The sequence below is a fragment of the Amblyraja radiata genome, chromosome 9 (genome assembly GCF_010909765.2).
Source record: "Amblyraja radiata isolate CabotCenter1 chromosome 9, sAmbRad1.1.pri, whole genome shotgun sequence".
NCBI classification, from domain to species: Eukaryota; Metazoa; Chordata; class Chondrichthyes; order Rajiformes; family Rajidae; genus Amblyraja; species Amblyraja radiata.
The window spans coordinates 43,474,350-43,539,045 of record NC_045964.1 but is presented as its reverse complement, the minus strand read 5'-3'; the positions used below and the strand labels follow the sequence as shown (position 1 = coordinate 43,539,045).

Sequence of the window (64,696 nt, the reverse complement as noted above, 5' to 3'; positions counted from 1 at the left end):
ACAGGCTCTTAGCCACTTGTTGACCAAGGTGCTTCATCTAAGCTAGTCTCATTTGCCCACGTTTGGCCCATCTATATAATTAAAAGTCTCATCTTGACCACTTCCTGTTTGCGCTGCATATTAATTTTAGAAAAAACACTACCCTGTATCGCTGTGATTTTTGGCCATCTTACTCACAGTCCTCCGCTGAGCAGGCCCTGAGGATTTTTCCCATCGATAAAAATTAAAATGTTATGAGTGTTTAAAAAATCTTGAGATCAGCTGATTGGTCCTCTTGCCTGTCAATCACCGCAATGATGGTAACGCCCTTTCCGTGGGGGGGGGGGGGGGGGGGGGCAGGACTATAAATCCTCGGATGCCTGGATGTCAGTCAGTCACTCTGCAAGATCGCGAGGGAGAGGCCACGACTGTCATTCTAAGCTGTGAATCAACTGAACTGTGAGTCTGCAATGTACTTGCAATAAATGATTTGTTAGCCCTTAATGACAATGCCATGAGTTGTTTGGCCTGCTGCCCTGCCTGTGCTTGAAAGTGCCATGCTTAATTGGAAATGAAATGAAATGACAATGCCATTAGTTGTTTGGCCTACTGCCCTGCCTTTGCTTGAAACTGCAATGCTTTATTAGGTCCGACTGTGTTTGGAAGGAATAAATGCTTTATTAGGTCCGACTGTGTTTGGAAGGAATAAATGCTTTATTAGGTTCGACTGTGTTTGGAAGGAATAAATGCTTTATTAGGTCAGACTGTGTTTGGAAGAAATAAATGCTTTATTAGGTCCGACTGTGTTTAGTCCAAAAGTCCCGCTCATTTTGTTACTTCCGCTTAGTGGACAGGTCGCGTGATTGCGTAATTTCCGGTGAGTGCAGAGGTCACGCTAATTGCAGAAGTGCCTCTGACTGCAGAAGCCCCACAGTGGAGAGGCTGTGCTCGGCCGTGTGAGTAGATTCAAGAAAGTTTACTGTCATATATATGGTATGTGAGTCAGTGTGTGTGAGTGTGTATGTGAGTGTGTGTGTGTGTGTGTGTGTGCGCGTGTGTGTGTGTGTGTGTATGTGTGTGTATGAGTGTGTGTGGGAGTCTGTGTGAGTGTGCGTATGAATGTGTGAGTCTGTATGTGAGTCTGTGTGAGTGTGTGTGTGTGTGTGTGTGAGTGTGTGAGTGAAAATGTTGCCCCTCAGGTTCTCATTAAATTTTTCCCCTCTGAGCTTAAACCTATGGTCGCCCAGCCTCCCCTTATAGGCCAGGCTTTCAAGTCCCGGCAACATCCTCATAAATCCTCTCTACACTCTTCCCAACAATGGCATCTTTAAGAAGAATGGCATTTTTGAGAAGTAAGTTTCAATGTCAATGTTTTAGTGATGAGAAATGGCTACAGATGGTGAATCAATTGACATTAAAAGCAGCTGCAGTGGCTATTTCAATGTATGCCAGCAGGGGGCAGCATTGAGCAAATGGTGCAATGAGCTCTCGGGTCAAGGAGAGACGAGATAAAGCCACAGTAATTAACTCTTCTTAAAGTGACCAATAACTGAAGTTAACAAAATTTAACTAATTGAAAAGATGGAACATCATAGCAATAAGCAAAAGAATCATAACCTTTATCTGCTGAAAAAGTGCTAATTGATTAATTGAAAGATACAGCATGGAAACAGGCCTTTTAGGCCACTGAGTCTATGCCGACCATCAATCAACCATCGGTACTAATTCTATGTCATACTATTTTCTCATCCACTAGAAGCAATTTTCAGAGATGGCCAATTAACCTACAAACCCATATCCAGCTAAACCTTTCCTATCCATGTTTCAAAGGTTGTCATTGTATTTACCTCAACTACTTCCTCTGGCAGCTCATTCTATATACAGGTACCACCACTTTGTGTTAAAAAGTTACCCTCGGGTTCCTATTAAATTTATCCCCTTTCACCTTCAAGCTATGTCCTCTAGTTCTTGATTCTCCAACCCTGGGAAAAACACAATCTGCCTTCAACCATTTTAATACTGTCATGATTGTATTCAACTATAAAAATCACCCTTCAGCCTCCTATGTTCCAAGGAATAGACTCCTAACCTGCCCAACTGCTCCCTGTAGCTCATGCCCTTGAGTTCTGGCAACATCCTCCCAACTCTTCTCTGTGGTCTTTCCAGCTTAATGACATCTTTCCTACAGCAGTGACCAAAATTGAACGCAATACTCCAGGTGCGGCCTCACCAACATCTTGTACAACTGTAACATAACGTCCCAACTGAGGTACTCAATTTCCTGACCGATGAAGTATACTAAAAGTCATCTTCGTCACCCTGTCCACCTGTGATGCCTCTTTCAAGGAACAATGTGCTTGCACTCACTTTTAAACTGAAGTTTATGGAATTGAAGGAAAATTATTAGCCTTTTTAGGAAATTAGCTGAGTGTAGAAACATAGAAATATAGAAAATAGGAGCAGGAGTAGGCCATTCGGCCCTTCGAGCCTGCACCGCCATTCAATATGATCATGGCTGATCATCCAACTCAGTATCCTGTACCTGCCTTCTCTCCATACCCTCTGATCTCTTTAGCCACAAGGGCCACATCTAACTCCTTCTTAAATATAGCCAATGAACTGGCCTCAACTACCTTCTGCGGCAGAGAATTCCAGAGATTCACCACTCTCTGTGTGAAAAAAGTTTTCCTCATCTCGGTCCTAAAAGATTTCCCCCTTATCCTTAAACTGTGACCCCTTGTTCTGGACTTCCCCAACATCGGGAACAATCTTCCTGCATCTAGCCTGTCCAACCCCTTAAGAATTTTGTACGTTTCTATAAGATCCCCCCTCAATCTTCTAAATTCTAGCGAGTACAAACCGAGTCTATCCAGTCTTTCTTCATATGAAAGTCCTGACATCCCAGGAATCAGTCTGGTGAACCTTCTCTGTACTCCCTCTATGGCAAGAATGTCTTTCCTCAGATTAGGAGACCAAAACTGTACGCAATACTCCAGGTGTGGTCTCACCAAGACCCTGTACAACTGCAGTAGAACCTCCCTGCTCCTATACTCAAATCCTTTTGCTATGAATGCTAACATACCATTCGCCTTCTTCACTGCCTGCTGCACCTGCATGCCTACTTTTAATGACTGGTGTACCATGACACCCAGGTCTCGTTGCATCTCCCCCTTTCCTAATCGGCCACCATTCAGATAATAGTCTACTTTCCTGTTTTTGCCACCAAAGTGGATAACCTCACATTTATCCACATTATACTGCATCTGTCATGCATTTGCCCACTCACCCAGCCTATCCAAGTCACCTTGCAGCCTCCTAGCATCCTCCTCACAGCTAACACTGCCCCCCAGCTTCGTGTCATCCGCAAACTTGGAGATGTTGCATTCAATTCCCTCGTCCAAATCATTAATATATATCGTAAATAGCTGGGGTCCCAGAACTGAGCCTTGCGCTACCCCACTAGTCACTGCCTGCCATTGTGAAAAGGACCCGTTTACTCCTACTCTTTGGAGTAGGAGACTGAGGTTAATAAGTTGTAGTCATACGTAAGGTTATCTAGTTTGAAGGGGTGGTCACTTGGACTGAATCGTCATTTCTAAACAGTAAATAGTTTTGATATTGAAAATCTCAACATATAATGAAAATATTTGAATAGACGAATATATTTGCATTTCTATCTCAAGAATAATAATAATACAAGGGTGTGGAAGTTACATTGCAGCTGTATAAGTCACGGTTTAGTATAAGTCACTATTGTGGGGAGTTCCAGACACTGTGCATTAGGAATGATCATTGACCTTCACGACAGAGCAAGAAATAAAATGTCCAAAGGAATAAATCACTTTTCCAGAGCCAGAAATGCCAAGGAGTCCAGGGCATAGGTTTAAGGTGAGAGGGGCAAAGTTTAAAGGAGATGCGGGACGTTTATTTACACACAGGGTGGTGGGTGCCTGGAATGTACTGCCAGGGATGATGGATATTTAAGAGGCTTTTAGATATGTACATGGATATGCATGGAATGGAGGGGTGGATCATGTGGGGCAGAGGAGATCAGTTTAACTTGGCATTATGTTTGTGCACAGACCATGGAGGAAAGTGGACAGATGACGTCTCAGGTCGGCATGTTTCAATCAGAAGAGGAGTCCCAACCCAAAACATTTATCTGTCCATTTATTTTCACAGATGCTGCTTGATGCAAGTATCCTCCAGAACTTAAAAAAACCTCAAACTCAGGCTTGTTGGTGAACTGAAAATCAAAAACTACAAATGCTGGATATCTGGAACAAAAACTGAAAATGTTGGAAACACTCAGGTCAGCAAGCATCTGTGGAAAGAGAGACAACGTTAGTACCGCTTTTCTCAGACCAAGAGTTTTTAACCTGAAACATTAATTCTGTTTTTCTTTCCACAGATACTGCCTGACCTGTTAAGTGTTTGAAATATTTTCAGTTTTTATTGTTGTGGGCCCAAGCTGATAAAATATCATGTTGATATTTTAAAAATCACCTCTCTGCCGACTTACTTTTGCATCGGGAAATGTGCATTTAGTTGAAGAAAAGAACAGAGCCAACTTTTATTTAAATTCTAATTACCATGTAAATGGAAAACATTTACCTCCTTTCAGTCTCAACCTCGGGCTCACTACTGTCTCACTAATTACCTGGTGTCACAATGAAATGAAGAAGCTGTGATTGATGAAAATGCCAGGGATCAATGCAAATTAAACCTTCTACATTCCGGTAATAATAGTGGGAAACTCCATGGAATCAATAGGCACCGATTTTAGATTTCGCACACATCTGTTTGGGAAGATAATTACTCCTCTGGTCTACTTGTTTGTCATAAATATGCAATTTTGACTATCTCCAATTTGCTTCACAAAGAGGATTATTGCTGATAAATATCAAGTCAACATACACAGCTATAGATGTAAACAGTCAAAAGGAATATTCTGCTGCTAGCTCAATACACTTATGGCGACGTCAGATGCGGAAAAGTCCAAAAGTCCAAAGTTCCTGGCTTGTGACCAGTTTGGGAATCAACCAGGCATGGGCATTTCAAAGTGGTGCAGCTGGTAAACCCACTGCCTCACAGCCTCAGAGTCCCAGGTTGGAACCTGACCTCGGGTGCCGTCTGGGTGGAGTTTGCCTATTCTCCTTGTGATCGATTGAATTTCCTCCGTGGGCTCCAGTTTCTTCCCACATCTCAAAGATTGTGGGTTTGTAGATTAATTGGCCTCTACAATTGTCCTTCATTTAGAGGTAGTGGATGCAAAAGTGGGATAACATAGAACCAGAGTGAATGGGTGATCAACGATCAGCATGGACTTGGTGGGCTAAAGGGCCTGCGTCCATGATGTATTTTTCAATCAATCAACTAAAAAAAATGTGATGCTCTGGGATGTACAGTTATGACTCAAACCTGAATAAAATTTGATCTTATCAGCAGAAAATATTGGGGATGATCAGCCATGATCACATTGAATGGCGGTGCTGGCTCGAGGGGCCGAATGGCCTACTCCTGCACCTATTGTCTATTGTCTATTGTATCTTACTGTTCAAATTCTACCTGCATTGCAGTTATAAAAGCACTGTTGTGCCATTTAGAGTGAAGATTGTTCATTGTGTAATAATACTGAATTACTTTATAGATACAAATTCAGGAAAATTATTTTGACTCCATACGTTATATGGCTACTGATTCAGAATAAAATTGAGGGAGACTTGGAAAACCAGATGCTTGCACATCAGCATCCTCATCTTGTGGTTGGTACTAGAGTACTGGAAGGAAATCTAATCTATCTATACTCTTACTAAAACTCTCAACTTGACCACCGGTCTGCGTTGTATTTAAATTTGTGCAAAAACGATCCCCCATAGCGCTACGATTTTTTGCTCCTTACTCACCATTCTCCTCGGCTGCAAGTCAAATAAGTTTTGTTCCGATCGGTGAAATAGTACAAAAGTTATGAAGGTTTAAAAATCGTAAAAACCACCCCTTCCGGAACCCGCTGTCAATAACAATGAGGAGAATAAAAAGCTGAAGGGGCGCAGTGTGTTGAGCAGCTCGCGGAGAGACAGCAGCTTGCGGAGAGTGTACCGCCTGCAGGCTGCTTCTGCGGAAACCAGCACGACCAGCTGTGAGGTGAACCGGAAGCCTCTGAGTGAAGTCGGAGTGGGACCGGGATCTACTGCGTGAGGCCGAAAGCTGAAGGTGCAGGGTGAGCAGAGTGCGAGCTCCCCCTTCCCCACACCCCTCCTTCTCCCTCCCCCCCTCCCCCCCATCCCACCTTCCCCCACCCCCCTTTCCCCACGCCCCCCTTTCCCCCCCTCCCGCACAACCCACCCTCCCCCACACCCCCCCATTCCACACATCCCCCCCTCCCCAACACACCCGCCCTCCCCCACACACCCCCTTCCCCACACTCCCCCTCCCCTGAGTGGTGGAGTATTGCTTTGGGGAACGGGTTGCATTGGGGGAACAGGTGAGTGGTGGAATATTGCATTGGGGAATGGGTTGCGTTGGGGGACCAGTCCTCCCATGTGACACGAGTCCCACGTAGTCTAGTATACTATTAAAAGTCTTGTCTTGTTTGTCTGTCTGTGAAATCAAGGAACTACGCCAAAACGGTGCACAATGCACAATCTTACTCAGCTTTCTCCCGTGGTCGTTCGTATCAAGTTTCTTCACATTTGATGTTATATTTTACAAGAAATTAAAAAATGTTAAACTTAAAAACTCAAGATTTGGGAATAAAGGGGGGACTTACGCCAAAATGTTTAATCATGTGGTACAGAGGGAGAGGGACAGAACGAGTGGGGGAGAGGGAGAGGAAGAGGAGAGGAGGGGAGAGGGGGAGGAAGAAGGAGGGGAAGAGAGAGAGAGTGGGAGAGGAGGAGAGGGGGAAAGGGAGAGGGGGAAAGGGAGAGGGAGTTGGAGAGAGGGCGATGGAATGAAGAGAGAGAGAGAGGGAGAGAGAGGGAGAGAGAGGGAGAGAGAGAGAGGGAGAGAGAGGAAGAGAGGTTCTGCATGCTCAAGATCTTCACACACCTCTGACAGTTCAGCCACGGTACGCATAACATGCAGCCATCTTGCAACACATTTTTTCAGGATAAGGTAGCTGTCAGAAGAAGTGGAATGAAGCAGGCTTATTTTATCCAGGGACTAAACAGTCTGGAGAATGGATCATGGTGACAATTAGCCCGGCCATCATAAGGATATTTGTCAATAGGGCATCAATTTCATAGAAGGTGGTAGCATATTGAATCTTATAAGGGAAAGAAGGTTCGGAAAAGTTTACAGCCTATACCCCTCAATATGCCAATACCTTTATGCTTTTGTTACTTTACAGAAATACCATTTTCCGGGTTCCATCCATGGAATGATCTGTGCGAGAAGGATTTGTTCCTGAAGATTGTTCAGACATTGCAGACAGACAGAATCTGCAAATGGAATGAGTAAGCACAAGCAGATTATAGCCAGGCTACAGGAAGGCATTGGTTGTTTTTCAGCTCCCCAGGGCGAGTTCAAACACTTGAGTTACATTACAGTAAGGATATGGAGGCTTTGGAGAAGGTGCGGGCGGTTTACCAGAATGATGCCTAGATTAGAGCTAGATTATTAGCTACAAGACGGGTTGTTTTCTCTGGAACAGTGCCAGAGGGGAGATAGAAATATGCTAAATTATCAGAGGAACAGATAGGGCAGACAGTCAGAACCCTTATCTCATGGTGGAAATGTCAACGACCAGAGGGCATAGTTAAAGGTGAGTGGGGCATAGTTTAAAGGAGATGTGCGGGGATGTATATTTTATACAGGGAGTGGTGGGTGCCTTGAACACACTGCCAGAGGTGGTGTTGGCAGCTGATACTATAGTGGTGTTTAAGAGGCTTTTAAATAGGCACATGGATATGCAGGGAATGGAGGGGGTATGGATTGTAATGTGTTCATACATATTCATATATATGTTAATGAGTTGGTGTTCAATATAAGTAGGGAATGTTGGGTAATAAATCTCTCTCTCGTGATCCAGGCATCCTGCGTGTAAGTTGTTATTCATTCTGCCGTCCGGAATATAACAAAATGGCGACAAGGATGGGATAGAGTTTGTGAACTCACCCTTTAAATACAGTACAGGACTGTTTTGCAACATGCAGTATTGTTTAACAGTTTAAACAGTAAATACGGAGTTGTGTCGCAGTTGTTTGCGAGCTGGACATGATAGGCCGCAGATCCTTCTATGTAGGGGACTGTAGTTTAAAACAGCAGCTGGACAAATCATCGAGGGTTTGTCAGGCTATCTCTAGCCAAATAATGGATTGAGGTTAAGCATATGGAGTCAAGCACTACTACTTAGCGTACCATAGATGCGTTGAGATCCATTTTTGCTTGCCATGGTTTACCGGAAGAACTTGTTTCTGATAATGGGCCTCAGTTTCGGTCAGAACAGTTCAAAGAGTTTATGCAGTGGAATGGTGTAAAACACACACTTGTTCCCCCATACCATCCAGCCTCCAACGGGGCAGCGGAAAGGTCTATTAGAATTGTCAAAGATGCTCTCAAGAAACGGTTTTTGCAGGGTAGTTCAAAGCTCAGCATGAAACATTATTTGGCTAGTTTCTTGCTGAAGCACAGAACCACACAACACACAACAACGGGTTACTCACCAGCAGAACTGTTGATGAAGAGAAGGCTAAGAATACACCTGTCCAGTTCAACCCAATTTGGCCTTGAGTTGAGCAAAAACAGTTAAGTCAATAACGCAATTTTGACTCCCACAAAAAGGGGAGGTACTTCAAGCCAGATGAGCAGGTTTGTGTTCTCAGTCCTCCCAACAAGTCCAGTCGAGACAAATGGGATGTTGGGAAAATAGTGGAAGTGTGTGGAACAAAATGATACTTAATTGAAGTTGGAGATAGGATCAAAAGTGTTCATGTTGATCAAATGATTCCAGCCAAAGATGAACCAAAAACTGAGCATGAAGTCCTAATCCCCGAGTTTGTATCTGAAAGTGAGTTGGAAGAGACCACTGTGATTGTAACACAAAGTTCAGTTACTACAGACAAAGAAACAGATTCCTCTGGTCAAAGTCAGGTACTAAAACAGAGCCAAACAAGCCAACAATTGAGTCAACACCTAAACTTGTTACACCTATTACTATTAGACGATCAGGCAGGATCCGTAAACCAGTAGTCAGATTAGGTTTGTAAGTTAAGTAAATCACTGTATAAGTAAAACGAAAATGTGTAGATATGTAAAATAAATATATTATGTTTATCATTTAAGATTTCATAAATACTGATGCAGGAAAAATGTTCCCAAAGTTGGGCGAGTGTCCAGAACCAGGGGCCACAGTCTAAATTAGGACAAGGTGAGAAAAAACAATTTTCACCCAGAGAGTTGTGAATTTGTGGAATTCCCTGCCACAGAGGCCAGTGGAGGCCAAATCACTGGATGGATTTAAGAGAGAGTTAGATAGAGCTCTAGGGGCTAGTGGAATCAAGGGATATGGGGAGAAGGCGGGCACGGGTTATTGATTGGGGACGATCAGCCATGATCACAATGAATGGCGGTGGTTGCTCGGGCCGAATGGCCTCCTCCTGCACCTATTTACTATGTTTCTATGTCTCTATTATGTACCTCTGCCAGATCGCCTCTGAAATAAATTAACTGGCAGGTTTAGTGATTCATCATTTTGTTGGTTATCCCATGCATTTAGGATTGTTTATGTTTCTCCACTCTCCAAGCAGATAGTGTTTGCAGTCCTTCTGTATCATACAACACACCTGAAAGAAAACACATAAAGCACAATGTAACTCAACCCTAATAACTCAAGCAAAGCATTAACGTGAAACCTTTCATAACACATAATTACCTATCACTATACAATGCCATTTAATCTCCATTCAACCAAGTTGCTCCTTCTGAGGTCAGTCCAAGATTGTTATGGTGTGATTCCCCAGGCCTCCTGCACTCTATAACAAACACAGTGTGTGTTCCAATCTCTGCACAGTGTTAACTTTAAACTGAAGCTGTACTTGCCAACCGCCCCCCCCCCCCCCCACCCCCCGTGGAGTCCAGCACCTGTGCCCTATTCACATTTGTAACCAGTAATCACACACTGATGCCTGTCTGATCACAGCTTCTATTTGATTATTTATGGCTCTTTTACATAAAATGTATTTCAATATGCTGTAAAATCATTATGGAAAGGTTAGGATTTAACCACAATCATGCAATTACAAACTGCATGAGATGGAAAATAACTCATTGCTCGGAGCTAAAAATTCCAGACACATTGACAATAACTTTTACGTACAAACTACAGTTTGGTGATTACTGTTATAGTGCAATTGAAATATTAAATGTATTATAATACTTAAACATGTCTACGGAAGGATGAAAGCTTCAGAGAGTTATGTCACATCAATGTTCTTTCATTGTGTTTGAGATGTTACAGTTATGGTTTTCTAGCTGCACAAATATTCATCACGTTGCTGAGTGTGTTGTTTCTATGGAGGAGGTTTTGGAGAGTCAACAGAGGAGCCACTAACTGGAGAATGCTCCATGTTTGAATTGCTCTCGTTGCTGATACAGTTAGCTCAGTTGCACTTCAGATCAATAGTTGCTCCAGTGACAATGCTAGCAGAGGGCATATGATGGTAACAATTAAATGTTTCTGAGCATGGAGTGCTGGAGGTACTCAGTGAGTCAAGCAACAAAGTGCAGTGAAATGAGCCAGTCTCGACCCGAAATGGTGTCTGTCCATTTCCCTCCACAAATGCTTCTGACCCACTGAGTTCCTCCAGTACTTTGCTGAAAATTCCAGCATCTGCAGTTCCTTGTGCCTCTGATAGAGTGTTCTTGTTAGATCTGCCAAATGAGCAACTGCAAATGGAAGTGAGCTACATGCAGTTGACAACGTTTGCCTTTTTAACAGCAAGAACAAAAATCAGCTTAAGTTGTTTGTCAGGTCCCTGAAAGCACACTGTCTCACCCTGCACCCACCAGATGAGCTGACCCTCTGCACCCAACACTAGTCACAGGAAGGTGGGCTCCGAGAAGACAGGCATTATAATACCTTGATAGTCTTTGACATGCTTTTGAAGGTTTTGAACTGTTTTTTTAAATGTTAGACAGATTGAAATAATTTCAGTAAAGCCAAGCAATGGATGTGAATTGCATCGAAGCACTGTCCTCAACAAATTATTGCCCCAAACTGAGCTCAGCGGTGAACAGAGAGGGTTTTGGCCTGAAACGTTGCCTATTTCCTTCGCTCCATAGATGCTGCTGCACCCGCTGAGTTTCTCCAGCATTTTTGTGTACCTTAGAGAGCATAGACTATCAGGTGAGCTAGCATCTGACTTCAAGTGTAAAGACCTGCAGTAGCCCCCTCATTTATTCTTCAATTCTGCCTTTTCATGAGTGTTTCTGACATGGAGAGCCATTGCTGTGTATTGATGCATGAGTGGATTGAATAATTATTTCACATATAAGATGCAGTGGAATCTAGCTTGTACAAGAAATAACTTTGAATAAAATTACACGCATTGAGTAATAAATAAATTTAACCAGCTGGTTTGGCTGTTATTAAAAACAATACTTCAAAAATCATAATAAAACATAGAGCTCTTTTATGAAATAAAAAAGAATAGATTCTTTGGATGTGGATTTACTAGAGAGGCTTGTAGTTATTTCCCATCTTATATTGCCCTTGAACTGAGTGCTGGGTGTCATGGAACAGAGAACAGCCAATTTATTAAAATTTATGATCCGTTATTTTCCTTGTCCCCAATAGTTCTTAAACATTTTTCAAACCGCTGTTAGTTTATGACATATATTAATTATTTACTAACTCACAGCTTTCTGAAAAGAGAAAATCTTTTTAGCTTCAAGAATTACAGTAATAAATGTAAACCCTTTGGAGGTCATATTTATTATTGTAATAAAGCCTCAAGCTACAAAAAAATGTTGTACATATATTGAACCTCTGAACAATGACAGTTGATAAAACCCAGAAGTTTTTTTTATCAGCTCATTGGATAGGCGATGTTTCAGGCTTCAGACTCAGAAGAAGGGTCCCCACCTGAAATATCACCTATCTATGTCCTCCAGAGATAGTGCCTGACCTGCCAAGTCACTCCAGCATTGTATTCCCTGTAAGATTTCAGCATCTGCAGTTCCTTGCGTCTCCATTCTCTGCCCTCTATAAGATTCTGAAATTCCTGGGCAAGGTAGACGACGGAAAGATTGGTTGCTCCCATGCCCCAAATTTTGAGTGAAATCCAGCTATTTGAGAACTCAAATCATTTGACAAGCTCCTCTACATGCCTACAGTACGTCAGGAGTAATTTCTACCTTCATAAGTGATAGGAGCAGAATCAGGCCATTCGGCCCATCAAGTCTACTCCGCCATGGCTGATCTCACTCTCCCCCTCAACCCTTCCCCTGCCATCTCCCCATAACCCTTGACACCCATACCAATCAAGAATCTATCTATCTTTGCCTTAAAAATGTCCATCCTCCACAGCCTTTTGTAGCAATGAATTCCACAGATTCACCATGCTCTGTCTAAAGAAATCCCTCCCATCTTCTTCCTAAAGGAACGTTCTTTTATTCTGAGGCTATGACTTCTGATCCTAGACTCTCCCACTAGTGGAAAAATCCACTACACATCCATTCCAACCAAGCCTTTCACTATTCTCCAATCTCTGGTTTTCACTGAAAAGTCTGCCCAGAGGTGTGCAAAGGAACATAATTCTGAAGAATTTGAAGATTACGGTTTAACATCATCACAATTCCTTTTGAAGAAACAATGGAAAAACAAGCCCACCACAAATTATATTGCGCTAATTCCCTGACCATCTGCTTAATACAGTGAAGAGCCCAACATTTGGCACTAAGCAAAACCAGCAACCAAAGATGGAAGGAGGCTGCTGGTGTTGTCCACCTTATTCTGAATAGGGTTCAGTGGAAGAATTGTTGACCATATCGGGAGTCTACATTGGCTACAAACAAGTGTTTGTGGATGACATGAAACGTTGAGATGCCCCGTATATTCTGCTGGTTGACGGATGCAAAATCAAAAGGATAATTGTAGCAGGATTTTCTACTGAATAATTGTGGTTTTGAAAGCAATATCAGGAAATAAATCACAGATCAAATTGCTATAACATATATACAGAATATTCCATTTTAATTTAATTTAGACTGAAATAAAATCTTTGATTCTAATGTTGAAGATTTAATATTAAAAATTCACTTTCTTTAATCTTGTCACATTTCTGAAACATTTCCATTAATATTGTCATATTTATGTCAATTACTTTACCATACCATTACTGGTTTTGCTGGTAAGGACACCGTTTTTTTCTATCTATGTTGAAAGCTGCCCTCCTGTGGTAATTATATGAAGTGATTCCCAAGGATGGCTAGTTTATTTTGTACTCGTCAATTGTCAAAATATGAAATTAATTCTTGATTGGCAATGCAACGTTTTTGAAAAATTAGCTTATATTTAACAAATTGTAACTTATCCAATGAGTGCCTCAACAAGTGACCAAACTAGATTTATTGTACTGTGTGTATAAACTGCTCAATCCATCTCTAGAGCTGTTATGGGATACTCCGGCCAATTTCAGGATTTATTAAGCTACTAGACTAAGTGGGACCCATTGGGTCCCAATCACATGGGAGGCCTGGTCCCCCAACGCAACCCAATCCCCAACGCAATATTCCATCACTCACCCGTTCCCCAACGCAACCCGTTCCCCCAACGCAATATTCCACCACTCACCCATAGCCCCTAACTGCGCAGGCGTGGCACATTTCCCATCATCCCCCATCAGGGAAGGGGGGGTGTGGGGTGGGACGGGAGGAGAGAAGTGGGGGGGTGTGTGGACAGGGGGTTGTAGGAGGGGAGGAGAGTGTGGTGTGTTGCGTCTCTTGTTGTATTCTGCAGCCGGGGGAGGGGGACGGCTTCAGGCGGGGGCTGTCAGGGGCTGGTGGGGGAAGGGGGAGCGTTCAGCACCCGGGGGTGGGGGGGCGGCTTCAGGAGTGCTGCCGTGGCCTACCGCTGTAGGATGCTCCCCCCATGGCCCCCGACAGCCCCCTCCTGAAACCGCCCCCATCCCGCACTGCAGGACGCTCGCAGCCCCACCAGCCCCCATCTGAAGCCATCCCGTCCCCAGTTGCAATCCATTCGGCCCACAACACCCGTACTAGCCAAATAAAAGTCCATTCGGCCCACAATGTCCTAGTAGCCCTCCGAAAACCCGTCCCTCCGGCCCACAACGCCTATACGAGCCCAAGAAAAGTCCCCAAAGGGACTGGTTTCCAGAGGGCTAGTAGGAATATTATGGATCAAAGGAACTTTTCTTGGGCTCGTATAGGCGTTGTGGGCCGGAGGGCTACTAGGACATTGTGGGCCGAATGGACTTTTATTTGGCTAGTACGGGTGTTGTGGGCCGAATGGATTGCAACTGGGGACGGGGACGGCTTCAGGTGGGGGCCAGGTTTGGAGCATTCTGTAGCCGAGGAGGGGGGTGGCTTCAGTTGGGGGCCGGCGGGAGCATTCTGTAGCCGGGGGACGGGGATGGCTTCTGGTGGGGAGCAAAGATACTAGAGGCAGACAGGAAGCAAAGAGTAGGAGTGAATGGGTCCTTTTCAGAATGGCAGGCTGTGGCAAGTGGAGTGCCGCAAGGCTCGGTGTTGGGGCCGCAACTGTTTACCATATATATTAATGATTTGGAAGAGGGAATTAGGAGCAACACTAGCAAGTTTGCGGATGACACAAAGTTAGGTGACAGTGTGAACTGTGAAGAGGATATTAGGAGGTTGCAGGGTGACCTGGACTTGTTGAGTAAGTGGGCAGATGCGTGGCTGATGCAGTATAATATAGATAAATGTGAGGTTATCCACTTTTGCGGCAAAAACAAGGGGGCAGATTATTATCTCAATGGGGTTAGGTTAGGTAAGGGGGAGTTGCAGCGAGACCTGGGTGTCCTTGTACACCAGTCACTGAAAGTTGGCGTGCAGGTACCGCAGGCAGTGAAGAAAGCTAATGGAATGTTGGTCTTCATAACAAGAGGATTTCAGTATAGGAGTAAAGAGGGTCTTCTGCAGTTGTATAGGGCTCTGGTAAGACCACATCTGGAGTATTGTGTACAGTTTTGGTCTTCTAATTTGAGGAAGGACATCCTTGTGATTGAGGCAGTGCAGCGTAGGTTCACGAGATTGATCCCGGGGATGGCCGGACTGTCATACGAGGAAAGATTGAAAAGACTAGGCTTGTATTCACTGGAGTTTAGAAGGATGATGGGGCATCTTATAGAAACATATAAAATTATTAAAAAAAGAAAAGGACTGTACTAATACAATTCAAGTCCATCCAGATCAATTTCCACATGGTTTTCCAAGTTGGTTTGAGGGAAATCCCTGAGATATGCTAGAGAGGAATGACCGTTGATGTGTAATAGAATGTAATGCATTTTTTCTAAATTATAAATCAGTCTTCCAAAAAATAAAGAGAAGTAAAATCTATTAATTAGATTGGAAAACAAATTGTACCAAGTCCTGGTCCATGTTTGAGAGTGTTTATATAAAAATCTGAAATACATTTGTATAGATCTTTAAAAATTATTTTTTATCATCACTTTATAAGATTGAAAGAAGCAAATGCAACCTTGGTGAATCCGATCTTTTAATTGTCTTATGACACGTTAAAAGAGCCTAACATCTTAATTTATCCAGTCATCTTTGTCTCACCCTCCCCTTCAGGCATTCAGCTGTTTCTCGAGCAATTTGCATTGGTATTCACACAACTGTATAGCTAAGGATTTCTTTCAGCACCATTTCTCCTTCAATGGTTTGCAACAGAAGCTGATTTTAAAATTCATCCTGTACCTTCTTCCCGATGGCAATGGTGAAATGAGTGTGTGGCCAGAGTGGTGTGGGTCTTTGATGCTGCTGCCTCCTTTTTGAGGCAACGACTTCGATAGATTCCTTCGATGGTGGGGAGGTCAGTGCCGGTGATGGACTGGGCAATGGTCAGTCAAGATGCAGCAAATAAGAATTTTACTGTTCTGTTGTTGGTAATATGAAAATTCACCACCTTTGTCTCTTGAGAATGACAAGTGGCATTCTGATGTTAATATATATTTTAATGCCCTTCAGTCATGAAGACATTTCATTTATTTACCATTAACTGGCTGATACAACATGCAGGGCTCCACTTGCACCACTGATGAAACATATGAGAGTCTCTTGAAGATATGCACCATCCCTCTGTTCCTGGAGTCTAACTAAGCTATAGTATCCACCTTTGCTCCCTCAATCACTTCTAATTAGGTTTAGGTTTATTATTGTTGTGTATTGTATTGAGATACTGTGAAAATCTTTGTTCTGCATACCATCCAATCAAATCAGATACTAAACATAAATACAACCAAGCCAAACTGAAATGCTATAGGTAGAGCAATAGGGAAGATACAGATTACAGAATATAGTTCTCAACATTTTCAGAGACAAAGTCTAAAATCCACATTGAGGTAGAGAAGAATGGGCTTATTAAAGGACCATTCAAAAGGCTGATAACAGAGGGGAAGAAGTTGCTCCCACATCTAGTGGTGCCTGCTTTCAAGCTTCTGTATCTTCTGTCCAATGTAAATGGGGAGAAGAAGGGATAACCAGGGTGGATTAAGTTGGCTGCTTTCCCGAGGCAACATGATGTGTAAATTGAGTCAATATGGGGGAAGCTAGTCCATGTGATGGACTGTGCTACATCCACATTTCTGTATAAATTCCTACTGTCTTGTGCAGAACTGTTCCTAAACAGTAGAGGTTCGTAACAGTCATTTAGAGACATGCAGATTCCAGGACATCATTGAGCCAGTGACTTCCTGCCATCCCTGTAGGTCAAGTGCACCAACTCTTGCCTGCATTGCCTGAATCACCATCTGCTGAAACAAGGGCTGGGTGATTCTCTACTGAGCATTCATCACTGTTGAAAATATGCTTGTGGATCAAAGAGAGGCTGGTTAGAAGCAACAAACAGGCACTTGGCATTCTCCTGGTAAGAAAAGTCAGTCAGTAGCTAAAGAGAAGTTATTGAGTCATACAGAAACAGACCCTTCCACCCACCGAATCCGTCAAATTTATTGCCCATCTACACTAATCCCATTTGCACATAAAGGTGAGATGGCATTGTTGCAATTGCTCTGCTAGGGGCCAGCATGCAGCTGATTGCCGACAGGCCTCTATTGTGATGTAATTAAGTGATCAAATCTTAGGGGGCAGCTGTAATTGCCAGTAACATGACAGATGATCAGACTAAAAGTGTTTAGATCTTGGAAAATAACTTCAATAGAGTTGCATTTTTATATTTTTATTAATTTGTATCCAAATCTTCCACTTTACAAAGAGAAAAAAATTATAACTATGGAGAAAGTTACAAAGGGAATGTATCAGTCCAGAAAGAGTCACAGTGAGACGATGGTTGATAACAAAAGTGAAATAACCTGCGCCATAAATAGCTGGTGACAATTTTGGTTCCATCATGGTCTCAAAATTTTAAAAAAAACTGCAGATACTGGGAATCAAAAATGATTGTATCTAATTTAGGTACAAGAGGCTAAACGTGCTCCCAAACCACCAAATGTCCTCTCAGGCGAAATTCTGCCATACCCTGGCATAACTGAAAGTGGCAGACTTTAGGACCAAACTCTGAGATCCACTTTATTTTGTCTGTGTCCAAGGCAACATATGGCATCTGTGTGACCACGGAGCTGCGCAAACTGGCTGCATTATTTGTTCACAATACAGAGATATAAATGTTTTGAAAAACATTTAATTGCAGTGGGGAGATGTTCATGAGGGGGGGGGGGGGGTGGTGAAGAGGGGTTGGTTTGTGCGATGGACAGGGCTGCATCTGACACGTCTCCTTGTTAACCAGATGTTCCAGTGATGAGTGTCGGAGCCTAAGAGATGGCCTCTGCCATTAACCAGTTGAAATAGTCCACAAACTGCAATGGATAAAGACAGGCTGGGAGTCTGGAGCTAATGTGCACCATGACCATCTTCTCAAAGCACTTCATGATTGCGGTTGTCAGAGCCATTGGTCAGTTGTCATTAAGGCACATTATCTTGTTTTGTTTTGATGATCATTGGAGGAAGAGTCAAAATATCAATTGAAGTGTGCTCCCCTTTTCATAATAGAAACATATCAGATAATTGCACTTTTATCCAGAGTAGGGCAATCAAGAACCAGAGGACGTAGGTTTAAAGTGAGAGGGACAAGATTGAACCCAAGGGGCAACGTTTTTCACACAGAACGAGCTGCCAGAGAAGGTGGTTGAAGCAGGTACTATAACAGCATTTAAAAAAAACATTTAGACAGAAACATGGATAGGAAATGTTTAGAGGAATATGGGCCAGATGAGACCAGCGTTGGTGGGGCATCTTGGTCGGCAAGTTGGGCCGAAGGGCCCGTTTCCGTGCTGAATGACTCTAAATCCTAGCTTTGGAACCTCTTCTGTCAGAATCAAGGGCACAACATACGATCAAAACAGAAAAGGCGCTGCAGCCTCAAATTAACATTGAAATTATTTTGCAAGCATCACAACCAGACTCACACACGGATAGACATTTGAGGAGAGACACTAAATTTTAAAGACCCTTCTCGACCCACTCCTTCTCGCTAGAGGTGCTGCCTGGCCTGCTGAGTTACTCTTGGTGTTCAAGAAGGAACTGCAGATGCTGGAAAATCGAAGGTACACAAAAGTGCTGGAGAAACTCAGCGGGTGCAGCAGCATCTATGGAGCGAAGGAAATAGGTGACGTTTCGGGCCGAAACCCTTCTTCAGACTGATGGACTTACTCTTGGTTTCTTGGTCCTCCAAAATATTCCAAATGGAATTTAAACTGGAGGTGATTCTGGAGGTGATACTCCAGCATTCTGTGCCTATCGTCGACGTAAACCGGCATCTGCAGTTCCTTCTTACACATTTGATGGGACAGAAACACTCGGCATGGTCCATCACCGTATGTAAAGATGGCAACACAGGTGTCAACGTGTGGGGAAAATAAACTTAAAGCGGCGGTGTTATTACAAGAAAAAACACTCACATCCGCCTGTTATATCGAAGGTAGCCGCAAGATGTTGGAGTAACTGCGCGGGACAGGCAGCAACTCTGGAGAGAAGGAATGGGTGATGTTTCTGGTCGAGACCCATCTTCCGACTGAGAGGCCGACAACTGAAGATGTCACCACCATCGCCACCGCTCAACGCTCACTCCGGCCCACCTCCTGTTTACGACAGCGGTGACGTCTGTGGGGGAGTGAGGTCGCTCGCTCACTCGCGCGGCGCCTTTCGTTTTACGGCAGTCGCCCAGTGGAAGCGGCCTCGAGTGACGGGGCCGGGAGCAGGGTCGGGGTTTCGCTCGCTCGCCGCACTCCTTCCTTTTCACCCCCTCCTGTGTCAGTGCGGGGGGTGGAGGCCTTCACCTGACGGTCCCGGTCCCCTCACACGATATGTTGGGGTACTGAGTCCCTTCCTTTACCCTCCCTCCCTAATCCCCCCCCCCCCCCCCCCCCCCACACCCGCTGTCCACCCCTTTCCCTCCCTCCATTTTGTGGCTGTTCGGCCCCTCATGCTGCTGCTGCCGCCACCTCCACCTTGCTTCCCCAGTTAGGATGTCGGAGCCGCCAGCTGGGCCTAGCGTGCTCTCCCCACCCCCCGCTGAAATCTTGGCCTATCCCGCCGGCCAGCAACCAGAGGCCGAACCGGGGCCAGGGCAGGAAAGCGTCGACCGAGACGGCCCAAAGTCGATGTTAACCTTCCCGGAGAGCAGCCGGCCGAAGAAGGGAGTCCTCCATCACCTCCACCACCTCCATCATAACCACCAGCAGCGGGTGCTGAACGGCTGTCTGATCCTCAACCCCGATCTCCACCAGCAAGCGGATCGCAGTGGCCGCCTGTCCGCTGCCGAAGCCGCCTCGGGACTGTCACCGCCCCAAGCCGGCAGAAGGAAAGCCGACGCCAGCAACTGCGAGGTCAACCATGCCAACCAAAGGACTGCCGAGGCCGACACTCCAACGCCCAGGGATGAACTGGATGGGGTTGGCGAGGATCAGTCGCGTCTGGCCGCCTCGGTAGCCGCTTGTAGTTTGCAAGAGCCCGAAAGGATACGTTATGTTGGCTATGAGTCAGAGTTGCAAATGCCAGATATCATGAGATTGATCACGAAGGATTTGTCTGAACCTTATTCCATATATACCTATAGATATTTTATTCACAACTGGCCACAGCTGTGTTTTTTGGTAAGTGTGGGGGTGGCTACGGAGGGAGAGTCGAAGTGGTTGTGGGTTATCATGCATATTATCACATGATAAGAAAACATACATATACATACACATATATGACATATACATGATATAAATGTATATACACGCGCATATATGCCATATGGTGTGTAACGTGTGTGTTAAAGGCATCTGAAATACCTTCGATAAGAAAGTAATGTTTATCGTCACCAGATTATTATGCACTCATCATATTTTTTGCTAATGGTATCGAAATGTCATTCCAACTGTTGATCAAGAACTCTGGTCCCACTGGGCTCCAGTGGCATGCCGGTGAATGCCATTCTATTTCCTCTTCAAGGACACCCAGTGAGGGAGGCAGGCAATTGAACTGAGCACAGCCTGATGCAGTTTGCTAGGCCAAAATTGAGCAGCACCCCTTTCAGATAGTGGAAGCGGAGCCGCACCCTCTTACATTTACAATGGGTAGTTTGATTTTATAAACAGTGAAATTATGTAGTTATTGTTTTAGTGGACAAATCCATGTAATTGCTTGAATGTGGCACCTTGCAAAACTTGTTGTTCTATGACTTCACGATGGAAGCCACGTTCGGTTGCAAGTAATTTTAATAAGAAGTTTTGTGCCAGAATCTGGGCTTTTAACTCCTATAGTAGAAGACAAGTCTTTTGAGTTTGCAGTTAAATTGTAAATGAAGACTCAATGACAAGTTCAGGGGATGTTAAAGATTTGTTGTAAAATCCAATAAAGTTCTGTGGGTTGGAATACAAAGTTATGTTTAACTGGATTAGCATTAATACATTGGCAAATTTTATTTAAGGATACTGATTTGAGCATGTTTCTGATGTCATTTGAAAAATATATATATCTTGTATTTTGAGCATTGAGTGAAATTATGATTATTGAGATTATGTGAAAATTCATTTTGAATAGTCTACAGAATTTGATTGTCCCTAAAACAATATCACTAATGACTACAATTTTTTTAGCTGTCTTGGCAAAATGTGTGATGCATCTGCCACAGTTCCTGAACATTGCTTGTTATTTTTCAAATGTAGCCACAAGGAGAATAATCATATGATGAGAAATTTGTTAACATTTTACTTACAGATGTAAGAGCTATTCTTGCTTGTTGAATATCAAAATGCATGAATACTGTGGTGGACTGCTCTATTTCTGTAGAATTGTGCTGTGGCCTTGCATTTTTCTTCAGCTTGCTGTCTATCCAGAACTACTTTGATCTGTTTTTATTTCTTTTTTTTTGTATTCTTTCCTAAGTGTGATTTTGCTTTTGTTCTGTTTGAACTGAACCAGTCAGTTGATTCCTTTAATAGCTATAAAGCTACTCCTTTAAATGAACCTGTTTTTTAGAGGAAGCCACTTTTCATTGAGTATATACAACTTCAGCACAGCCACATTCCCAGTTTTGAAGCAAGTGGCTTTGGAGCTATTTCAGATTTTTTATCACCTCCATATAGTGATCAGTTTCAACTAATATGGTAGTCCTTGCAGGCCTTTTATGATCTCAAAGATCTCAAAAACTAGCAGAGCTGGTCCTTAGTCTTAACAACTTCTCCTTCGACTCCTCCCACTTCCTCCAAATCCAAGGCGTAGCCATGGACATTCGTATGGGCCCCAGCTATGCCTGCTTCTTTGTAGGGTACATCGAACAACCCCTGTTCCAGGCGTACATTGGCCCTATCCCCGAACTCTATCTCTGCTACATTGGCGACTGCATCGGTGCCACCTCCTGCATGCATGCAAACTCACTGACTTCTACTCACTTTACTACTAATTTCCAGCCTACACTCAAATTCACTTGGACTGTCTCAGACATCTCCCTACCGTTTCTTGATCTCACCGTGAGACTATCATGACATCTATTATGAACCTACTGACTCCCACAGCTATCTAGACTACACTTCTTCCCACCCTGCTTCCTGTAAAGACTCTATCCCACCTGTCCCTATACCTCCCCCCTCAACTGCATGCAAGGACCGCGACAGTCTTTTCAGGCGAGTCAGAGGTTCACTTGCACCTCCTCCAACCTCCTCTACTGTATCCACTGTTCCAGGTGTAGAAACATAGAAAATAGGTGCAGGAGGAGGCCATTCGGCCCTTCAAGCCAGCACCGCCATTCATTGTGATCATGGCTGATCGTCCCCAATCAATAACCCGTGCCTGCCTTCTCCCCATATCCCTTGATTCCACTAGCCCCAAGAGCTCTATCTAACTCTCTCTTAAATCCATCCATTAATTTGGCCTCCACTGCCCTCTGTGGCAGGGAATTCCACAAATTCACAACTCTCTGGGTGAAAAAGTTTTAAATGGCCTCCCCTTTATTCTAAAACTGTGGCCCCTGGTTCTGGACTCGCCCAACATTGGGAACATTTTTCCTGCATCTAGCTTGTCCAGTCCTTTTATAATTTTATATGTTTCTATAAGATTTCCCCCTCATCCTTCTAAACTCCAGAGAATACAAGCCTAGTCTTTTCAATCTTTCCTCATATGACAGTCCCGCCATCCCAGGGATTAATCTTGTGAACCTACACTGAACTGCCTCAATCACAAGGATGTCTTTCCTCAAATTAGGAGACCAAAACTGTACACAATAGTCCAGATGTGGTCTTACCAGAGCCCTATACAACTGCAGAAGAACCTCTTTACTCCTATACTGAAATCCTCTTGTTATGAAGGCCAACATTCCATTAGCTTTCTTCACTGCATGCTGTACCTGCACGCTAACTTTCAGTGACTGGTGTACAAGGACGCCCAGGTCTCGCTGCACCTTCCCCCTTACCTAATCTAACCCCATTGAGATAATAATCTGCCCCCTTGTTTTTGCCGCAAAAGTGGATAACCTCACATTTATCTATATTATACTGCATCTGCCACGCATCTGCCCACTCACTCAACCTGTCCAGGTCACCCTGCAACCTCCTAACATCCTCTTCGCAGTTCACACTGCCACCCAGCTTTGTGTCATCCGCAAACATGCTGGTGTTGCTCCTAATTCCCTCTTCCAAATCATTAATATATATGGTAAACAGTTGCGGCCCCAACACCGAGCCTTGCGGCACTCCACTCGCCACTACCTGCCATTCTGAAAAGGACCTGTTTACTCCTACTCTTTGCTTTCTGTCTGTCAACCAATTTTCTATCCATGTCAACACCCTCCCCCAATACCATGTGCTCTAATTTTAGTCACCAGTCTCCCGTGCGGGACCTTATCAAAAGCTTTCTGAAAGTCAAGATACACTACATCCACTGGCTCCCCTTCATCCATTTTACTTGTCACATCCTCATAAAATTCCAGAAGATTAGTCAAGCATGATTTCCCTTTCATAAATCCATGCTGACTGGGACTAATCATTTTACTGCTATCCAAATGCCCCATTATTACCTCTTTAATAATTGACTCCAGCATCTTTCCCACCACCGAAGTCAGGCTAACTGGTCTGTAATTCCCCGTTTTCTCTCGCTCCTTTCTTGAAAAGTGGGATAACATTAGCTATCCTCCAATTCACCGGAACTGATCCTGAATTTATTGAACATTGGAAAATGATCACCAATGCGTCCACTATTTCTAGAGCCACTTCCCTGAGGACCCTGGAAGCAGACCATCCGGCCCTGGGGATTTATCAGTCCCATTAGCCTGATTTCTTGCCTAGTGAAAATTTATTTCAGCTCCTCTACCCCCTTAGATCCTCTGTCCTCCAGTACATCTGGGAGATTGTTTGTGTCTTCCTTAGTTTAGACAGATCCGAAGTACCCGTTCAACTCTTCTGCCATTTCCTTGTTACCCATAATAATTTCACCCATGTCTGCCTTCAAGGGACCCACATTTGACTTTGCTCCTCTTTTTCCCTTAACATATGTAAAGAAGCTTTTACTGCCCTTCTTTATATTCCTGGCCAGCTTCCCCTCGTACTTCATCTTTTCAGCCCGTATTGCCCGTTTTGTTTCCTTATGTTGTCCTATGAAAGTTTCCAAATCGTCTGGCTTCCGGCTACTCTTTGCTGTGTTATGCATCTTTTCTTTTAGTTATATTCTATCCCTAACTTCTCTTGTCAGCCACGGTTGCCTCCTACTCCCCTTAGAATCTTTCTTCCTTTTTGGAATGAAATGAGCCTGCGTCTTTCGGGTAATGCCCAGAAATTCCTGCCATTGCTGTTCCACCGTCATTCCTGCTAGGATCCCTTTCCAGTCTACCCTGACCAGCTCCTCTCTCATGCCTTCATAGTCCCCATTGTTCAACTGCATCACTGACACTTCCAATTTAAACTTCTCCTTCTCAAATTGCAGATGAAAACAAATAATATTATGATCACTACCTCCAAGCGGTTCATTTACCTCGAATTCTCTTATCAAATCTGGTACATTAGACCAGTGGTTCTCAACCTTTTTTCAGTGATGTACCCCCTGTGAAATATTTTTTCAGCCAAGTACCCCCTAACCAGCGCAAAAATATAGGCCTACATATATGTAGGCCTATATTTTAAAATCTCACGTACCCCCTGGAGTGCCTTCACGTACCCCCAGGGGTACGCGTACCCCCATTTGAGAACCACTGCATTAGACAACACTAAATCCAGAATTGCCTTTTCTCTGGTCGGCTCCATTACAAGCTGCTCTAAGAATCCATCTTGGAGGCATTCTACAAGCTCTCTTTCTTGGGGTCCTGAACCAACCTGATTTTCCCAGTCTACCTGCATATTGAAATTCCCCATCACCACAGTGGCATTACCTTTGTTACATGCCAGTTTTAACTCCTGCTGCAACTTAGGGACTGAATTCCATCCCTCACCAGCAGAGCTACCCCCCTCCTCTGCCCACCTGCCTGTCCTTTCTATAGGATGTATAACTCTGAATATTAAGTTCCCAGGAACCCGATCCTCCTGCAGCCAAGTCTCAGTAATCCCCACAATGTCATATCTACCAACCTCTAACTGAGCCTCAAGCTCATCTACTTTACTTCTTATACTTCGCGCATTCATATACAATACTTTTAATTCCTTACGCATCTCGCTTTTCACATCAATCCCTATTACACTTGGCCATACCCTCTTATCCCTTTGTGAGCTTTCTTACCCATTAATTCTGGGGTCATTAACTATCCTTTTATTATATTTCCCTTTAACTCCATCCTTGACTATCCCATTTGACCCCCCCCCCCCCCCCCCTTATTTAGTTTTAAACCACCTGTGTAGCGGTGGAAAACCTGCCAGAATGCTGGTCCCCCACCTGTTAAGGTGCAATCCGTCCCTTTTGTACAGTTCCCCCTTACTCCAAAACAGATCCCAGTGGTCTAAAAATCTAAATCTCTGCCCCCTGCAACAGTTCCTCAGCCACACATTCAGGTCCTGTATCTCCCTGTTCCTGCTCTTGCCAGGAGTCCTATATATCATCCTATATATATTGTGGAGTCCTGTATATCGGCGAGACCAAGTGCAGGCTCGGCGATCGTTTCGCTGAACACCTCCGCTCAGTCTGCCTAAACCTACCTGTTATCCCAGTTGCTAAACAATTTAACTCCTGCTCTCATTCCCATACTGACCTTTCTGTCCTGGGCCGCCTCCATTGTCAGAGTGAGGCCCAGTGCAAATTGGAGGAACAGCATCTCATATTTTACTTGGGCAGCTTACACCCCAGCGGTATGAATATTGACTTTTATAACTTCAAGTAACCCTTACTTTTCCTCTCTCTCCATCCCGCCCCCTTCCCAGTTCTCCGATCAGTCTGACTATCTCCGATTACACTTTATCTCTGTTTGCTTTGTTGTTACCTTCTCCCAGCTAACAATAATCTATTCTACATGTTACTTGATCCCCACCTTCGTTGTCTCATTTTTACACCTTACACTTCCTTATCTCTGTATCTCCCTCTCCCCTGACTTCAGTCTGAACAAGAGTCTCGTCACGAAACGTCACCCATTCCTTCTATCCGGAGATGCTGCCTGTCCCGCTGAGTTACTCCAGCATTTTGTGTCTATCTCAAAATATTTAGGTGGTTGCATTTAAGCAGAATTCTGTATTTTTGAAAAACATTTTGTTGGAACAATACAGAAACAGTGCATTTATTATTTCTATAAAAATACAGATGTGCTGGGATTTTGGAACTAATAGGGAGCTGGACACTTTTTGTTACCTGCGTCCAAGCCACAAATTCCATGAAACACCAATCCTATACAATACAGTTAACTTGTCAATGTTGCTTCACCTCTGCTATTTTTTGATCAAATTGGATATTCACTGTGGCCTTACCGTTGCTACATGTGCTGTGTAGTGTATAATACATATCTGAAAGGACCTGGATTTTACCTATTTTTAATTGGTTCCATAAGTCAGTTGTGGGGTTGTGCAATAATGAATCGCTTCCTTTGCTCTAGAAATTGGAGACAAAAGTTAGGATAGTTGGCAAGTCCGTGTGTTTGGCTAGGTACATGCATTAGAATATTAGCTGGAGCACACATTGACATTACCCTGGATCCAAATTGAAGTTGAATCCTCTTCACCAAAGAGAAAGCAAGCAAAGTTTATTTTGGTCATTGAACCAATGATTTAATTTGTATCTGACTGGAAATAACTAAACGTACAACTTAAAAATGTTTTTGTCAAAACTGCAGATTTCAACCCATTGTGCTTTTAAGTTTTGTTTTATCATCTAGTAACTTCAGGATCAAATGTAAATTGCATTGCTGGTGGTGACAGTTGAGATTTTAACAATAACCTTGTAACTTCCACCCAGGTTTTTTATTGGCTTAAATAATATCAGTGCATTCTATTTCAGAGTCACAGAATGAAGCCTCTTTGATTCTACCTCTTGAACTTCCATTACTGAATGCCAAGGATAATTATGAATCGCATTCAAAATATCTGTTAACTGGAAGGCTAATTGTCATGGAAAAGCGATGAAACAATTCTCAAATATGACTCAAATAAGGACTGATCAATTGTGGAATAGTGATTTGATTGTGAAATTCTATACACTGATTTCTTTTTGTATCAATGTTGACATGCTCTGTACTGTATTATGATCAAATACGCTGTGACTTACATTTCAGCCTCAGTCCACCATGTCCACTTTCCATTTTTGCAATTTGATAATGAAAAGAATCATATTGTAACTAGAGACGTTCCAGTGTTTCAAAATTTAACTTTAGCTCATGTGGAGATAGAAATATCACTCTTCTAAATGTATTGAATTATATTGCCGGCACAATGTGTTGGCAGCTTACAACTAACATCAGCAGAAGTTTAATGTTGCCTAGCGTGTAATCATTCTTTGTAGACTGCTCTGCAGAATGTGAGATCTACAGGTGGTTATGTGGCAGCTCCCTAAAACAAGGAGCTCCTGCTCCTTTGTGACCCATCAGCAAGACAGATCCATCTCATCTTGGGCCTGTTCATATATTACCAATGCTTCATTGCTTTCGGTTAGCCTTTCATTTTGATGCATGCCTGAATTATTTCACAGAATCATGGCGCTCAGATTTAAATCTTGAGACGATGTTTTAGAATGAATATATCTGTGCTCCATCAATTCAAAAGCAAAGCCGAATGCAGAAAATTGTCTAAAAATATCCTTTCAAATTAATTGGATTCAGCTTTATTAAAACCAAATTAATTCAAAACCATTTGAAAGATTCCTAGTGCATACTAGAAGGGCCGAGATGGCCTGTTTCCGTGCTGTAATTGTTATATGATTATACTGATGAAATTCAGAATGAATGTGGGCTCCTGCAATGTTTCTTGCATTGAAAAGCCATAAAGTTGGAGGATAGTCGGAAAGTTGGAGGATAGAATTGTACATGGCAATTTAAAATTTGGTGGTAATTTTAACTGTTTGCAGTACCCATATATTTTGTAGATGCGCTCAAGGAAGGTAACATTTTCTCTTTTTTGGGGGATGTTTTCCATTGTCACATTGATTCAAGTGCCTGTTTTAGTTTCGGGAACAACTGAGACATTTTGGCATGTTGCCGTTAAAGGTTCAGCTTTCTCCCTTTTTTTGTTTGAAAATACACCAAAAGTGACCACAGTGTTTTACTAAGTTGACATGGGATTATTTCGTTCAGGGACAAAGATTGATAATACTGAGGTTTAAGTATCTATTTAGAACAGCGAACCATGTTTGAGTCAAAAATGTAATGGCAGCACAGTGGTGCAGCTATTAAAACTGCCACCTTGCAGCTCCAGAGACCTGGAGTCAATCGTGATCTCCAAGCTCTATACTTCATGCTCTGTATGGAGTTACATGTTCTCCGATACCCGCATGGGTTTTCACCAGATGCCCCAATTTCCGCCCACATTAAATGGATATGTGAATTAGTAGGTTAATTGACTACTGTAAATCGTCTTTAGTGTGTAAGTAAAATATGGATGAAGTTGATGGGAATGTGAGGAGAATAACATGAGATTAGAGAAGGTAAATGTAAATGTGTAGGGAGGAACTGCAGATGCTGGTTTCAACCGAAGATACATAAAAAGCTGGAGTAACTTAGCAGGCCAGACAGCATCACTAGAGAGAAGGAATGGCTTGCGTTTTGGGTCGAGACCCTTCTAAATGGGTGTTTGATTGTTCACGTGGGCTTGGTGAGTCGAAGGACTTGTTTCCATGCTGGCATAACTGATGCCATGACTGTATGTGGCAGTGCATCTTCCTGAATTATATAATATGCCTTCCTATAACATAGAACTACACAGCACAGGAGCTGGCCCTTTGGCCCACAATGTCTGTGCTGACCCTGATGCTAATTTAAACTCATCTCTTCTGTCCCATTCCATTCCCTGCTTGTCCATGAGTCTGTCTAAATGTTTTTTTTAACTTTGCTGTCGTATCTGCTTTCACCACCTTCCCCTGTCAGCTTGTTCCAGGCACCTACCATTCTATGCAAAATACAACTTTGCCACGTAGGTTTCCTTTACATTTTCCCCCTCTCGCCTAAAAGGCATGCCCTCCAATATTTGGCATTTCCACCTGGGGGGGGAATACTATCTTATCTATGCTTCTAATAACGTTATACTTCTATCAGCTTGCATGCTTGGCCCCGAATGCTGTAGAGAAAACAATCCAAGTTCCTCAAAACTTGCTTTGTAGATAATGCTCTGACAACATCCTGGTGAATCGCTTCTTCCAAACCCACCATTTCCTTCTTGTAATGCATTGACCAGAGCTGCACACAATACTCCTAACTGTGGCTTACCCAAATTTTTATACTGGTCCATCTTCGGTTTTGTTACAAGTTAGCTTAGGAAATTCAATTTAAACTTAAGCATTCTACTGTCTGCACACTGTTGATTATATCTGGAAAGAACATTTCCATGTCAATGCACTAACCACAAAAAATCTTAATTTTAGTCTTCTGTTCTTCATTCTTGCACAAGATGGTTGTGTACTTGAATCTTTTCCTGGCTAAAGTCATGTAAGTTTCTAGGCTTTTGTCTCTTAATGTTTTAATAAGGTATGAGTGTTGCCAAGGTGGCATCATTTACCAGTAATTGTTCCTGTATGAATGTAATTAGGCTCTACTTGCCATTTTAGTAACCTTTCTGGAGAGATTTTGGTGCTGGACTAAAAGTTAAGTGGAAGGAGGGAAAGGTGGATAAAGCGAGCTTTGGTACAATAAGCGGTTAAAGTGGGAAACAATTAACATTGAGAAATTTGTGCCCACTTTCCCATCGAGGGACCGATTATCGCTGAGAAGAGATGTAGAATGATGGTGAGCTTTCTCTTGTATTTTTTTTAATACTGCTAAGGAATATAAGAAGATTTCTTAGATATGGCAATGATGTTTAACTTTTGGAGGACCTGTGTTTTCTTGGTTATTGAACAAAATAATGGGATTTGATAGAAAAGAGAAAGCTCAAGTGTTTGCAGGCAGCTTAGACAAGAAGATGCTGAAAATATTCAACCTAGATGGGCAAAATCTGTGCAGAGGGATTGAGTCAGCATTTCTGATAAACAACTAATCAGATTTCTAGCATTACAGTTTTGCTTTTGTAACTCTGATTTCATTTTATCCTGACACACTATCTCAATTTGGGGTCAAAGACAGATCTGACTCCAAAATGAAGAGCTACAAGATTTTCTGAATGGACCTTTATTACTATGCTCTCAGTTCAAGCTTTGATTCTGGAGATACACTTTACAGTTTTGGCTGCGCTGAAAAGCTCCGAATTGCTTACAATTGAATTAATGTATTTACCACTGTTAATCTTAATTGTGCCATAAGAAACGTCTTGTTAACTTTAGTATCTTAAAGAATGAGCTTGCTTTCAGTTTCTACTGTACTTGTGTATAAAATTGCTTTCTTTCAAATCTATTTGAATTCCCTTGCCCAGCAATTCAGTCAGATCCTGTTGAAGTCGGGTTTTGTCATTATATACTTATATGATTGTTATTTGTCCCAGACTCGCCCACTACTGGAGACATCCCCTCCACATCGACTCTATCTAGGCCTTTTATTATTCAGAAGGTTTCAATGAGACAACCCCTGCCCCCCATCCTTCTAAACTCCAGCAAGTACAGGCACAGAGCCATCAAACACTCCTCATACATTAGCCCTATCATCCTCAGGATCATTCTCATAAACCTCTGGACCCTCTCCAATGCCAGCACACCCTTCCTCAGATATGGCACCCAAAATTGCACCAAATGTGCTCTGACTAGCAACTTGTAAGCCTTTGAATTACATACTTCCTTTTATATTATAGTCTTCTCAATGATTGCTACATTGAATGCATATTAATAAATTATTTTGAATGAACCCATAACTGGATTAGTAAGAAGTAAAAATGCAATACATTTGAGAGTCCTCCTTGCAAATGGTTGTCGAATGGATGTAACTGAGTAAAGCAATAAGGGTTAAGAAAATAGCAAAACAAGACATAAAACCACCAAAGGGTTTGGGGATGAGGAGGAAGCTGAGTGTGATCGATGAGTATCTTGTGATCGAGGAGTAAGCAACAAAAGAGGAAGACGTTAAGTAGCTTGTAGCATGAGTGTCTGTATATGGTGGGCAGAATTACCAAAATTTAAAAAAAAAAGTAGACTAAAGATATACCAGAATCCTCCCTACGAAGTGGGTTAGGTGAAAGTAAAACAGGTATGCTGGAAGGACACACCTAGTTTGCATCAGCTGTGGAAAGAAACCAATTAATGCTTATGATCAAAAACTCTTTGTAAGGTTGCCAATTAAGTAAGATACAAGTTTGCATTAATAATGCAAAATATGTGAACAAGTGAACAGTAAATATATTATTTTATGGGGAGTCTGTGAACATATCAAAAAGGAAATAAAAAAATATCTTATGGAATTGAATGCACTTTAATGCAAGGCAAAATACCATAGAATTGATGAATTGAATGTTTTTGTATTTATCTATTTCTTGCTATGGTCTCGGCTACCACGATTTCGCAAACCAGCTACTGCTTATAGCTTTCCCAAACACTTTCCTAAACTCCTTCAATATTTCAAACAGGAAATATGGGCAAAAATATAATTAAACCGTATCCAACCTTCTGAACCCACCCCAGAATTTCTCCAACAAATGTAGAAATTGGGAGACATTAATCGTGTGATTATTGGGTTTTTAGGCCATTTTGAGTAGAACCTGGTCCTCACCCAAGGCACAGAAAAATTGTAGAGGTGGACAAAAAACCCCCCAAAGTGTTGGAGGAATTTAAGGAGTCAGGCAGGATCTGTGGAGGGAGAGGGCAGATTACATCTGGGGTTCCGACCCTTTTTCAGGCTGAGAAAGAAAGGGAAAGGCCTGCAAGAGGGAGAATAATTAGGTATAGATCAGTTATTACAATCAAATCAAGATCAGCTGGGAAGAATGCAAAAGTGGCCTGGAAGAGTACACAAGGAACCATCTCTTAATCCAAAAGCAAGAACAAAAATAAATTGAAAGTTAAATCCAGATGAACTGCATGGTGTATCTGTAACAACTTGCCACATGCAATTCTGCAAATTATTTGTCACTCTGATTCTTAAAATTACTTGTGGAAAGTTCTGTCCACTGCTCTGATAAACCCTCCACCATTGAGGGCAGTTTGTTCAGATGTCGAAAGAAAAGGCTGCAAGGACAAGAAGTGGAAGAAAATTGAGTTAATTCTGGTGTAACTCTTGCCTCTAAACTTTGGAAGGCTCCATCTCAGGAAAATGCAAAGGGAATTTCCAGTAGAAAATTTCCTATGAGTAGTCAGATGAGACGGGAATGCTTTGATAGACCAATTACAGCGATGGACTGAAATATTTCCTCACCCTGTTTTGCTAACCATACGTGACTCTGCTATCTTCTCTCATATTGCCCTGCCATGGTTTAGAAATGTTTCACCTATTTCTCGTACAAATTAATGTAACTTTTCATAGAGAAAAATACACAAAGTGCTGGAATAACTCAGCTGGTCAGGCAGCATCTCTTGAGAATACGGATAGGTGATGTTTTGGGTCTAGACCCTCCGCCTTTAAAAGTATTTTTCTATTTTCAGTGAATCATTGCTCAGTCTTCTTTCTTGACATATTTTAAACCCAGGCCTGTAAGAAGAATGAATTAGATTAAAAGCCACCAGAATAGCCTTTGAATAAAATTGCCATTTTGTGGAATGGTGCCTAATAGGAGTGGAATTAATGTATCAAGTTCCTTGTTGGTCCTTGTTTCAGAGGAACTTTGATCCCATCAAGTTTGGATTGAAACCCAGATCATTGAAGTGAAATAAATTGTTTAAAATCCAAAATGATACAAATGTGTTCTTAAAAATGGTGTGCTTTTTTTTAAAAGTCTTAGTCTGGTGAAAGCTACATGAATACAAGGGAAACTAAAACTTTAGTTTGAAGGGATATAAAGATTGTTGGTATGTGAAGGATAGCAGTAGAAAATATTTAATGCAATCGTAGGCAAAAAAGATGGTGAAGAAAGACAGATTTAGCCGCAAATAAAAATGTGCCTAAACCCTCTCTATGCTGCCAAAACCACCTCATCTTTGTTCTTGGATATAACAAAGGTAATAAATGAGACTAGTAAACAATGAGACTACTAAACAATTGTGCTAATTGGTGAGGTTAACGCTGATTTTTTATAAGTAAATAAAATTGTGATGTTTCAGAAATGTTATTGGTCTTAGGGAATTGAATAGTATATTTCTGACCCCACACGTTGTCTATCCATTCCCTCCACGATGCCTGCACGACCCACTGATTCCAGCACATTGTTGTGAAGATTTTGAAAAGATTCTAATATTTATATTAGAATTTATAATACACGATGGCAATCTGTGGTAGGCGTGCTTACAACTCGCAATTCTGTTTTGCCAATGAAGTCTGGGACATGATCTGAACATTACTTTGAGAACAAAATATGGTTCAACCACCATTCCCAATATGTGCCCCAGATGCTCATATTGTAGGCTTTTTTTGCCTGATTGGACTCATCCATATTTTACATATCCTAGGTGATCTAACTGGTTGTATTCTTATTTCGAGTTTTGATGTAACTGTGGCATATGGCATCGTATGGGGAAGTTGAAGCTGACCATGTTGTTGTGGATATTTAAGTTTAGATTTATTATTGTCATGTAACGAGGTAGTTTAGATTATTGTCACGTGTACCGAGGTACAGTGAGAGGCTTTGTATGCTATCCAAACGGATCAGGTACAGAAAAACACAGAATTTGTGCAACTATCCTCTCAATGCATTTTTTTTGTGGAAAAAAGTAAAGGGATGTGTGTATTTGACCAATAGCATGCTATGTTGCTGAATAGATTAACTCTTCTGTTGGTCACAACATTGAGAAAGCCATGTGTTTGTTTTTAAAACTGTGTTTTACATATTATATTACATTTACTATTATATTGTATTTTTAAAGGTGAGAAAAGGCTGCGTAATTCAAATGAATGTTGTGTGACTGAACCTCTTTTTAAATTTTCAGGAAGGAGCTCCTTGAACAATTAATTGGCTACAACTAATTGTTACTTGATAACTGTAAAACAGTTGTTTTGTGCAAAACTAAAAATATACTGTCACCTTGACTGTTCAGACTCTTCCTGAGATTTATAATCTTGCTGTTGTGAAGGAGTAGAGGCACAGTGGGTAAATGGAGTGTCTTTGACTGCTTCAAGTGCACTTGTGCCTGTAAAGTTGCAGCAAGTTGGACTTTCTTTGTTCTAGTTCATATCTGATGTATATGATAAATAAATGCTGCCTTGCAGGAAGGAAGCATCTCCATCCAGTATGCCCCTTGTTTCTTGGTGACGAGTGCTTAAGTCAAAATTTTACTTTATTTAATTTTTGAATTAAATCTATTCTCTTTTTTCATGTTGTATTCTCCTCATGGCTTATTGAAGGAGGTGAAGATACTTAATGAAAAAGATTTGTTATTTTAGGGAAAAAATGACTCTTCAATGGTTCAGTTTTACCTTCATGAAGCTCTGTGGCTGCCCATCTGATAGAAGTGCTGCCTCGCAGTGCAAGAGATTCAAGTTTGATCCTCACCTTGGGTGCTGTCTGTGCGGAGTTTGCATGTTCTTCCTGAGGACCACATTGGATTTCTTCTGGGAGTCAGTCATAATCAAACAGCACAGAAACAGGCCCGTCAGCTGGTAAGATATGCTATGGTTTCCTGCCACATCTCAAAGACGTGCAAGTTAGTAGGTTATCAAACCTCTGTAAATTGCCCATGGTGTATATGGAATGGATGAGAAAGTGGTATAACACAAAACTAGTGTGAACGGGTGATCAATTGTCAGTGTGGGCTCAAGAGGCTGAAGGGCCTATTACCATGCTGCATCTTTGATACTAAAACTAAAAACTAGATTTAATACTTAAGCTTCATCCACCATTTGTCCGTGTGGACTCAAGAGGTTGAAGGGCCTGTTACCATGCTGCACCTCTGATACTAAAACTAAAAACAAAATTTAATACTTAAGTGTCATCCACCATTTGCACCTTTAGTGCCATTGAGCAGCATCTTGAGATCACACACTGTTCTCATCTTACAGACTGCGTAGTCCCTGTTCTCCACTCCTTGGACCAATCTATGTTTTCATTCATTTCCTGTAGGCACCAATTGGTTACTTCAAAAGATTCCAATCCTAATGATTACATTCAGTCTTTCCTTTTTATTTCCATCCAGTTTTTCTCTGCAGTCTCTTCATCGAGCCCTTAACATTCTACCTCTACAGAGTGTCTCAGAGAAGTGTTTTAAGTGTACCATATATATTTTTTTTTAAATCATTTTCTAGCCAATTATACTGTTTTATCAGCTAATCTGTAATAGGAGCAACTTTTAGTTTTAGAGAGAATGCATGGAAACAAATCCTCCGGCCCACGGAGTCCATGGCAACCACCAATCACTCGTTCTCACTAATTCTATGTTATCCCACTTTCAAATCGACTCCCTACACACGAGTGGCAATTTTATAGCGCAATTTTATAGAGGCCAGTTAACGTACTAACCCACATGTCTTTAGGAATATGGGGGAAACTGGAGCACCCAGAAGACTTACAGGGACAATGTGCAGACTCCACACAGAATGCAGCATTATTGTTCAGTTTTTGTTATCGTTATATTTTTGCATTATCCCCATATATATTTACGATTTTTCCATCCATTCTTTATGTTCCTAAATTTAAGATTGCATTTTCATCTTGATGCTTATTCTTCAGATTAATTTGTTTCTTGCATATGCTTGCAACCTTCCAGAAACTTTTCCCAAAGTCACTGTCTTGAAACTTGCCTTGCTCCATTACTAAGTTGTAACCATGTAGTCAGTAACCAATCTTCCTTTACCTATCCTATTTAAAAAAAATAATTTGAGGAAACTAACTCGAGGCTATGATTTTATTTTATGCATTCTTCTGAGCTCTCATTCCCTATACAATACCCTCTCTCAGTTGCAAATATATTATTGTCTACATAGATTATCATTTCTGCTGTCTGCCCCATTCATTCAAAAATCTATTTGTCAGCTTCTCTTTCAAATATAGACCACATACAGTGCCCTCCATAATGTTTGGAACAAAGACCCGTCATTTATTTATTTGCCTCTGTACTCCACAATTTGAGATTTATAATAGAAAAAAATCACATGTGGTTAAAGTGCACATTGAAGATTTTAATTAAGGCCATTTTTATACATTTTGGTTTCACCATGTAGAAATGACAGCAGTGTTTAAACATAGTTCCCCCATTTCAGGGCAGCATAATGTTTGGGATACAGCAATGTCATGTAAATTAAAGTAGTCATGTTTAGTATTTTGTTGCTTATCCTTTGCATGCAATGACAGCTTGAAGTCTGGGATTCATGGACATCACCAGTTGCTGGGTGTCTTATCTGGTGATGCTCTGCCAGGCCTGTATTACAGCCATCTTTAGTTTATGCTTGTTTTGGGGGCTAGTCCCCTTCCATTTTCTCTTCAGCATATAAAAGGCATGCTCAATTGGGTTCAGATCGGGTGATTGACTTGGCCACTCAAGAATCAACCATTTTTTAGCTTTGAAAAACTCCTTTGTTGCTTTAGCAGTATGTTTGGGATCATTGTCTTGCTGTAGAATAAACCGCCGGCCAATGAGTTTTGAGGCATTTGTTTGAACTTGAGCAGGTAGGATGTGTCCACACACTTCAGAATTCATTATGCTACTACTATCAGCAGTTGTATCATCAATGAAGATAAGTGAGCCAGTACCTTCAGCAGCCATACATTCCCAGGCCATAACACACCCACCACCGTGTTTCACAGATGAGGTGGTATGCTTTGGATCTTGGGCAGTTCCTTCCCTCCTCCATACTTTGCTCTTGCCATCACTCTTTGTCTTCTTCTTCGTCTTCGTCTTCTTAAGCCCTTTTCTCCTCTAGGGAGCATAGGCCATTGACAATGTCCTCCACCTCACTCAATGGTACTAAGGTGGTGTCAGGGGTAGATATGGTGGTCAAGATGACTTTTGGTACATTGGCCTTCATCAGTCTGTGTATTGAGTATAGAAGTTGGGACATGATGTTGCGATTGGTGCAGGCTCGAAGGGTGAAATGGCCTCCTCTTGCACCTATTTTCTATGTAATTGGAAAAGATGTTGGTGAGGCCACACTTGGACTACTGTGTTCAGTTTTGGTCACCCTGCTATACAGGGAGGATGTCGTCCAGCTGGAAAGAGTGCAGAGAAAATTTACAAGGATGTTGCCAGGACTTGAGGGGCTGCATGTTGGGAGAAGTAGGGCCGTCTGGGACTTTTTTCCTTGGAGTGCAGGAAGCTGAGGGGTGATCTTGTGGAGGTGTACACAATCATGAGTGCAACAGATAGGATGAATGCACAGTCTTTCACTCAAGGTAGGGTAAACAAAAACAAGAGGATGTATGTTAAACATGAGAGGGGCAAGATTTAATACAAATCTGAGGGGCAACTTTTTCACTCTGAGGGTATTGGGTATATGGAACGATCTGCAGAAGTAATAGTTAAGGAAGATACTAGAGTAGCATTTAAAAGACACTTGACAGGTACCTGGAAAGGAAATGAATAGAGGAATATGGGCTAAAGGCGTGGGCATATGACTAGCTTAGGTGGGGCATCTTGTTTGTATGGGTGAGTTTGGCCAAGGGGCCTGTTTCAATCTTCTTCTTAAGCCCTTTGCTCCTCTAGGGAGCAAAGGTCATTGGCAAATGCCCTCCACCTCACTCGGTTGTTGGCAGTTCTTTCGAGATCTCCCCAGTTGAGCCCACTCTCAGACATTTCTGTCTGGCCACCTGTTCTCCAGCTGTTCCTGGGGCAACCTCTTTTCCTTTTTCCTTGGGGGTTCAATTTCACGGCTTGCCGGGTAATGTTTGTGGCAGGTTTCCTGATTGTGTCCAATCCAACTCCATTTTCTCCTTCGAATTTGTAAGTCAATGGGCTCCTGGCTTGTTCTTTTCCTCAGGTCCACATTGCTTACTTTGTCTCTACACCAGATGTTAAGTATTCTCCTAAGGCAGGTGTTAATGAATGTTTGCAGCCTGTTTGTAGTGTGCTTTGCCATCACTCTTATATAAATTAATCTTCGTCTCATCTGTCCACAAGGCCTTTTACCAGAACTTTTAAGTACTTGGCAAACTGTAACCTGGCCATCCGATTTTTGCGGCTAACCCGTGGTTTGCATCTTGCAGTGGAGCCTCTGTATTTCTGTTCATGAAGTCTTCTGCTGACAGTGGTCATTGACAAATCCACACCTGACCCCTGAAGAGTGTTTCCGATCTGTTGGACAGGTGTTTGGGAATTATTCTTTATTATAGAGAGAATTCTTCTGTCATCAGCGGTGGAGGTCTTCCTTGGCCTGCCAGTCCCTTTGCGATTAGTAAGCTCACCAGAGCTCTCTTTCTTCTTAATGATGTTCCAAACAGTTGATTTTGGTAAGCATAAGGTTTGGCTGATGTCTCTAACAGTTTTATTCTTGTTTCTCAGTCTCATAATGGCTTCTTTGACTTTCAATAGACAACAGGTGCAGGAGTAGGCCATTCGGCCCTTCGAGCCAGCATCGCCATTCACTGTGATCATGGCTGATCATCCACAATCAGTCCCCGTTCCTGCCTTCTCCCCATATCCTTTGACTCCGCTATCGAAGAGCTCTATCTAACTCTTGAAAGCATCCAGAGAATTGGCCTCCACTGCCTTCTGAGGCAGAGAATTCCACAGATTCACAACTCTCTGGGTGAACAAGTTTTCCTCATCTCCATTCTAAATGACCTACCAATTATTCTTAAACTGTGGCCACTGGTTCTAGATTCCCCCAAAATCGGGAACATATTTCCTGCCTCTAGCGTGTCCAATCTTATATATTTCAATAGGCTCCCTTCTCATCCTTCTAATTTCCAGTGTATACAAACCCAGTCGCTTCATTCTTTTAACATATGACAGTCCCGCCATCCTGGGAATTAACCTCGTGAACCTACGCTGCACTCCCTCAAAAGCAAGAATGTCCTTCCTCAAATTTCATTGCACAACTTTGGTCCTCATGACATGTTGATAAACAGCAATAAGAGTTTCCAAAGTGTGGTGGAAAGACCAGGTGCTGAGAGTTCTCTCATACCGGCATTAGGGAGGCAATTAAACACATCTGAGCAATTACAAATGCGTGTGAAGCCATGTGTCCCAAACATTATGGTGCCCTGAAATGGGGGGACTATGTATAAACACTGCTGTAATTTCTAAATGGTGAACCCAAAATGTATAAAAATGACCTTTAATAAAATCTGACAACGTGCACTTTAACCACATGTGATTTTTTTTTTTCTATTACAAATCTCAAATTATGGAGTACAGAGGGAAATAAATAAATGATGGGTCTTTGTCCCAAACATTATGAAGGGCTCTGTGTATATATAGTCTATAATCTTGGCACCAGAGTAAGTCTGGGATCCAAAGTGCTGCACAAATTTGTATTAATCTATGCTCGAGCAATTTTTATCTATCTGCTGAATCAGCAGTTCCCTCTATCAGCATCTCTTTCAATTTGACTACTTCCCTCTGATTGTATTTTATTCACAGATTGTAACCTCCATGAACACTCCTGTCTTTCAGAAATTGCTTCCATTAACTCATCACAAAGGAACTCATCACAAAGGAGCTCCTCACTGCAACGTTGTTTGAGTTCAGTTTGATTTAGTTACCATCCTCATGATGTCTCTGTTGACTCCATCCTCCAACTTCCTTCAAGCATTCCTTGGTCCTTCTTCCAAACTTTCCCATTTAACATGTTGAAAGAATCCGTGCTACGGAATGCATCATCAAAAACACTACACATAGCTTTTGTATTGTATAAGCTATTTTGGATTTTTGAAGGACATAGAAAAGTTGGAAGTGGCAATATGGATTGAATTGTGTCATAAATAATCAATAAATAATGGCACTTTATGCTGGTATATTGCAGTTGTCTTCAAGACAAGGAACTCACATTTTGGGATTTTTTTATTTTCTATATAATTGACTAAAGGGATAAATCCCACAGAGATTTATTGAATTTACAAATTCAAGCTTATGCTCATAAAATTACAAAACATTGATTTACTTCAATTATTTTGTTACCTAAATTGATAGGGAATAAATTAATCGTTATGCTGGTGTGCTTGTTTGTATTTTGTGCCATACTGTGCATATATTTAAAGAATTGTTTTCCTCTTGATTTCTGCAGGCTATGGTTGGAAGTGAGTGTGTGGGTGCCATTGTCTGCAAGTTAGACATGCACAAGAAGATGTTCAGGAGAGGATACATAGCTATGTTAGCAGTGGATTCCAAATACAGAAGAAAATGCATTGGTGAGATTTCATCTTAGCTTTGTAGTTGAAAGAGTGACTTGCTATCCCTATTGCCCTGAGCAGCCACCTACTTTTTGTAAATGTAGTTTATCAAGGACTCTGTTGCATTTATTGTCTTACTTGCTGATTTGCATCAGTGTCAAATCCTCTGTTGGCTGAATGGAGATGTATTTTTCCTTCTGCATAGATTGTTATACAACATTGTCCCACTATCTTTCTATAATGCCAGTAATGTCACAGGTATTGACTTGAACAACATTATTTTAGAGAGACAAGGAACTGCAGATGCTCGATTCTTGTGCAAAACAGTGCTGGAGAAACTCTGGCAGCATCTGGTTAGGATGTTGATAGGTGATGTTTTGGGTCAGGATCCTTCTTCAAGGTGACATTTCAGGCTTTTCTTTAGACTGATTGGGATGGGGAGATAGCTAGAAAAGAGGTGGGGAAGGAAAATTCTGGCAAGTGATGTGGATGCAGGTGAGGGGCGTTTGATTTGCAGATGGGTTGACAAAGGCTAAAGATAAAGGAGAGAAAGTTGTCAGAGAATGAGAGAATAGGAGTGAAGTGTAAAGCCAGAGGGAGAGATACAGGTGGAAGGGAACAGAGGGGGGAAGGGTGGGAGAAATGGGTGGGGAGGGGTAAAGGGAAGGGTTATGTTACTTAAAATTTAAGAGTTCAGTGTTCATACCTTTGTTTTGTAAGCTGTCCAAGCAGAATATGACGGGTTGTTCTGGTTTGTTTGGGACCTCACTCGGGCAATGGCGGGGGCCCAGGACAGAAAGGCCAGTGTGGGATGGAAAGGGCAATAAAAATGGTTAGCAAATAGGAGATCGAGAAGGCCTTGGCAGACCAAGTGCATGTGTTCAACGAAACAATCACCTAGTCTATGCTTGGTCTCGCTGATGTAAAGGAGGCCACAAATGGGTTCTACTGCCTTTGTGATCCACCTCTAGGTCCCAATATTTATATTTGCACCTAAATGTGTTGTGAATTTAAAAACTTTATCCAAAACCAGCCTCCTTTTAACTATTTGGTGTATTAAGAACAATTTTACTGATGGCTTGCTTCTTAAATTTAAAACGTGTTTATGGTACTTAGATTATATACAAATAGCTGTCATTCCCATGTTTCTAATTTACTCTTTCTGAAAGCAGCAGTCTCTGAATATGTTAACCTGGATAACAGTCAGGAAGCTGAAGAGGACTGGCATATGTGACTATGGCAAAAGTCTGGAACTTTCTCAGACATGTTCACTAGGGTTTTTGTATTTCCTTGCAACATAGCAGGTGGCCATTTGGCTAAGCAAGTCTATGCAGCTCTTGGACAGTTCCATGCATCCTAAACTCCCAGATATCTGTAAACTTTTCTCTAATTCTCCTACCACCCATGTATAGAAGGAGTAATTTACAGTAGCCAATTTTGTACCTCTTTCTGGAAATTTGAGGAAAGTAGACAACCTGGAGAAAACCTGGGCAATTACAGGGAGAACATATACAAACTCCATACAGTGTGAGAGATAACGATCAAATCTGGTTCCATGGGGCAGTAGTGACATCGCAGCAACTCTCAGTTACCACACGTTTCTTGCCTGGATTCCACAGTGGACGTCTCTAGGAGTTCATCAGAAATGTGCCAAATTACTGCACCTGTACAGTCAAGATGCTGGTGAATCTGCCAGCTGAGCCTGGTTACATTGTTCTTCTTCAACCTTTTTCCAATGTATCATTGATTAAATGATACATTTTTAAGAAGGAACTGCAGATGCTGGAAAATCGAAGGTACACAAAAATGCTGGAGAAACCCAGCGGGTGCAGCAGCATCTTTGGAGTGAAGGAAATAGGCAACGTTTCGGGACGAAACACTTCTTCAGACTGATGGGGGGGGGGGGGGGGAGAAGAAAGGAGGAAGAGGAGCCCGAGGGCTGGGGAGACATAGGAAGGGGAGGAGACAGCAAGGGCTAACAAAATTGGGAGAATTCAATGTTCATGCCACCAGGATGCAGACAGGATGAGGTGCTGTTCCTCCAATTTCCAGTGGTGCTCACTCTGGCCATGGAGGAGGCCCAGGACAGAGAGGTCGGATACGGAATGGGAGGGGGAGTTGAAGTGCTGAGCCACCGGGAGGTCAGGTTGGTTAATGCGGACCGAGCGGAGGTGTTCGGCGAAACGATCGCCAAGCCTACGCTTGGTCTCACCGATGTAGATCAGCTGACATCTAGAGCAGCGGATGCAATAGATGAGGTTGGAGGAGATACAGGTGAACCTCTGTCGCACCTGGAACGACTGCTTGGGTCCTTGAATGGAGTCGAGGGGGTAGGTAAAACGACAAGTGTAGCATCTCTTGCGGTTGCAAGGGAAAGTGCCCGGGGAGGGGGTGCTACGGGAGGGAAGGGAAGAATTGACAAGGGAGTTACGGAGGGAGCAGTCTTTGCGGAAGGCAGACGGGGGGGAGATGGGAAGATGTGGCGAGTGGTGGGGTCATGTGTAATAGTTTATTTTGTGAATGTAAGAGACATTCAATTGTTTGGCTTTGACAACAGGATAAGCCAGAGGGCTTAGTTTATATGTGCAGGAAAGAACTGCAGATGCTGGTTTAAATTGAAGGTAGACAAAATGCTGGAGTAACTCAGCGGGTCAGGCAGCATCTCTGGAGAGAAGGAATGCATGACGTTTCGGGTCAAGACTCTTATCCCCTGACATCAGTCTGAAGGGGGCGGGACAAAGATAGAATGGAGATAAGAGTTGGAGACAGTAAGACTAGTGGGACAGTAAGACAGCATATAGTGCATTCAGAAAGTATTCAGACCCCTTCACTTTTCCACATGTTGTTACGTTACAGCCTTATTTTAAAATTGATTATTCTTTTTTTTTATCATCAATCTACACACAATACCCCAGAATGAAGAAGCGAAAACAGGTGTTTAGAAATTTTTGCAAACATTTCTAAACGCCTGTTTCCGCTTTTTTATTATGGGGTATTGTGTGTAGATTGAAGATAAAAAATAATAATTTAATCCTTTAGAATAAGGCTGTAATGTAACAAAATGTGGAAAAGGTGCAGGGGTATGAAAACTTTCTGAATGCACTGTTTGCTGTCTTACTGTCCCACTAGTCTTACTGTCTCCAACTACATTCTATCTTTGTGACCATATAACCATATAACCATATAACAATTACAGCACGGTAACAGGCCATCTCGACCCTTCTAGTCCATGCCGAACACATAATCTCCCCTAGTCCCATATACCTGCGCTCAGACCATAACCCTCCATTCCTTTCTCATCCATATAACTATCCAATTTATTTTTAAATGATAAAAACGAACCTGCCTCCACCACCTTCACTGGAAGCTCATTCCACACAGCTACCACTCTCTGAGTAAAGAAGTTCCCCCTCATGTTACCCCTAACTTCAGTCCCTTAATTCTCAAGTCATGTCCCCTTCACTGTATAATTCTCCAACATATTCGCCACCTCTAATGGGATCCCATTACTAGCTGCATCTTTCCATCTCCACCCCTTTCTGCTTTCCGCAGAGACCGTTCTCTCTGAAACTCCCTGATCAACTTGTCCCTTCCCACCCAATCCACCTCACCCCCCCCCCCCCCCCCCCCCCCCAGGTACTTTCCCTGCAACCGCAGGCGATGCAACACCTGTCCCTTTACCTCCCCCCTCGACTCCATCCAAGGACCCAAACAGTCTTTCCAAGAGGTTCACTTGCACCTCCTCCAACCTCATCGACTATATCCGCTGTTCCAGCGCTCATCGACTATATCCGCAACTTCTCTACATCGGCGAGACCAAGCGCAGGCTCGGTGATCGTTTCGTTGAACAACACCGCGCAGTTCGTCTTAACCTACCTGCTCTCCCGGTGGCTCAGCACTTCAACTCCCCCTCCCATTCCCAATCTGACATTTCTGTCCTGGGCCTCCTCTATTGCTGGAGTGAGGCCCAGTGCAAATTACAGGAACAACACCTCAAATTTTGCTTAGGTAGTTTACACCCCAGTGGAATGAACATTGACTTCTCTAACTTCAGATAGCCCTTGCTTTCTCTCTCCATCCCTCCCTCTTCCCAGTTCTCCACTAGTCTTACTGTCTCCGACTACATTCTACCATTGTCCCACCCCCTCTCCTGACATCAGTCTGAAGAAGGTTCTCGGTTTGGGTGGGAAAGTACGAATTGACCAGGGAGTTTCGGAGGAAACAGTCTCTGCGGAAAGCAGAAAGGGGTGGAGATGGGAAGATGTGGCCAGTAGTGGGATCCTGTTGGAGGTGGCAAAATTTGGAGGATTATATGCTTTCTTACTGTCCCACTGGTCTTACTGTCTCTGACTACATTCTATCGTTGTCCCGCCCCATCCACGACATCAGTCTGAAGAAGGGTCTCGACCCAAAACGTCACCCATTCCTTCCCTCCAGAGATGCTGCCTGACCCGCTGAGTTACTCCAGCATTTTGTGTCTACCCTGGGCTTAGTTTATAGTTGGTTGTGAAAACATTTATGCGTACATAATGTGTTCAAGCCCCAGCACATTATGCTATTTGCAGTTGTGCTGTACGGAACCACACTAAATTTCTCAGAATCTGCTTTGTTGCGGAAGATGCCATAGGAAGATCTATGCAAAGTTTTTGGTTCCAGCACGCAGGAAAGCAGTGCACTTGAGCAGTTAAAGTTGACAGGAAATTCTACATCATAATACTTTAAAGGAAGCTTGCAGGGCAGTGAAAAGCACAGATTCTTGGTGGGAAAAGTTGCATTTAAATAGCTTAGTTGTGCAAATTTAGATGTTTTAATGAGAAACTAAATTATACATTAGCAAGGCAATGAGGTAAATGAGCAACAAATCTGCCTTGTCCATTGCTGGAAAAATGTTGGTCAGGCACTCGGGCGATCTACATTTCTTTAGTACCAAAACACCTTTGTTCACCTTGAGGTCAGAAAGGTCATTACTTTAAGATGTCACTTGAAGTGTAATGCATAAGTAATCATGCTCCATTATGTGCTTGATTTGCTAGAGCAGGCTATAAGCCAAACGTCTACAACATTGGTTTGGGTGCTGTCAAAGACCTAAGGTAGTTATATGTTAGTTTACAATTTAGTTAAAGTCAACAATTAGTTTGTTAGTACAGATAGTTACAAAACTGTGGTGTAACATGCCTGATCAAGCTTCCATTTGTACCACCACTCCCACCTGTGGCGATACACCTTTCTGAGAATGACTTTTATATTAACTTTCAAATGCTTGGTAATGTTAATATCTTTGCCCATTTAGTTAATGTATGATTTAAAGGATGTTTTTAGTCTAAAAACTCACCTTGATTATGGTGTACAGAGCATCACTAATTCTCCCCCAATGTGAGCTAAGTCTGGAATATGATTTCCACATATTGCATATTTGTTCTCCTTAGGAAGCTCAAATACATTATCCTCTCTGGCATTCATGAGGGCTGGGGGATTGCTAGATACATTAGAATGCTTGAAAAATATTCAATACATCAGCTGTTTAAGAAAGAACTGCAGATGCTGGAAAATCGAAGGTAGACAAAAATGCTGGAGAAACTTTCACCAGTATTCCATGTGCTAATTCCTTTTGTAAGTTGCTGAACCTTTTCTAAAATCGCTGTATTTATAAAGAACACTTAAGCTTAGCACTTTGCAATGTAATCTCATTAATTGTTTAGATTTTTTTTGCAACTGAAAGGAGGTCAGAATATTAACAGGGCATTTTAATTGTTTAGATTTTTTTGTTTTTGCAATTGAAAGGTCAGAATATTAACAGGGCAGAAGGTCATGTTCACTGAGCAACTACCATCGGGAGCATGAGCACGACTTTTAAAAGCTAGCAACCAGTTAACGAGGCTCATTCAGTTTTGCGGCTGATAGATATCCACATCCTGGAGTGACTGCTCTGGGTGTGTGCATAAAAGTTATGCATGTTTGTGGAGAATAAGCCGTGGTATGTGTTTCTTCTTTCTTAAATTTTCCTTGGTCTAATGCAGCACAGCTGGGTTAGGACAGTTGTATGCTCATCCTGCAGGATGTGAGTAGTCGGGGAGACTTGAGGTCCCTGGCGACTACACGCGTGGGAGTTGGGTGCAGCTGCATCTCCTTATGGACCACGTTAGGGAATTGGAGCAGCAGCTGTACGACCTCCGGATCATCCGGGAGGCTGAGAAAGTTATAGATGGGAGTTACAGAGAGGTGGTCACGCCTAGAGTATGGCCACAAAGTAGATGGGTGACCACCTGGAAAGAGAGTAAGCAGAGAGCGCAGCAATCCTCTGTGGCCATTCCCCTTGACATCAGGTATGGATACTGTTGGGAATGTTGACAGGTCGGTGGGAAAGTAGCAGCAGTCAGGTCTATGGCATCAGGCCTGGCTCTGAGACACTGTAAAGAAGGGTGAAGACAGGCAGGAGATTCTGTGGCAGCAAAGGTGACTCCAGGTTGGCGTGTTGCTTCCCTGGAACCACGGTTCAATATATCTCAGCGGCTGCAGGGCATTCTCAAGGGGGAGGGTGAGCAGCTGGAAATCGTTATGCATATTGGCACAAATTACATCAGTAGGAAAAGGGATGAAACTGAGACTGGAAGGGAACAAATATCCTGGCGGATAGGTTTACCAGTGCTACTCGGTAGGGTTTAAACTAGATTGGCAGAGGGATGGGATCCAAAGCAGATCTGAGGCAGGGGAGAGGCTTTAAGTTAGCACAGGTGATGAAAGCGAGTTCCGTGGACGATATAGGCAGGAGCACGGCAGGGAGTGGGTAAAGACTGTTGATTTATGTTGTATTTATTTAAATGTGAGAAGCTTATCATGTAAGGTGGTTGAACCATGGGTATGGATAGGTATGTGCGACTGGGACGTTATCGCGATTACAAAAACTTGGCTAAGGGAAACTGGATTGGCAGCTTAATGTTCCAGGGTACAGGAGATATTGACGAGATGGAGGTGGAGGTAAAAGATGAAGTGGAGTTGCTTTCTTAATTATGGAGAAAGTCAAGGCAGGAGTCCAAGATAACATTACTGTTGGTTCGGGAGGCTCTATGGGAGCTGATACTTCTTAAGTGCAAGGTTTTTGGGAAGTCAAACCAGGTGGGGGGATGGGGAAGCCTTCGCAGTGAATGGTAGAGCCCAGGGAAGTTTTGTAGAGTAGAGGGTTCTAGGAGCACAAGTACATAGTTTCCTAAAAGTGGTGTCAGAGGTAGATAGGGTGGTCAAGATGACTTTGGTACATTGGCCTTCATCAGTCAGTGCATTGAATATAGAAGTTGGGACATGATGTTTCAATTGCTGCAGGCTCGAAGGGTGAAATGGCCTCCTCCTGCACCTATGTAATTGGAAAAGATGTTGGTGAGGCCACACTTGGACTACCGTGTTCAGTTTTGGTCACCCTGCTATACAGGGAGGATGTCGTCTAGCTGGAAAGAGTGCAGAGAAAATTTACAAGGATGTTGCCAGGACTTGAGGGGCTGCGTGTAGGGAGAACTAGGGCAAGCTGGGACTTTTTCCCTTGGAGTGCAGGAAGCTGAGGGGTGATCTTGTGGAGGTGTACACAATCATGAGTGCAATAGGATGAATGCACAGTCTTTCACTCAAGGTAGGGTAAACAAAAACAAGAGGATGTATGTTAAACATGAGAAGGACAAGATTTAATACAAATCTGAGGGGCAACTTTTTCACTCTGGGTAATTGGAACGATCTGCAAAGTAATAGTTAAGGAAGATACCAGAGTAGCATTTAAAAGACACTTGACAGGTACCTGGATAGGAAAAGAGTAGAGGAATATGGGCTAAACATGGGCATATGACTAGATTAGGTGGGGCATCTTGGTTGCATGGGCGAGTTTGGCCAAGGGGCCTGTTTCAATCTTCTTCTTCTTAAGCCCTTTGCTCCTCTAGGGAGCAAAGGCCATTGACAAATGTCCTCCACCTCACTCGGTTGTTGGCAGTTCTTTCGAGATCTACGCAGTTGACCCCAATCTCAGACATTTCAGTCTGGCCACCTCTTCTCCAGCTGTTCCTGGGGCGACCTCTTTTTCTTTCTCCTTTGGGGTTCCATTTCAGGGCTTGCCGGGTGCAGCCAAGCCCAGCACTAAGAGATTGTAGCACCCCATTTCGTTGGCAGTTGTGGCAGCCTTACCAGCCTGGAACATGGTTCGGGTGGCGCCGCGCAAGGCAGCCTCACCAGCAGTCTGTCCGTCATTTTACCCGTTTGTTATTTTTTAGTGTGTCAATAGCATGTTTTAAAAGATTTCTTAGTCTTTTTTCTGTGGTGGAGGGGAAGAGCGGAAACCGTTTCCCAGTCATTTCCTGGGAGGAGATGTGTCTTCTCTCCGAGTCACATCTTCGCCCCCCCCCCCTCGCGAACTACCATCTGGATTGGCATGGCCTTTCCTGCCGGAGACCGGCCAGAGCTTCAGCAGCGGCGCAGCACTGGATCACCATCGCGGAGCGGTACGAAGCCTTACTGGGTATTGCCGTGTTGGAGCTCCGGAGTGTTGGGCCTGCTGATTAACACCGTGGAGCTGTGGTTTGCGGAGCTTCCAGCCGCGGGCGGCGCTGACTTTAACACCGCGGAGTCCTGGGATCCTTTGCCGAGGGTCGCCAGCGTTGAATCTCTGCCTAGTTCGGCCTGTGGATTTCGGGAGCCACGGTCTCCGGTAAGATGTGGCCGATTTGGAAACTCCAAGCCGCTGAGAGTGTTCTTCCGTTCCGACGTCAGAGTTCCGATCATCCCGGCGAGAGGGCCTGAACATCAGGCTGCCGTAGCGGCGACTGCGGAGGGCTCAAAGGCCCTGACCACGGGTGAACAAAGAGGCAGTTGACTGAACTTTATTGCCTTCCCTCACAGTGGGAAACGTTGATTCTGCTGTGGGAGATGTTCATGGTAAATCCTATTGTGTATTGTGTTTTTATTTGTATGGCTGTATGATAATTCAAATCTCACTGTACCAAGGGTGCATGTGACAATAAATGTAATTTGAACTTGAACTTGGATGTTCCATGTCCCCATAATGATGGATTTTTTTTGGCGTCAGAAGGTGTGTCAGCTTCCCAGCGCCCTTGTGGGTTTGGCTGGGAAGCATTATGTTCCCCATTGCTGGGGCACCTTCTTCAACCAAGTGTGTAATTTGGTTTTCATTCATCAGAGTTTCTGTAACTCACACTATTTTCCAGGGTGGGGTAGTTAACCCCACGCCCAAACCCAACCTGGAGGACCAGGGACTGCTTCGTCTGCCTCCAAACCGGACAGGTCTCGGGTGAGGTTAAACCTGCCAGGGATATGAAACCCCATCCAGCATAGCTCTCAGGATCACTGGAATACACAAGCCTCTCCTCCACGTCAAGTTTGCAGTCCAGGAGAGGGCCAGTTTCCATGCTGTCTGTATAATTCTAATCAACGTAGAATTTTTTCCCAAAGATTTTTCATCTTTTTTCATTCTTCTATATATTTACTTTATCTGTTTTAACATTGCTTCGTATCTTTGCTGGGAGAATTCTTATCCGATGGTGAAAAGATTGGGAGAAGTATAGTTCAGTTTCTGAATACAATGGGAACCAACCAACAGTTCTGAACAAATGTAAGAGATTAAGGGCAGGCTGCTGTGCTGTAAGATGGAGGGAGACATGAACAAAATTGCAGAAGTATCTGGCCTATCACATTCAGCTTTACACTTTGAAAGTTATGAAATTGCCTACTTTAAAGAAAAATGTTGCTGGTTGCATGAGAAATCTAGTTGCATAAATCCTGGAAAAGGGAACATTACTGCATGTATCATTTTGAAGTTTCACTGTTATAAAGGCAAAAAGAGAGCTAGCTTATGTATTGCGGGGAATGTATTGCGAGTTTACTTTCGGAGCTGTTAGTTGAGGCAGAAATGTTGGCGAAGCTGTGCAATATTAATATTTTGCTGAAGTAAACTCCAATGCAGTACTTGCACAGAAGTGTCCGTAAAGTAATTGTACACTGAAATATTTAGTGTTTCAATGTAATGGATCTCCATCAGCTTTTCCATTTGGTTCGGCCAAATTTAAATCCGTAAACTGTACTGTCGATATTTTGTAGAATCGGCAATGAGTGGTAAATGTGAAATGGGAAATTAAAAACGCTGGCATGCCACACCAATTTCTCAAATCAAGAGTGTTTAATTAGCATATGTATCGACTACAGAACAATGAAATTCTTATTTAACAGGACCATAAACACAATTCACATAAACACAATACACACAATTTCAATAAATCAATAACACCAACACTAATGCAAAGGAAAAACTGAAGCTCTTCGTGCAACCAATGACAATCCATATCTCACAGTTGAGGTTGGTGTTGTATAGTGCTTAATGCCCCTGTCCCACTTAGGAAACCTGAACGGAAACCTCTGGAGACTTTGCGCCCCACCCAAGGTTTCCGTGCGGTTCCCGGAGGTTTTTGTCAGTCTCCCTACCTGCTTCCATTACCTGCAACCTCCGGCAACCACCTGCAACCTCCGGGAACCGCACAGAAACCATGGATGGGGCGCAAAGTCTCCAGAGGTTTCCGTTCAGGTTTCCTAAGTGGGACAGTGGAAGAGGCTGTTCTTGAACCCAGAGGACACTATTTTCAGACTCTCATATCATCATCTAATGGTAGTAGTGAAATGAACGTGGCCAGAGTGGCGCGGGAATCTGATACTGGCTGCCTTTTTGATACAGCGCTTCCTAATAGATGGGGAACACAAATACCTGTGTTGGACCCATCTCAGAATTTGGACTAAAAGCAGACCAAGAGGTCATTGGGAGTACTCATAAAGGCAGAAATAGTTAACATTTCAGGTTGATGGCCTCATGGTTTGTTGCCCACATGTGCCTGGTGTGCTTCCATGGGCAGGCTCTAATAGCTGATGAGAAAACCCTTGGCAACACTGTTGGAAAGTGCTTCAGAAGAACATATTTTCTGTATCCAGTTATGTGTCAAAGTTGTTTGAATTTTAAAACATAGCTGATGTTGAAACCTGTAATATGAGCGTTTATATTACCTCCTTTGCATTCGAAGTTCCTGCGGTTTAACTCGACAAAATACCCATCTTGTAAATTTTATTAAACTGCAGTAATGTTAAACAGGGTTAATAGTGATTTTTGCCTGGTGGTATTTGGACTTTTGTTCATTGGTATCCATAAATTTGAGAGTAAATTAATATTTTTATTCTAAAGGTTTAGTATAGATCATATTGATTCTCTTTAAACAGAAAACAGGAATAGTGCCGAGTTACAAGTGAAGGTGATCTTCAAGGAACTGTCCTGTAAATGGCCATGGCTACCGTTTGCACCTCCATTGTCGTGTTTCTGGGCCTCTTCTATATATCTTTTCTGATATAATTGCAGAGCATGCAGAAAAAAGGTTAATTAGCTGCTGAGTAAGCAGGCCATTTTAACCCCAAAACTGTTCAGTTTATGCATTGTGTGCTTTATTTTTCACTTGCAGCAGTACTAAATTTACCAGTAATACATCCTGCATCATGCTATAATCATTTGAATTTTAATTCTATCTGTAATACAATGTTTTAATTGAATTTGATGCTGTGCTGCTTTTCTTGCTGTTTACTATTAAAATACCATCTAGATACTTGTTGGTTGCAGAGGTGTTTCAGAAACAGTGAGGTCGCAATTGGAGTATTGTGTTCAGTTTTGGTACCCCTGCTATAAGGAGCTGGGAAGTGTGCAGGCAAGATATATGTAGACGTTGCCAGGACTCGAAGGCCTGAGCTAAAGGGAAAGCTCAAGCAGGCTCCTTGAAGTACAGTACACTAAGCCGTGAACTTAGAGAGTTATATAAAATCATGAGGGGAATAGATCGGGTGCATGCACAGTCTTTTGCCCAGGGTATGGGAATGAAGAACCAGATGACATAGGTTTACAGTGAGAGGGGAAAGATTTAATAAAAACTTGAAGGGCTACTTTTTCTCAGAGACAGTGGTGGGTGTCCAGAAGGAGGCAGTTGAGATTGATACAATAACAACATTTTAAAAGATACTTGGACAGGTATATCCAAAGGAAAAGTTTAGACAGATTTGGTTCAAAAGCGGCCCAATGGGACCAGCTTAAATGAGACAACTTGGTCGCCATGGATGAGTTGTGCATAAGGGCCTGTTTCTGTGCTTTATGACTCTTAATTAATACTGTAGTAAATTGCTATCTATTAATTTTATGCATGCAAGAAGCTGCATCTCGATAGATGGCCGTCTAGTTCTGAGGCACAATGAAACAGAGCAAAGGAGTGCTGAAATAACCTGCGTTGTGCTTCTTTGTAGGAAGTGTACATTCCCTTATTTCTCCAGCTGCACAATAGCCAGCAAAGAACTGTACAATTATGTCCATGAATAACATTCCTCCTGCACCACTTGTCCGTTCTGTACCTTGCACATTCTGATCTCACTCCTAAACTCAGATTCCCCAAAAAGTTGTTATTTACCCCCGTTTGTGCTTCTGAATGTTCACTCTGTTAACACTTTGTTTTCCAGGCACAAATCTAGTGAAGAAAGCAATTTACGCCATGGTAGAAGGTGACTGTGATGAGGTATGGCATTTGCAATATCTATTAAGCTGCATTAAAATTTACATCTATTTCACCTTATTTTGTAATCTGTTTGGCAGCACTATCATAAACCTTTGACTGTGAACATTCACTATCCCACAGCCCCCTCAGTCATTCAGTCTTACTGTTGGTTGAGTACTTCAATTGTGTAACTAGAATATGAAGATCTACTTTCCTCCCTCTCTTTCTTTCCCTCCCTATCCTCCCCCTTGTAGATAATGGAGTAAAGTATGAGATTCACCGCAGTTACTTTTCCTAATGTCGAAGAGGCCACTACTTTGCATTACTCTATCCAGTGAGGAGCCTGTAAAACTCAGCAATGGAAAGATACGAGTTAAATTACCATTGAGGGCTCAAATACAAATATTAAGTGGGACACCAACATTTTATAGTGGACTTAAGAAGATGTTGAATGCATAGTTCCAAAGATATAGGACAGTTTTCTCAATGCTGTACCTATCTATATTAGTCAATCATTTAATAGAATTGCTTAGAAACCCAGTGTAATTCTAACAAATTGCAAGAAATGTGCATGCAAATTGGGGGAATGTGACATAAGTAGATGTATGCATATGGTGTTTTACTTTCAGTATATGATTGATTTGAAGATAAATCCTCTACGCATCTTAAAAATATAAATACTGAAAAGGAAATAGTGGGACATAAGATAATTATTCTCCTTAAAAGAATATTTATCTCACAAGTAAGACTAAGAAAGATGGTAAAATAATTGAAGAAGCACCTATGGATGTTATCTACTACATAGGTTTCCAGAGGTACTTATGACAAGTTTTTGCACAAAAGATTTAGGAAAAATGTAAAACATAGAATTTGAAGTATTTTGGGGGAATGGACTAAAAAACAAAATGAGTGGTGTTCCACAGCGATCTGTGTTGATTTTTCACATTATCATAATTCACAATTACTTATATAAAGAATACTTGTTGGCAGGCACAATAGCAGAGTACATGAGTACATATGATAACATATGCAAGATATAAAGGCATATAAATTGAGTTGGCAATTTGAAGTTCATTGTGGCGGTATGAATTTAGCCACTTACCAGGAAAGACATTTTAATGTATCTTTTCAAAAAGATGCTGGGAATTGTGGAAGTGCACATAAGTTTGTATGTTCAAATATGTGACTCAATCAAAACTGGGCAACAGGTAAAGCAAAATAACCTATTGCTAATTGAATGTTAACCTTGATAGATACAATAATTTGAAGTGGGTGGCAGAGGCGGTAGAGCTATTGTCTCACTGTCAGAGATCAAGGTTCAATCTTGACAGGTGCTGTTTCATGTGAAATTGCACATTCTTCCTGTGACTGCATAGGTTTCTTCCAGGTCCTCTGGTTTTCCCTCTCATCCCAAAGATGTGTGGGTCTGTAAAATTGCACCTTATGTGTAGGAAGTGGATGAGAGATGGCGATAACATGCAACTTGTGTGAACCGGTGATCGATGGTCGTCAGACTCAGTGGGCCAAAGGGGTTGTTTCCATACTCTTATCTCTAAACTAAATTTATGCTTTAGTTACAGTTTTGCACACAGCCCCTCTGGAGATCTAATTGCTCTCAGGGAATGTGTTTAGAGCACAAACATTAAATAATGAGACCAGACTGGATTAATGTTCATTTGACAATAGACGATAGTATGTATAAAGTGGTACTATGAATCAATAGTGTATGAATCAATGGTAAAGGAAAGCTGTTTCCTCTGTTGGCTCCAGAACAATAAAAGATCATCTTGAGATGAGAAAAGACACAAAGTGCTGGAGTAACTCGATGGGACAGGCACATCTCCAATTCGTCTGAAGAAAGATTTCAACCTGAAACATTACCTGTCATGTCTTTCATAGATGCTGCCTGACCCACTAAGTTATTCCAGCACCAAATCTAAACCCCTCTATGCAGCCCATCCCCAATCACCAAGCAGTCTGACTGGGCCTGGTATAATATTGGGACAGCCTCAAAGCCTGATGACTTGCTTTTTTTTTTTTGCAATTTGATGAAAATCGCAAAATCATCAGGTGGAGATTACAATATAACAAACAATAAAATAGTTTATTATGCATTTATTTTCAGTGTATGCAATTTTTATTAGGAAATGATTTTAAACACTCTTTTTCTCTTTAAACGCAGGTTGTTCTGGAAACTGAGATTACAAACAAATCTGCTCTAAAACTCTATGAAAATCTTGGATTTGTGAGAGACAAAAGGCTGTTCAGATATTACTTAAATGGAGTTGATGCATTGCGTCTTAAACTGTGGCTACGTTAAAGAACTAAAAAGAACAAGTTCAAAATGAGTCCTTTTCGCATGCACTGCAATTTTTATGAATTGCTTTGCAAGAGGGCCCTTGATTTCAATGCAGCTCTTACCTGTCTGTGTCTCCATTGAGTGTCACATACATTTGTTGCACTATGGCATGGCGCAATTGTGCTAAATAAAAAAGGATTTTTTTTCCCTCTCAAAATTGTCAAAATATTCATGGATGAATTGTAATACCAGAGAGATGGAACAGTTGTTCTGAGATGCATCATTTTGGTGAATGTGAGATAAGAGGCAAAACAGCATCTCAAATGACCTATTGATGGAAAATGTTTTGTGGCATCCAGAGAGCTTGTGTGTGGATGTTTCGCCATGGATTTATACCAACATTTCATACAGAAATTTGCCAGATTAAATATTGAACTCCTCAAAGGGTGTTAATTCTGTTTTTCAGATTTTATTTTTCATATAAAATTTTCCATTTAATGATTCTTGGTACCTCAGTGATCACTGAATGACGAAAACACATTATTAGGAGTCGTGTGTACGTGTGTGAGCATAACAACAAAATAACTTTGCGTCTGCCAGTGCCTGTTTAGATGTGCATTTAATTCTCATTTCCAGTTTGAGTGCATGCTTTTTTCCCCAAAAAACTCTTGCAGCAAAGCTTTTGATTTTATTTGAACAATGGTTTTGTTGGTGATTGACTCTGCTTTTTCCATGATTAGGTTATTCAGCTTCCCCTCAACAAAAAATAAAGAAATCCCATTGTTGCTTAGGGAGCTACCTGGTAATTATTTTATGTGAAAGGAGATATCTTTTATTTTGACGAAACGTTCAGTAGTTGCTATACCTTAAAGACGACTCCTTCACCACTATTTTTTGCTAATTCTGTATAATGCACTTTTCTTGGTTTAAATAGATTTTTTAAAAAGTAACATTTTATTGTCTGAACAATTTTAACCAAGAATCAATTCAGAATCTTGGTAGCAATGAAAGAGTGGATTATTAATTGATTGGGACACTTTTTATCATCCACATTAGTATGCAAGCAGGTCACCTCTCCCTACAAACCACCTACATAACCTGGACACTTCTAAAAGTCGATAACAAAATTTGAATTGCATACTACCAAATTTATGTTCAAAATCTCTCTCTGCTTTCCTAAAGGAGCTAATAACTATTTTCACTTGAGTATAACGAGCTACTTGGTACTTTACTGTTTTATGTGTTTCAAAATAAAAAACACAACCTGCCTTATGTTTTTGGAAGGGTAGATGGCCACTGAACAACAGATTTGCCACATTCATCGGTTTACAAATACAAAACATCAGATGGAATTTGGAGCAGAGCACACTTTACAGAACGGGTCTTTGGACTTGCATAAACCAACTTGATTTTCATTGCCACACAGTTTTATTGGAGTTAAGGATAGTATACAAGATTGGGCAACTGTTCAATATCAATGATTTAATTCTGTGTTGAATTATTGAACTTCTGTTTCAGTCAGTAATTGTTACTGAATTTCACTGGTATCCCTGCTACTTCTCTCCAAAGGGCAGGGCTAAATCTACAGACGGGGATAAATGGAAATTGCAATGTTTGTAAGATAACTCTGTAAGATGCAGTAAATAAAGTGAAAAGTGGTTTTATGAGTCTGAAAATTTTGTGGATCGAAAAAATAAATGATCTGGGATATCACATCAGTAATTGCACGTTGCCACAGTAATTTCACAAAATCAAGTCATTTCGGGAGATTTCGTGTTATATTTCATGAGCATATTCAAAGGTGATTTTAAAATGCTTCAAATTCCTAGATGGTGAAATTATATTCTGCAAATACAGTTTAAGTAATTACCTTGATAAAATGTAATCTTTTGGGAATGTGCCATTTTCTAGATGTGTGCAACAAATATATTTCTGTATGAAACACTAATAGCATTTTACACCGGTGATTTTTTAATGTGTGGCTTTCATAGCTTGGTACAAAGACTGGGGGATGATAACAATTTACTAAAATGTTGATAGATTATTGAAAATGACACAATCCCTCTTAAAAAAAAAACTGCACAAAAATGTTTTAAGTATGAGTAAATACTGCTGCATTCTTGTACTACTATGGTGTGTACCTGTTTCATAGAACACAGAACTGTGCAACACAGGAACAAACTATTTGGCCTACAATGTCTAAGCTGAATATGTTGCCACGTTAAACTAATCTCCCCTTCCTGCATCCGTGATCCGTGATCCATTCCCTGCATGTCCATACAGTTACATGCATATCCTTCTCTGCATTTCTCTGTCAAAGGTGCGGGAGTGACTATTCTCCTATTTTTGTTTAAAATCATTGAATTACATAGTTCCAATTATGTGGATGCCAGGTATTTGAAGAACACGGGGTATATAATGGGTAGACTCTGTCAGAGGTATTTCTCAACATAGCTTTGCTATGTGATTAGTAGCATAGGAGAAGTCTATAGAAAATAGAGATGCTCAAATTGCTGTGGCAGCACTTTCAATAAGCTGTTGAATATTTATAGCACTCCTGTTAACAAACAGTAGCCTTGTAGCATTGTGGGATAGTGACCCTCGTATTTTTTAGATAAACCAGAAATTGCCCCTGCTCTTCAATAACCCTTCACATCTATGGCTCTTGATTTAAATATTACAGTCTCGGTGATCAATGGGGTCATCAACCGGATCTCGCAAAAATTCTGGTTTGTATTATGTCCCACAAAACAAAATTGTTAATTGGCTTAAGATGTTGAATGGAGTTGCAGGAAATCGCAATCTTGAGCAAAAGACAAAGTGCTGGAAGAACTCGGCAGGTCAGGCAGCTTCTGGGGAGGGATTGGACAGATGACGATACAGGTCGGGACCCTTCAGACTGGACAAAGACGTGGCTTCAGTAGTGAGTCTGGGTCAGAACATGGTTGAAGAGCAGGAATCACAGAAGGGGAGCAGTAGAAAGGGCCTGGAAACAGACTGGGCAAGTCTGAAGAAGGGTGCTGATCAGCAACATTGTCTGTTCATTCCCTCCACAGATGCTCCTTGACCTGCTGAGTTCCTCCAGCATTTTTAGGACCATGTTTGTTAACCCATTATTGAGAGAGATTTAGTTAACCTGTTCTTAGTCAGAAAATGTCAATTGAGAGATTGGAAATTAAATTTCCTAATTTGGGTACATGGATATGCAGGGAATTGGGGGAGGGGGGGGGGGGGCATGGATCATGTGGAGGTAGAGGAGATTAGTTTAACTTGGCATTGTGTTTGGCATGAAGATTGTGGCCCAAGGGCCTGTTCCTGTACTGTTCTATATTGTACATTCGTTCATCCAACCTTTTACTATGTAGTTTGGAAAATCAAATCTGAAAGCAGATATTTCTGTGGGTGTGAAAGGAACCTTCCTTGTTTATAGACCAGATAGGAATCTGGGAATTACTTTCAAGTTATTACTATCACCACAGCACAATATTTGGGGATAACATTGTTATTTACCATCATGGATAGGAAAGGTTTGTAGGGATATAGGTCTAACATAGGAAAATGGGACTTGCTTAGATGGGGCATCTTGGTTTAGCATCATGATTGGGACCAAAGGCCTGTTTCCTTGCTGTATGACTATCATTTATTTGTGTATTATGATTTTATCCAATATGAAGATATGTTGAAAAACATAAATTGATATTTGAGGTGATAAGAATGAGTTGACTGGTTTACTAATATGCAGATTGTTCAACAGGTCAGGGCTATTTAGTTATGGTCAGCCTACTTGCAAACTGGTAGTTACCCTTGGGTATCTCTGTTCGATCTTTTATAGATCTATCTGGTCTGTGCAAAAGAGCTTCTGTGATTAATGCAGACCAAAATGCAATTCAAATTCAAAGTTTTGCAAGTGAAGGGTAATTTTAATTAAGCAAATTGAATATTTCTTCAAAGTAGCGAATTATGGCAGTCAGTCAGTGAGCAACAGTGTAAACTTTCAATTAGAAGCACAAATTAATCAAAACCTACATGGTTTTGTTGAGGAACTACCATGACTGTTTTCTGCGACCATGAGGGTTTTGCTTTTGACATTTTCCACGTAAATTTTAACAAGATTTTTAACAAGATACTGCATGGATGACAGATCATAAAAAGATCAAGATTCAAGAGAGTTTATTGTCATGTGTCCCTGATAGGACAATGAAATTCTTGCTTTGCTTCAGCACAACAGAACATAGTAGGCATGACTACAGAACAGATCAGTGTGTCCATTTTCCATTGTATAAATATATACACACATGAGTAAATAAACTGATAAAGTGCAAATAACAGATAATGGGTTATTAATGTTCAGAGTTTTGTCCGAGCCAAGTTTAATAATCTGATGGCTGTGGGGAAGTAGTTATTCCTGAACCTGGTTGTTGCAGTCTTCAGGCTCCTGTACCTTCTACCTGAAGGTAGCGGGGTGATGAGTGTGTGGCCAGGATGATGTGGGTCCTTAATGATGCTGCCAGCCTTTTGGAGGCAGCGGCTGCGGTAGATCCCCTCGATGGAAGGGAGGTCAGAGCCGATGATGGACTGGGCAGTGTTTACTACTTTTTGTAGTCTTTTCCTCTCCAGGGCGCTCAAGTTGCCGAACCAAGCCACGATGCAACCGGTCAGCATGCTCTCTACTGTGCACCTGTAGAAGTTAGAGAGAGTCCTCCTTGACAAACCGACTCTCCGTAAACTTCTCAGGAAGTAGAGGCGCTGATGTGCTTTCTTAATAATAGCATCAGTGTTCTCGGACCAGGAAAGATCTTCAGAGATGTGCACGCCCAGGAATTTGAAGCTCTTGACCCTTTCAACCATCGACCCGTTAATATAAATATGAGCACAATCCAAGAGAGGGTATCAAATCTGATCCAAAATTTGTAATAAATGGTAAGTGCCTTTGTGATTCCATGACTACTACTGTGGCTTCCGTAAGGTTCAGACTTGATCTCTTGCTTTTTGTACGTGAAAAATTTAAACTCAGTGGACATAATAAAGAAATGTACTGGTGATCCTAAAATTACGTTATGTGGTTGACAATGAAGTGGAGTGTTTTCAACTTAAGGTGGAGACGGATGTTCTGGGCAGTTAATTAGAAAATGTCAAATGGAACTGAATCCAGAGAAGGGCGATGCAATGAGACATGGGAGTGAGGAAATGGTGGAGACACTCAGCAGGTCAGGCACTATTTTTAGAATAGGAAAAGACAATATATATTTTTAATTTGATCTTCAAAGTTAAAGAATTTACAATAGATGGGCGGATATTGAGAAGCTAGGGTGTAGTCCCAATCTTCCAACCTACCTCATTGTGGACAATATACTTCTTTTTCCTCTAACTGTAAGGTTACAATGCTATGGCAGTTTTATTCTCTGCACCACCTGTTCATGTGTATGACTTCATTCTACTCGTGTATGGTATGATTTCATTTGACTAGATAGAACCCAAACAAAAGCTTTATAAAGTATCTTGGTCCACATGCCAATAATAAATCCATGCCAATACCACATTGGAAAGGTATTTGGAGAAGTATGGCCAATCTTGGAGTATACAGTATGCTCTTGAATCTCTGCCCAGAGCAGGGCATGGAGATAAACTGGTTAAAAAAAAATAGGTGCATGGGATATTTATTTTAACAAACTAAAATATAAAATAAAAAAGCAGGAATGGTAGAATTGCACATCATTTTTGTTGTTCTACATCTGATTCCTGGTTACAATTCTGACCAGCATTCAGGAGACATCCCGAGGAGATTTGAAATGTTGCCAGGACTTGAAACTTACAGGTTGGGTTGCTTTCTGCAATCAAAAAAAGCTGAGGGGACACTTTGTGATTTAAGAAACACAGATACTGAGACTCAAAAGAACATTATCAAATTGGGATCTTCCTCCATCCTGCTATTCAGCAGAACCAATGCTGAACTGCTGCAGGCCTCATCTCTTCCTCTGTGCCCGTTCGCTTAGTAGAGGCAGAGATTTTAAGTAATTTGTGGAAGGGATGAGAATATTCTTTCAAGTAGAGAGGTTTGGAACTTGCAACCAGAAAGGTGTAAGAATGGAAATGCATGCCACCAAAATATTGCAGTGAGTTGTGGATGTAGCCCAGCCATTACACAGATTAGACTCCTCACCATTGACTCCATCTGCACTTCACGCTGCCTTGGGAAAGCAGACAACGTGATCAAGGATGTTTTTCACCAGGCCGTTCCCTCTTCTCTACTATCTGGGAGAAGATATAAAAGCTAGAAAGATGTACCACCAGATTCAGGAACAGTTTTATCAGATTACAGTCCTATGAGACAGGATATACTGGTAGTTCCGATGTTCCAACCTACCTCGTTGCGGACATTGGACTCTTTCTCTGTAGCTGTAACACTCCAATGCTGTAACACTATATTCTGTGTGATTTTTTTTTTTCCTTTGCACTACCCATTATACTTGTGCTTAGCTTAAACTTGGATAAATTGTGATTGACATTTGAACTGAACTGAGACCAAAGATTCACTGTAGAGTTTTGAATGAATTGTAGTTTGGAAGATGAGAGACCAACAATTAAAGTATTCTACTTGGGTGAAAAATGTCCAAATAGAAGTTTGAGCAACAGTTGGGCTGAGGTACAAGTGGTGGTCTAGTGTTTTTTTTAATGGATATGTTTAAGCAATTATTTAAGCAAAATGGTGATCAATATTTTAAAAATATGTAGTAGGGCAGCACAGTGGTTCATAAGTTCATAAGGGATAGGAGCAGAATTAGGCCATTTGGCCCATCAAGTTGACTGCATTTCATAATGACTGATCTATCTTTCCCTCAACTCCATTCTCCTGCCTTCTCCCCATTACTCCTGACACCAATACTAATCAAGAATCTATCCATGATAGCCAGCACTGCCATTCACTGTGATCATGGCTGATCATCCACAATCAGTACCCCGTTCCTGCCTTCTCCCTATATCCCTTGACTCCACTAACTTTAAAAGCCATATCTAACTCTCTCTTGAAAGCATCCAGAGAGTTGGACTCCACTGCCTTCTGAGGCAGAGAACTCCACAGATTCACAACTCTCTGGGTAAAAATGTTTTTCCTCCTCTCTGTTCTAAATGGCCTACCCCTTTATTCTTAAACTGTGGCCCCTGGTTCTGGACTCCCCCAACATCGGGAACACGTTTCCTGCCTCTAGCGTGTCCAATCCCTTAATAATCATATATTTCAATAAGATATCCTCTCATCCTTCTAAATTCCAGAGTGTACAAGCCCAGCCGCTCCATTCTATCAACATATGACAGTCCCACCATCCCGGGAATTAACCTCATGAACCTACGCTGCACTCCCTCATAAGCAAGAATGTCCTTCCTCAAATCTGGTGACCAAAGCTGCACACAATACTCCAGCTGTGGTCTCACTTAGGCCCTGTACAACAGGAGAAGGACCTGTTAGCTCCAATACTCAACTATTTTTATGAAGGCCACCATGCCATTATCTTTCTTCATTACCTGCATGCTTACTTTCAGTGAGTGATGAACAAGGACCCCCAGATCTCTTTGTACCCCTCCTTTTCCCAACTTGATACCATTCAGATAATAATCTGCCTTCCTGTTTTTGCCACCAATGTGGATAACCTCACATTTATCCACATTAAGCTGCATCTGCCATGCATCCGCCCACTCACCCAACCTGTCCAAATCATCCTGCATCCTCACAGTTCACACTGCCACCCAGCTTTGTGTCATCTGCAAATTTGCGGATGTTACTTTGAATCCCTTCATCTAAATCATTGATGTACTGTACATTGTGAATAGCTGCGGTCCCAGCACCGAGCCTTGCGGTACGCCATTAGTCACTGCCTGCCATTCTGAAAGGGACCCATTATTCCCTACTTTGTTTCCTGTCTGCCAAACAGTTTTCTATCCATGTCAGTACCCTACCCCCAATACCATGTGCTCTAATTTTGTCCACTAATCTCCTATGTGGGACCTTATCAAATGCTTTCTGAAAGTCCAGGTACACTACATCCACTGGTTCTCCCTTGTCCATTTTCCCAGTTACATGCTCAAAAAATTCCAGAATATTAGTCAAGCATGATTTCCCCTTAGCAAATCCATGCTGACTCAGACCGATCCTGTTAATGCTATCCAAACGTGCCGCTATTTCATCTTTTATAATTGACTCCAGCATCTTCCCCACCACCGATGTCAGGCTAACTGGTCTATAATTCCCTGTTTTCTCTCTACCGCCTTTCTTAAAAAGTGGGATAACATTAGCTACCCTCCAATCCACAGTAACTGATCCTGAATCTATAGACCATTGGAAAATGATCACCAATGCATCCATGGTTTCTAGAGCCACTTCCTTAAGTACCCTGGGGTGCAGACCATCAGACCCTGCGGATTTATCAGCCTTCAGTCCCATCAGTCTACCCAAACACCATTTCCTGCCTAATGTGTATTTCCTGCAGTTCCTCCGTCACCCTAGATCCTCTGGCCAATAGTACATCTGGGAGATTGTTTGTGTCTTGCTTAGTGAAGACGGATCCAAAGTACCTGTCCAACTCGTCTGCCATTTCCTTGTCCCCATAATAAATTCACCTGATTCAGTCTTCAAGGGTCCAACTTTGGTCTTAACTAGTTTTTTCCTCTTCACATACCTAAAGAAGCTTTTACTATCCCCCTTTATATTCTTGGCTAGCTTACCTCATCTTTTCTCCCCGTATTGCCTTTTTAGTCATCTTCTGTTGCTCTTTAAAAGTTACCCAATTCTCTGGCTTCCCGCTCATCTTTGCTATGTTATACTTCTCTTTTATTTTTACACTGTCCTTGACTTCCTTTGTCAGCCACAGTCACCCCTTACTCCCCTTGGAATCTTTCTTCCTCTTTGGAATGAACTGATCCTGCACCTTCTGTATTATTCACAGAAATACCTGCCATTGTTGTTCCACTGTCATCCCTGCTAGGGTATCTTTCCAGTCAACTATGGCCAGCTCCTCCCTCATGGCTCCATAGTCCACTTTGTTCAACTGTAATGCTGACACGTCCGATTTTTCCTTCTCCCGCTCAAATTGTAGATTAAATCTTATCATATTATGGTCAGTAGCTCCTAATGGCTTTACCTTGAGTTCCCTTATCAAATCCAGTCCATTACACAACACTAAATCCAGAATTGCCTTCTCCCTGGTTGGATAAATTACAAGCTGCTCTAAGAATCCCTCATGGGGGAACTCCACAAACTCCCTTTCATGGGGTCCAGTACCAACCTGATTTTC

At 42.1% G+C, this 64,696-nt stretch overlaps 1 protein-coding gene across 1 annotated transcript; it reads left to right on the top strand.

The window, feature by feature from the left end:
- Nucleotides 1–19,356: 19,356 nt before the first annotated feature.
- Nucleotides 19,357–57,088, top strand: naa30 (N-alpha-acetyltransferase 30, NatC catalytic subunit). Its single transcript, XM_033027213.1, has 4 exons — nucleotides 19,357–20,294; nucleotides 40,454–40,577; nucleotides 53,079–53,134; nucleotides 55,296–57,088. The coding sequence occupies exons 1-4, from the start codon at nucleotides 19,668–19,670 to the stop codon at nucleotides 55,431–55,433; spliced, it is 945 nt and encodes a 314-aa protein (XP_032883104.1). The 5' UTR covers nucleotides 19,357–19,667; the 3' UTR covers nucleotides 55,434–57,088.
- Nucleotides 57,089–64,696: the final 7,608 nt, after the last annotated feature.

Excerpts from the sequence above, each read along its gene's own strand:
- naa30 (XM_033027213.1), top strand. The coding sequence starts at position 19,668 with ATGTCGGAGCCGCCAGCTGGGCCTAGCGTGCTCTCCCCACCCCCCGCT. Across the intron at positions 40,578-53,078 it reads ATACAGAAGAAAATGCATTG|GCACAAATCTAGTGAAGAAA; the intron begins GTGAGATTTCAT and ends TTTGTTTTCCAG. Across the intron at positions 53,135-55,295 it reads TAGAAGGTGACTGTGATGAG|GTTGTTCTGGAAACTGAGAT; the intron begins GTATGGCATTTG and ends CTTTAAACGCAG.